The following is a 60,948-nucleotide window of genomic DNA, read 5'->3' on the forward strand; positions in this document are numbered from 1 at the left end:
GGCGAGAAATAACTACTCTATATATCCAATGTGGAGTCCCACAGGTCAGTGTTCTCGGACCGCTACTATACTCCTTGAACACTGCTGATATCCCTTTCCCGAGTTTCGAACACATGGAAGCACCGAACAAGGCTCGTATGGCAACCTATGCGGATGACATCGCAGAGAGAGAGCTGTGATCTGTGAGAGCTGTGAATGCGCACTGTATCGTACCGATGTGGTTATACGAAATCTAGATTTGGGGAATTGCAGCCAAATCTTATTATAAACGTATCCAGGTGATGCAAAATCGCGCACTACGACAAATAACCAACTGTCCTTGGTATGTACTCCATAAAGGCCTAAATCTTCACACAGTTGAGGCACAAATTGGAAGACACACAAGTAGATACAGTGACAGATTACTGAGTCGTATCAGCCTTTTGCTACTCCCACTCAATCACAATCAATCCCCCCGAAAAATTTTTCGATATTTTTTCATATTTATTTTAGTCTTGTAAATTTCTATCGAGTTTCCAAAAACCTTTTTGGTACGCCCATTTTAGCGCCCACAACCCACACAAACTACCACACCCACTCTAACGCCTACAAGTCACCCAAAACTGCCCCGCCCACACCTTTGAAAAATGCGTTGATATTTTTTCACATTTTTATTAGTGTTGTAAATTTCTATCGATTTGCCAAACAAGTTTTTTCCACGCCCCCTCTTACGCTAACAAACCGCACGGGCGTGGCAGTGCCCACACTTAAAAAATGTTTTATATTTTTTCATGTTATTGGTCCTTCAAACGCCCACGCTTTGGAACACTTTTTAACTTTTTTCTCATTTTATTTCCCAATATCTATCGATATTCCAGTCTCTCCATAAAATGCCTTGCAAGTAGCTGTTCTGGTGCGAAATCCTGTCACAGCGATACATCTTTCAGATGTCCCCTGTAATGACAACAAGGTGCGAACGAAACCGGATTTCATACATATGAAACAGCTTGGCTGGATGACTGGACCCGACATGAACAGATCATTAACAGAGTAACCAGAAGACGTAGACGTGGATACGTCAAAGACGTCTAGAAGCTTAGTTGTAGATCAATCTTTTTCATGACAGTGATGCGGACAGAAATATCGCCAAGAACTGACCAGGGATGAAGGTTAAGGTACCAATTAAGCTTCACCTGAAGAGATAGAAACCTCCGCATGGCCTGCTGATAGGAATCTCCCAAAACCTACAAGCCTAATTTGGCCGGCAACCGGACAGTATAATCACCAGACGGCTTGCGGGCGAAGTCCTTCACGAAGCGCGCCTCACAGTCTAACTTTTCCTTTGTAGACTGAACTATTGTTTCCGGACAACTTCCAACCACATCAACATCAAGTCTTCCATTATCATTGTCCTTAGGGTTCTGGGATGGAAGCTATTAGGGATGTGCCACTTGGCCGTACACAAGCTCCAGATAAAACCATCCCAAACGAGTTTTCTGTATTAGCGGCAACCCTGGCAATATTTTCAAGTGCCCGATATCAATGTTGAAGCTTGTCTGCTGATCAGTAATATTTGGGGCACATGTTGCAGCTAGGTTTGTAGAGTAGCCCGAAGCAGTGGAACGCTGGATAACACGACCAAAATGGGTTTTTACCCATCAGTTTCCGAAACTTAATTTTTTAAGTTGAAGCTAGTTGGCAAATCGGGATGTAATTAGATGCAATTCGGAATCAATCAATGCTCTACCGGGAATAAACGATCCATTACGGAGGCAGTGGCTAACAGCGGAATGTGACTACAGAAATCCTGGGCAATGATTGCAGTGGCATTGATAAGACTCAACGTTGAAGGAACGAATGCATTAAGTGGCCACTGCTCGGAAGAAGGGAATGCGTTTTCAAAATGATGTCACCCGCCTCAAATACATGTAGTATCCCTTAAGTTAAGTCACCCGCCAAACCAATTAATTATTGTCCTCTCGTACAGATCTTAAATAAATAAACGCACGCTACAACAAAAAAAAAAAAAAATAAATAAAAAAATTAAGATAGTTCCCGTAGTTTAGAAACTGATCCATTGCCTACTGCCTTCAAACCCAGAATATCCGTCATATGTGCCTGAAAGCCCAAACGCCGATTATCAAATCGGGCTTTCAATAAATCTAACGCATAGCATAGTAGCATAGTTGCTGTTCGAGATTTCCAAGGATCGGATGGTATCCAACGCAGAATCTTTCAAACCAGACTTTAGGTGCAGTAACTTCTTAATGTTGGTAAGGTCCGGTTGGCTGTCTATAATACTCAAACAAATTTCTGTCCAGTTCCCGCTGAATACTGGAAGCGGAAAAGGCGGCAATGCAAGCGACCTATATCGCGACTGATGCCGTGGATAACAGCAATTATTCGGCGTGACACCTTCGGCAAGCGTGGAATGCGAAGCAAAATAGGCATTACGCTTCGCTATTTACGCTCGTATTTGTAATTCGTCGAAGTTTTCACTGAACTTTTTGCCGATTTCGGCAAACTGCAGTTCTATAAGCTCGTTGTAAAGTTTCTCAAAGCTCGTCGATTTGTTTCAGTCTCACAGGCAGCGGTTGTTCATCGCAGCCGCTTAGCTTCTCATTTCACAAAGATAATTTCAACCTTTGAACTCTTGCGTGCAGTTGACTTACGCTTCAAAAAGTCCACTCTGTTTAGGCTGATTTCATTGGACATGGCAAATAGATTCAATAGCAACACAGCGCGAACACAAAATAAGAGTACGAATAAGAGAACGACAAACAGCTAACAGCAACTAAACAAACGGCAGTATATTTTAAATATATATGTATAATTACAAGTTCGCAATATTCCTAAGTTTAAAAAAATATAATTTTTATTAAATGAATAATTACAATCTTTTATTTTTAGAAGAACACCGACTGTTTTCATAGTTATAGTTATCAAGTTTGTGAGTCCGAACTTGAACGTGGAAAAATGACAATTAAGTGAGGGCTTAGGCTTAGGCAAGAAATGTTTAGCTTAGGCGATGGATGTTAAGTCTACTAGTGGGTGACTTAGAATAGACATAGAATAGAAGATTATATGTTCGCGAACATGACGAAGTTTCATGCTGACGCTGAAGTTCCACAAGGAAGTGCTTTAGGTCCATTGCTGTACACAACTTCCTCAGCTGACTTACCGACTACAAATGCTGTAGAGATAGCAACATATGCTGATCATACTGCTATTATAGCCACGATAGGGTCGGCAAGATCATTCGACAACGTGTTCGGGACGTGTTTCCACGTAGCCTCAGGCTACGACTGAAACAAGTAATATACACAAAACGACAACCCAAAAACTTCGCAATTAAAATCAATGACAATCAAATATTATTACACCCATATGCCAAGTACCTTGGAATAACTATTGACTCAAATCTAACATGGAAACAGCACATTCTAAATAAACGAAATGAAATAAAAAACAAATTTCGACAACTTAACTTCGTAATAGGAAAAAACTAGCATTACATAATAAAATTGCAATATACAAGGCGATAATAAAACCAATATGGACGTATGGAATATAACTCTGGGGAACTGCCAGTAAATCCCACTTACAGCTAATTCAGCGAACGCAATCGAAAATGCTTAGAATAATCACAAAAGCTGAATTGTACATTAGAAACGAAGATATCCATAATAATTTAAACATAGAAACGGTCAACGAAACTATTAAAAAAAAGCAGCAAAAACACACAAATCAACTACTTAGCCACCAAAACTCAAACTTGAGACAAATACCGAAGACAGAGATGGAACCAAGAAGATTAAAACGCAGAACTCCAACAGAATTAAATTATTAATGTATTAGCGTATTCTTGCACTGGGAAGGGCCGCTACTTTTATTTTTCGCATCTAGTCAACCACTTACTTATTGTTATTTTTTAAAAACAGATTGTAACTTAAAAGTAAATTAAATAAAAAAAAAATAAAATAAATCCCAGCCTAGTTAACTAGACTCACATACTAAATTCTTTGAAAAGTATGTAACAGGCACATAAAGTATATATATTCTTGATCAGGGTCAAAGACGAGTCGATCTAGCTATGTCCGTCTGTCCGTATCGAGATCTCAGGAACTATTAAAGCTAGAAGATTGAGATTCAGCATACAGATTCTAGAGACATAGGCTCAGCGCAAGTTTGTTGCCACACCCACGCTAACGCCCACAAACCGCTTCAAACTGTCACACCCACCATTTTGTACCACCATTTTTTTTTAAATTAATATTGTTCCGAGCCAAAAAGGTAAACCAAACCTTTTTCTAAAACTTTTTATTGCAGTTGCACTACCTAATTTTATGACCGGTTTTTAAGCACTTTATGCAAAATGTGAGCATTTTCGCTTCTTTGAATTAATTAGCTCGAGTCCGGGTTTTGAAGCTCTGGCATTAATGAATTGAGTGCCAAGGAGCATTGCAGAACGCACAGGTCGCAGGGCTGAGGCATGAGGCATGAGGAAACCTGATGTTCTGCTACTTTGCACCCGGCTGCCTGGAGCTTAGCTTGTTACGGCGAATTCCAGTTCTCCAGCGTCCTGCTTCACTGCTCTAGAAACGATGCCATGGATTCCCATGTTGGAAGTGCATTCTAGAAGACTGGTCCTCCAAATGCTCCTCCCATTTCGCCTGACTCTCCGGATCCAGCTTTTGAATAGATACTTGAGCGATAATTCATCCATCGATTTGTTCCGTTGGGCCCAGACAGTTCACGAAGCATTGAAACAGAACCACTCTACACTGCCCTTAGCCTCAGAATCTCAGTAATGTGTGCCTGGAATGTAACAAATTCAATGCTATAGCATAGTTTCCATCCGATATTTCCAGCGCAGTGTTCCTCAGATATGCGTAGATGCTGCAACTGCAACTTTTCTATGTTTGTGAGTTCAGGATTGCTATGTATTATCGTCGTAAACATAGAATAGAAGTTCAGCCAGTTTGATCGCTCAAGAGGGTCCTATGCCGGAGTGCTAATTAATTTAAACAGGTTTGCGAGATTTGCCCTATTTACGTCGGGGTCACCAAATCTTGAGCTTATTATTAGCTGTTCCGAAGGCTGGAAAGCAACCCACTGAAATAGATGCATATAGGCCCATTAGTCTTCTACCCGCGCTAGGGAAAATGTTGGAAAGGGTAATATTAGAACGCATCCTCAAACTTCCAAGCGTGAGCCAAGCTATTCCAAAGTGGCAGTTCGGTTTCCGAAAAACTCATGGCACTCCAGAACAGCTACACCGAGTGACAAACTTTGCATTGGAGGCAATGGAGCACAAGATGTATACAACAGCTGTATTCATGGATATACAACAAGCCTTTGATAGAGTTTGGCATGATGGTCTTCTAAGAAAGCTTAAGACCATTTTGACGCCACAGCTATTTCTTCTTATCAAAAGCTTTCTATCGAACAGACAAATCGTCTACGCGTACAATCTCAGCAGGCGTACCCCAGGGCAGTGTTTTAGGCCCGACTCTTTATTCGCTGTATACTTCGTATATGCCGAATTCCTGGTGCTGTACAGAAGTTGAAGACGAAAACGTTCTTATTGCAACCTATGCGGATGACACCGCGGTAATGGTCAGGAGTACAAGCATAAGTGATGCAACCAGGGGCCTACAGGAATATGTGACGGCCTTCGAGAAGTGGGCAACTGAATGGAATATCGGCATTAATTGCAGCAAATGTGCTTGCGTCACATTTACAAAAAGTCTTTTGAACTGCTCTGGAATTTCCATGCTCGGCTCCACACTTCGACACGAGTCCTTCTACAAATACCTCGGGGTGATTTTGGACAGAGGACTAACGTTTCAAAGTCATACGACTATGATCAAGCAAGCAGTACTTTCAAGGGCTGCAAAAATGTCGTGGCTCTTATCGCCGAGAAACAAACTCTCACTGGCAAATAAAGTTCGCCTGTATAAATCCATCCTGACCCCAATTTGGATACGGAATTACGGCCAGAACTAAGAACTGAATAAAATAAGAGTTGCTCAATGTAAAGTAGTTAGATCACTATGTAACTCCCCCTGGTACATGAGAACCAGAGATATAGAAAGAGATCTTAATATTCAAAGATAGGCGATGTATTGAGGACCAATGCGAGATTATTATAATTATTTGTTCATGGAAAAGAAATCAATTAAATATTGTTAGAATAACTTAATTTGTAAAGTAATGTACAAGTAATGCATAAATTTGTATGCCTATGCTGTAAAATTTTATGTAAAACCTCGTAAAGCTGCCACATAGGTAGCAGTAAACTTGTTTAATTCCGATTAATAAAATTTACAAAAAAAAAAAAACAGCACTAATTTTCAATGCTATTTTAACGTTCCAAGTGTTTCCTGGCTGGCTGTTATTTTAATGATCCACAAGCCTGGAAAACCAGAAGTTGATCCTGAGTCGCATCGGCCTATAAGCCTCTTACCCTCCCTTTCTAAATTATGGGAGAGACTTATTGCCAATCGGAGCAACGACATTATAAGGCAAAGTAATATCTTGCAGGATCATCAATTTGGATTTCGAAAGGGACACGGCACTATAGAACAGGTCCACAGACTGGTGAACCATATATTACAGGATTTTGACGACTGCGATTACTCCATACTTCTGTATTTTAAAGACATATCTGGAAGGTCGAGAACGAAATCACGGCGAGAAATAACTACTCTATATATCCAATGTGGAGTCCCACAGGTCAGTGTTCTCGGACCGCTACTATACTCCTTGAACACTGCTGATATCCCTTTCCCGAGTTTCGAACACATGGAAGCACCGAACAATGCTCGTATGGCAACCTATGCGGATGACATCGCAGAGAGAGAGCTGTGATCTGTGAGAGCTGTGAATGCGCACTGTATCGTACCGATGTGGTTATACGAAATCTAGATTTGGGGAATTGCAGCCAAATCTTATTATAAACGTATCCAGGTGATGCAAAATCGCGCACTACGACAAATAACCAACTGTCCTTGGTATGTACTCCATAAAGGCCTAAATCTTCACACAGTTGAGGCACAAATTGGAAGACACACAAGTAGATACAGTGACAGATTACTGAGTCGTATCAGCCTTTTGCCACTCCCACTCAATCACAATCAATCCCCCCGAAAAATTTTTCGATATTTTTTCATATTTATTTTAGTCTTGTAAATTTCTATCGAGTTTCCAAAAACCTTTTTGGTACGCCCATTTTAGCGCCCACAACCCACACAAACTACCACACCCACTCTAACGCCTACAAGTCACCCAAAACTGCCCCGCCCACACCTTTGAAAAATGCGTTGATATTTTTTCACATTTTTATTAGTGTTGTAAATTTCTATCGATTTGCCAAACAAGTTTTTTCCACGCCCCCTCTTACGCTAACAAACCGCACGGGCGTGGCAGTGCCCACACTTAAAAAATGTTTTATATTTTTTCATGTTATTGGTCCTTCAAACGCCCACGCTTTGGAACACTTTTTAACTTTTTTCTCATTTTATTCCCCAATATCTATCGATATTCCAGTCTCTCCATAAAATGCCTTGCAAGTAGCTGTTCTGGTGCGAAATCCTTACACAGCGATACATCTTTCAGATGTCCCCTGTAATGACAACAACGAAACCGGATTTCATACATATGAAACAGCTTGGGCTGGATGACTGGACCCGACATGAACAGATCATTAACAGAGTAACCAGAAGACGTAGACGTGGATACGTCAAAGACGGCTAGAAGCTTAGTTGTAGATCAATCTTTTTCATGACAGTGATGCGGACAGAAATATCGCCAAGAACTGACCAGGGATGAAGAAACAAGAGACATATGCCTAAGGACCAGATACTCCCTTATGAATGCAAAATATTGATACCAATTAAGGTACCAATTAAGCTTCACCTGAAGAGATAGAAACCTCCGCATGGCCTGCTGATAGGAATCTCCCAAAACCTACAAGCCTAATTTGGCCGGCAACCGGACAGTATAATCACCAGACGGCTTGCGGGCGAAGTCCTTCACGAAGCGCGCCTCACAGTCTAACTTTTCCTTTGTAGACTGAACTATTGTTTCCGGACAACTTCCAACCACATCAACATCAAGTCTTCCATTATCATTGTCCTTAGGGTTCTGGGATGGAAGCTATTAGGGATGTGCCACTTGGCCGTACACAAGCTCCAGATAAAACCATCCCAAACGAGTTTTCTGTATTAGCGGCAACCCTGGCAATATTTTCAAGTGCCCGATATCAATGTTGAAGCTTGTCTGCTGATCAGTAATATTTGGGGCACATGTTGCAGCTAGGTTTGTAGAGTAGCCCGAAGCAGTGGAACGCTGGATAACACGACCAAAATGGGTTTTTACCCATCAGTTTCCGAAACTTAATTTTTTAAGTTGAAGCTAGTTGGCAAATCGGGATGTAATTAGATGCAATTCGGAATCAATCAATGCTCTACCGGGAATAAACGATCCATTACGGAGGCAGTGGCTAACAGCGGAATGTGACTACAGAAATCCTGGGCAATGATTGCAGTGGCATTGATAAGACTCAACGTTGAAGGAACGAATGCATTAAGTGGCCACTGCTCGGAAGAAGGGAATGCGTTTTCAAAATGATGTCACCCGCCTCAAATACATGTAGTATCCCTTAAGTTAAGTCACCCGCCAAACCAATTAATTATTGTCCTCTCGTACAGATCTTAAATAAATAAACGCACGCTACAACAAAAAAAAAAAAAAATAAATAAAAAAATTAAGATAGTTCCCGTAGTTTAGAAACTGATCCATTGCCTACTGCCTTCAAACCCAGAATATCCGTCATATGTGCCTGAAAGCCCAAACGCCGATTATCAAATCGGGCTTTCAATAAATCTAACGCATAGCATAGTAGCATAGTTGCTGTTCGAGATTTCCAAGGATCGGATGGTATCCAACGCAGAATCTTTCAAACCAGACTTTAGGTGCAGTAACTTCTTAATGTTGGTAAGGTCCGGTTGGCTGTCTATAATACTCAAACAAATTTCTGTCCAGCTCCCGCTGAATACTGGAAGCGGAAAAGGCGGCAATGCAAGCGACCTATATCGCGACTGATGCCGTGGATAACGGCAATTATTCGGCGTGACACCTTCGGCAAGCGTGGAATGCGAAGCAAAATAGGCATTACGCTTCGCTATTTACGCTCGTATTTGTAATTCGTCGAAGTTTTCACTGAACTTTTTGCCGATTTCGGCAAACTGCAGTTCTATAAGCTCGTTGTAAAGTTTCTCAAAGCTCGTCGATTTGTTTCAGTCTCACAGGCAGCGGTTGTTCATCGCAGCCGCTTAGCTTCTCATTTCACAAAGATAATTTCAACCTTTGAACTCTTGCGTGCAGTTGACTTACGCTTCAAAAAGTCCACTCTGTTTAGGCTGATTTCATTGGACATGGCAAATAGATTCAATAGCAACACAGCGCGAACACAAAATAAGAGGTACGAATAAGAGAACGACAAACAGCTAACAGCAACTAAACAAACGGCAGTATATTTTAAATATATATGTATAATTACAAGTTCGCAATATTCCTAAGTTTAAAAAAATATAATTTTTATTAAATGAATAATTACAATCTTTTATTTTTAGAAGAACACCGACTGTTTTCATAGTTATAGTTATCAAGTTTGTGAGTCCGAACTTGAACGTGGAAAAATGACAATTAAGTGAGGGCTTAGGCTTAGGCAAGAAATGTTTAGCTTAGGCGATGGATGTTAAGTCTACTAGTGGGTGACTTAGAATAGACATAGAATAGAAGATTATATGTTCGCGAACATGACGAAGTTTCATGCTGACGCTGAAGTTCCACAAGGAAGTGCTTTAGGTCCATTGCTGTACACAACTTCCTCAGCTGACTTACCGACTACAAATGCTGTAGAGATAGCAACATATGCTGATCATACTGCTATTATAGCCACGATAGGGTCGGCGAGATCATTCGACAACGTGTTCGGGACGTGTTTCCACGTAGCCTCAGGCTACGACTGAAACAAGTAATATACACAAAACGACAACCCAAAAACTTCGCAATTAAAATCAATGACAATCAAATATTATTACACCCATATGCCAAGTACCTTGGAATAACTATTGACTCAAATCTAACATGGAAACAGCACATTCTAAATAAACGAAATGAAATAAAAAACAAATTTCGACAACTTAACTTCGTAATAGGAAAAAACTAGCATTACATAATAAAATTGCAATATACAAGGCGATAATAAAACCAATATGGACGTATGGAATATAACTCTGGGGAACTGCCAGTAAATCCCACTTACAGCTAATTCAGCGAACGCAATCGAAAATGCTTAGAATAATCACAAAAGCTGAATTGTACATTAGAAACGAAGATATCCATAATAATTTAAACATAGAAACGGTCAACGAAACTATTAAAAAAAAGCAGCAAAAACACACAAATCAACTACTTAGCCACCAAAACTCAAACTTGAGACAAATACCGAAGACAGAGATGGAACCAAGAAGATTAAAACGCAGAACTCCAACAGAATTAAATTATTAATGTATTAGCGTATTCTTGCACTGGAAAGGGCCGCTACTTTTATTTTTCGCATCTAGTCAACCACTTACTTATTGTTATTTTTTAAAAACAGATTGTAACTTAAAAGTAAATTAAATAAAAAAAAAATAAAATAAATCCCAGCCTAGTTAACTAGACTCACATACTAAATTCTTTGAAAAGTATGTAACAGGCACATAAAGTATATATATTCTTGATCAGGGTCAAAGACGAGTCGATCTAGCTATGTCCGTCTGTCCGTATCGAGATCTCAGGAACTATTAAAGCTAGAAGATTGAGATTCAGCATACAGATTCTAGAGACATAGGCTCAGCGCAAGTTTGTTGCCACACCCACGCTAACGCCCACAAACCGCTTCAAACTGTCACACCCACCATTTTGTACCACCATTTTTTTTTAAATTAATATTGTTCCGAGCCAAAAAGGTAAACCAAACCTTTTTCTAAAACTTTTTATTGCAGTTGCACTACCTAATTTTATGACCGGTTTTGAAGCACTTTATGCAAAATGTGAGCATTTTCGCTTCTTTGAATTAATTAGCTCGAGTCCGGGTTTTGAAGCTCTGGCATTAATGAATTGAGTGCCAAGGAGCATTGCAGAACGCACAGGTCGCAGGGCTGAGGCATGAGGAAACCTGATGTTCTGCTACTTTGCACCCGGCTGCCTGGAGCTTAGCTTGTTACGGCGAATTCCAGTTCTCCAGCGTCCTGCTTCACTGCTCTAGAAACGATGCCATGGATTCCCATGTTGGAAGTGCATTCTAGAAGACTGGTCCTCCAAATGCTCCTCCCATTTCGCCTGACTCTCCGGATCCAGCTTTTGAATAGATACTTGAGCGATAATTCATCCATCGATTTGTTCCGTTGGGCCCAGACAGTTCACGAAGCATTGAAACAGAACCACTCTACACTGCCCTTAGCCTCAGAATCTCAGTAATGTGTGCCTGGAATGTAACAAATTCAATGCTATAGCATAGTTTCCATCCGATATTTCCAGCGCAGTGTTCCTCAGATATGCGTAGATGCTGCAACTGCAACTTTTCTATGTTTGTGAGTTCAGGATTGCTATGTATTATCGTCGTAAACATAGAATAGAAGTTCAGCCAGTTTGATCGCTCAAGAGGGTCCTATGCCGGAGTGCTAATTAATTTAAACAGGTTTGCGAGATTTGCCCTATTTACGTCGGGGTCACCAAATCTTGAGCTTATTATTAGCTGTTTTTGAGCAATTAAAAGACGAGTTTTCTGTCGAGATTTTGAACTATATCTTTTATTGATTGAAGCGATATGTATCGCATCGATTCGATATGTAGAAGATAACGATAGCGAATGATAATGAGAGACTCGATTGAAGAGCGAACAGCAAAACGCTAAGCCAAAAGTATTGGTGCGAGAGGGGAGAGCTTAAATGCTCACGCAGCTGATCTGCGTGATGATAAGATGATATTGCTCCACAGCTGAGTTGTAGTAAAGTTGAACTGCGTCTTCAAAGCTAGCATGTAAACAAATAACAATATTAGGAATCGTTGGCGACTGCTTGACCCGACAGCGATGTTTAATTAAAATATATGTATGTACCAACTTTTGATAGCCAATGTGTAAAAAAAGATTTTGTCAGAACTGATACATGAGAAATCATTAAAGCATAAGAATGTTGTGAACATTTTTAGAAATTAAATGAAAACTGGTAAAAAACAAACTAGAACACAGATAAGTCAAAGCCAATAATCGATGCATCATCTTTTATTTTACTTCTGGTTCGTCGGAATCTCCCCTCTTCAGACATTTCAACGAACTTGACCAAAACTTAATATATGTATGTTGCAACTTGGTTTCTTAGATCAAAATTGATTTCGACCGGAAAATCGTATTCTAGCACAAGTACGCACACATGCAAACTTGCTCGTGTATTGTTTTAGCAAACACAAGGAAGATCATTATATTTTTAGATTATTACGCTCTCAATCTTACGCGAGCGGAGAACAATTTTGGACGTCACAAAAAAAGTGCAAAGTGCAAAACCAATATATGTTACGCATCTTGTTATTTTTAATTCAGTGTAAACCAAATATGTATTTGCAGCTTTAAACTTATCAAGTTACGTTTACGGATTGGGGTCCATCAGGCACCTTTAATTAAAAATATTTGTAATTTGGTGATAAAATTAGGAACTTTTTCATTAGAAATGTAAGTCAGTTTAAATAGATTTTCAAATTTGTTTAATTTAGATTATGTTTTGCTACGCATGTCTTGAAACGGCTTGACTTAGAAATTCTTTACAAAATTGCAGTCTTTGAAGTTATTTATATAAATTATATAATTTCGAAGATTTATCAGTCCTCAAAAATCCCACTCATTCCGCACATGACAAAAATCGTTACATGTCACAACACTGTTGATGTACGTGTATACGTGGATATACAAACAAATGAATGTTTTGTGCATCAAAGGTTCCTGAGTGATATTTTGCTTTATGTGTTGTTTTATTTTAATCATAGCAAATCGACAAGATAAAAGTAATGTAAGTTTCACAGGAACTGATAAATGAGATTCATACAAATCTAAGCGTCGGCATTAATAAATTTATTGTAAATTTGGAATGTAAGAACATATGTATGTTCATATTTATAAACGTTAATCAAATAAAATTTTGAGTTATGTGATAAAAATAATTATATGTGAAAACCTGTCTGTACATATTGAATTTCATATATTCAGTCTCCTCGGATTGAATCGGTATGAGCGTACGAAAGTTCTTCATTAGAATATTAATTAGGAGTGACACCGATATCTTCAAAAATACACACATACGTAATTGCACACAATCTTAAAGATTTGTTGGAAAATATTTAAAAGCGAAGGAAACGTTTATCTAATGCATAAAGTACCTGTATATAAATAACTATATTATTGATCAGGATTACTAGACAAGTCGATCTTGCCATGTGCTTCAGTTATACGATGAACTTTTCTCGAATTTGTTTTATGAAATGTACCTATTCGTCGGTGCATAAACAACTTTTCATTTATTTTCTATTAACTTTAAAAGTAACGTTGAATCAATATGAAATTTTGGTTATTGCATAAAAATTACATTTAAACCAAGACTGCATCTCTACTTTCCTTTTAAAAGCTAACGTGCTGGCTTAACTCAAAGAAGGCGGCGTAAGCCGCTTTCACTCTTGCATATCGTTAATTCACACACACGTATATGCCCGAAACCCACAATGTGACGTTTACTTTAACTTACTTTACAACATCCTTTAGTCTTACAGATTATTACTATTTGTTTGAGAATCAGCATACAGATTCTAGAGACATAGACACAGGCCCATAACCCATGTTGCCATGCCCAATCTAACGCCCACAAACCGCACAAAACTGCCACGCCCCCACTTTTGAAAATGTATTGATATTTTTTCACATTTTTATTAGTCTTGTTAATTTCTATCGATTTCCAAAAAAAAAAAAAAATTGCCACGCCCACTCTAACGCCCTTAAACCGCAAAAAACTGCCACGGCCACATTTTTTAACAAATTTCTGGATATTTTTTATAATTTAATTAGTATTTTAAATTTGTATCGATTTGCCAAATCAATATTATTTTTTGCATTGTTATAATTATTTGAATATCGCATAGAAATAGTAGTAGCCGAATATACATATGTACATAATATCACATAATACATTTCAAAAAAGACATTATTTTAGAAAAATTGTCAGTAGAGTATTCAGCTTGCGTAAAAATAAAGAAGACAATGATTGTTGGTTTTTATTATTATGTTTTAATAATATGTTTTTTTTTTTTGCAATAGACAGTTTCCCTCTTATTATTTATTTTATAAATGTTTGTATTTTATTATTTTTTTGAAATGTATTTTTTTATTTGGAAAATAAATTCTAGATCGCAAATTTATTTAATTTATAAGTTGAAAAATTGATGTTGCAAAAGATTCTATGCACAGTGCCCTGTCAAAGTATGTCGTCAGTCCCGTTTTACGTATTATTAATTATAAACACAAATTATAATATGAAACTGTTACTTAATTAAAAAAAAACACTTCTTTAAAAAAAATAAATAGTCAAGGTATACATTTTTAAATAGTATTTGAGTAGATCATTTAGCAACGAAATTGCCCGAAACTCGAAATATGTAATTCCGGTTCGTAGAACAAAAAAAATTTCGGCCCGAAAATCGTCTTCTAGCACAAGTACGCACTTACTCGTTTATTCTTTTAACACACACAAGCAAGTACGTTATATTTTTAGATTTTATACGCTCTCAATTTTACGCGAACGGAGAGAGAGCAATTTTGGTAGTCAACAAAAAAGTGGATGCATAGTCCAAACCAATGAATGGCCGTTACGCATCTTTTTATTCTATTATGTTTGCTTTAACCCGGTCACTAGGTTCAAATCAATAAGGAATTCAATAAGACAATTTGGAAATCTTGATATACAAGCCTTAGGAATGATACGAATAAAAGAAAGATGTTAGACATTTTTTTAAGTGGTTGGCACGCACTAGGTATAAGTAGCATTTATCTCGAAATCTACATTTTTTTTTGATTTCCTTTTGATTTTCCTTTTTACTTACGAATTTCTATCGATATGCTCACTAAGTTTTTAAATATCTTCCTAGCACACAGCTGAATATAGGATTCATGGTAGTCTTGAGAATCTGTGATTGTTATGAATATTATAAACTAGTACTAGGTGTTTTAAATTCGATAGTATTTTTTTCACAGTACATAAAAAAATATCTCTTCATAATTTAATTTTTCTCATTTTATTCCCCAATATCTATCGATATCCCACAAAATGATTTTCGCGTTCACATTCCCCATTATGAAAATATAAAATATTTTGCAAAAGTGTGGGCGTGGCAGTTTTGGGCGGTTTTAGGGCGTGGCAAAAGGTTTTTTTTTTGCAAATCGATAGAAATTTAGAAGACTAAAAAATCTTTTAAAAAAATACAACACATTTTTCAAACGTGTGAGCATGACAGTTTTGTGCTGTTTATGGGCTTAAGAGTGAGCGTGTACAAAATGATTTTGTCATACCGATAAAAATTTTTAAAACAAGTAATTAAACAAAAAGTAAACCTAACATTTTTCTAATGTGTCATGGTTGTTGGAGACTTCATGCACCTTCTTAGCCATTTTTGGGGTCGAATTTTCTTGCTTTGCGGATGTGTAGCGGGTAGAAATTTAAAAAGCGAAACCAAATTAACGGTGTCTACTTTCAGGACTAACTCTACGACAATTCCGAGGCACCGAAAAAAAAGTAGCAAATACAGAGTCCCGACAAAAAAAGTTCTAATAACTCCGATGGAGATTTAAGCTAAACTTTCCAAAATAGCCACGAATTTAAAGAATGGGTCAAAGACTTATTTCCATAGATCGAAAAAGATTATTCTGGAGCTGGCGGCAGAGCAATGCGAAAGGCTTAATCATAGCTCGTATAGTATACTTTTAGGGTTCAAGTAAATGTACATATACTTTGATTATAATGTTGTGACCAATTTCACTACAGTTATTCTTTCTTATGTTTTTACTGTATAGGTTAATTAACATGATGTATTGTCTTTGTGTAGCGGGTTGCGAGTCATAATACGACGAACTCTATTCGTTTGACCATATGGCAAATAGTTGCGAATATGACTTTAAAATTAAAAATTTACTGATTGCAGCTAAATTTTCATTTTAATGAAAACGCAGTTGTGTCATTCCAAAGCGCAAGTGTAATGCTGTTCCACTTTTTGTTTTAATTTAGAAAAAAGAAACGAAGGCTAATATTACACTAGCCTTACCATAGGGGTATGTAAAAATGCTATTAAAAGGGTTAGCAGATGGAGCATTAATGTCACAAGTGCTGTTCCTTGGAAACAATCTGCGATGCCGAAATTGTTATAGAAACATTAAATAAATTCTTTTGCTCATTAATGACAGAACGATATAGGAATATATATCTTTTTAATTCGTTTCCGATGTTAATGCATACTTTATTGTAGATTGCTATGTAATGTGCAATGTGTTCTATAATCTGCATGTTGCATCCCCAGATCTAGAGTCTCGATTCTAGACGTCATTGTATCTTTGGAACAACATAAGTGTCAACATAATCAGTTTATCACACAAACTAGAAGTCCGCGAAATTGTAGTATTAATTAGGCAACTTAAGATATCTAATTTACGATAATCACTTACTAGATTTGCAAAAACGAAAATGGAGCATTGAGAATGTTTAGTATTTAACAAAAATTGTGCCGTGTATTCCGCCCAAAAGAAATCTTTTATGATTAATGCCATAAGCACCCTGTTTTGTTGGCTCGGTTTTGTAATACTGTATGTAAGCCTACATATATTGTGATCGGACAACCCGTGTGTTATCTTGAATAACAAATTTTTTTATTTACGTTGAAAATAGTTGTTTGTTTCGTTTATATTTTAAAAACTCTCTACATATTTCTGTGCATAATGAACATTACGATTTCACAACTAAGTAAGAAAAGAAATTAACTTCACTCGGTGACGCCATTTTGTCCAATTTTTGTATACTGCTTTATAAATGGAATTTGGTAAAAAAAGGTAAATTTTATTCAAGTTTATGGCCAATTTAAGTAATAAATGCTCCACATACTTTTTGTGTTTTGACAAAAGTTTAAAATATGTAAATATGTACGAAATGTTTTATAATATTAACCAGTTTATCTGTATTATTGTTTAAAGGTAATGTAAAGTACATGGAATGTAGAAGTGTCTTCAACGCGAATGCACATATGCATATACATGTCTATGTATGTATGTATATGTATGTTTATATGTTTTTATATGTACGTATGTATGCTCTTTTATGTGTATACATAACGTATTTCATTTCAAGGTAACACAAAATCGTTAATTTTCTTTCTTTTAAGGTATAAGGGTGGTCGGACACCTTCTATTAGGTCCAGTGAAAGGCGTCGTCCTCAAAGTGTTTCATCTATATCCACACTATCCCCGAGAGTTGTTTTGTCAAGATTGGAACCAAGGGAGTTTGAACGTCTTCGACTATCCTACAAAATTGCAATCGACCAAAGAAGATCCAGAAGCTGCCGTGGCATGAACATGGGTCAAAAAATTAGTGGCGGAGTCAAAACAGTTAGTCGCAATGATTCACAGTCTACATTCAAACCAATAATACCAAGAGAGTTGCAAGCTGATTTCGTTAAACCAGCACGAATCGATATATTGCTTGATATGCCGCCAGCATCTCGAGATCTTCAATTGAAGCATTCATGGAACTCCGAAGATCGGTCTCTTAACATTTTTGTAAAAGAGGACGACAAGTTGACATTTCATAGGCACCCAGTGGCTCAAAGTACTGATTGTATTCGCGGAAAAGTCGGACTTACAAAGGGATTGCATATTTGGGAAATTTACTGGCCAACAAGGCAAAGAGGAACCCACGCTGTTGTCGGGGTATGCACTGCAGATGCACCTTTACATTCAGTTGGCTACCAAAGTTTAGTTGGATCAACTGAACAAAGTTGGGGCTGGGACTTAGGAAGAAATAAATTATATCATGACTCAAAAAACTGCGCTGGAGTTACATATCCAGCCATTCTTAAAAACGACGAAGCTTTTTTAGTTCCAGATAAGTTCTTAGTAGCGTTAGATATGGACGAAGGAACACTAAGCTTCATTGTTGATCAGCAGTACCTCGGTATTGCGTTTAGAGGACTGCGAGGAAAAAAACTATATCCAATTGTTTCGGCGGTTTGGGGACACTGTGAAATAACAATGCGTTACATTGGTGGATTAGATCGTGAGTAAATTTGATATATGAAATACATATAAGATATACCAGATTCTATGAAAAAGTACATTCATTTATTGTTAATCGGGGTCTCGGAAACTATGCGAGCTAAAAAGTTATGATTAGGTATGCAGATTTAATTATGGAATATGGTGTGCAAGTTCGAAAATGCTTTTCGATTTCTATTAATATGCTCTGATAGGGCTGAGTACATCCCTTGAATATTTAAACTAAATTTGTTTAGCCTTGCAGAGGGATGTACATATGTGTCATGTATGTATGTACATACATATATATTTCAGTATATATGCATTTACATCTAATAATATAAGTAGAAATATACCTATTATATAAATACCTATTTGATATTTACAACTTTTTTGAGAAAAATGTTTTCAGTTTTTATTTGATCATATATATTCTTATAGAATAATATTAATATTAAATATTAAACAAAGGAGAATGCTAAAGTCGAGTTGTCCGACTGTCCTTACTCGTTAATGGAAATTTCATAATTTTTCAAATTTTAAAATTGTTTCAAAATATAAGTGTGACCGTTTTAGTCGTTTTTTTGGTATACGAACAGACGACCAGGCTAGATCGACTCGGCTCTTGATCCTGATCAAGAATATGTATACTCTATATAGTCGGGAACGCTTCCTTCTGCCTGTTACATACTTTTCAACGAATCTAGTATACCCTTTTACTCTACGAGTAACAGGTATAAAAGGAAGCGGGTATAAAAATAGATAAAGTTTCGTTATTTTTAATCAAATAGTTTTTTCATGCAATACACATAAAATGTTTTTAATATATAAAGTTGACACTTTTAGAAATATATTTCTATTTTAGTTTTTGCCTTCTCAGAGTCTGCATTCCCTCAACTGGGATGTACCGTATGGAGTCTATTTTGATTTCGATCGTTGTACCCCTCCGACTTGCTTTTGGAGGTTGTGAGTTGCGTCACTTTTCATATGGATTGTGTAAATCTGTGCTCTTTTTTAAAAGTTCTGCGGCTTGGTTTCGTACATATTCGTTTACCTTTGCAGCATAATTCACTGGTGTGATTATGATTATATTAATCATAAAAATTATTGATTAGTATCACTAGCCAAGTCGATCTGGACATGCCCTTCCACATCGTCGAGATCTCGGGTAATGTAAAAGCTAAACAAGATTGGAGATGCAGATTCCAGAAACCTAGACGCAGCGAAAGTTGGTTAACTGATTTTGCCATGTACACAAGCTGGCCAAGCTGTTACGCCCACACTTAAAGAATGTTATGATATTATTCCATTTTCTTATTTGTCTTATAATTTACTATAGAGATCTCAAAAAACTTTTTGCCACGCCCACTCTAATGCATATCCCCAATGTCAGAAAACTGTTGAACTCACATTCGGTTTTCCATTAGCTTGGTAACGGGAATCTGATAGTCGGGGAACTCGACTATAGCACTCTGTTTTGTTTTAAATTAATTTCTGATTACATGATCATTGCGAAAAGTACATTAGCTATTTAGATGTCGTATGGTATTTATTAAAAAACTATATATATTTTTACAAAAAAACAATTTCTTACATTTATCTTTTAAGCTGAACCGTTGCCCCTAATGGATCTTTGCCGAAGAACAATTCGTCAAAAAATTGGCCGCACAAACTTGGAGGAGCACATTCAACAGCTTCAACTTCCTTTATCAATGAAAACGTATTTATTGTATAAAAACCGCAGATAATAGTTTTGTTAAGTAGATGGAGGAGCAATTTCAATTTTTGCTGCATGTGATGAAAGCAGCAAATACTAATTGTGTTAGATTATAATAGTATTAGATCAATGTTTGTCTGTCCTCCAACAGGAAAATCATAGGTATACAATTCGTAATAATACTTTACTTTAGCTATAAAGATTGATTGTATATTAAGAAGCATTCAAATAATAGTATGTACACGGAATGACATCTCATCTTGCAATAAATTGGAGAATCGTGTTTCTTCATGTAACATTATTTAAAAACTATACTCACTTCGTGTTATATAAAAAGCATATTTGTATAAATATTAAAACTTAAAAAGCGCAGTTTTAATTATATGTATGTATGTATAAATAATTCTAACAATATTTAACAAAACTAAGCTCTGAAAGTAATTGGTTTACTTTTTATAAATATATTTCGGGAGAACAACTTGAAATATCGAAAATATTTATTAAAATTTGTAAGCTGCTTTTAATTTTTAGGCAAAAGGCCTGAGGACATAGAAAATTCTGGAAGTAGCGCAAATCACAATTACAATATTGCTCTATAGTTGCTGAGTAGTATTCAATAAAATGATATTAAATTTTTACATAAAAGTATGTAACGGCCTTAACATGCAAGATTCAATATATGTTTTCCTTTAAGTGTTCATAAACAGAAATGTGTTTATGCGATGTATATTATTTCTAAACCCAAAGTAAAGCATACAATTCAATCCTGATGTGCGAGTTTTACTTTTTGCAGACTACAATATTTGACGTGACTGCATGCCTACTTTGACTTGCTACAGTTCATATGGAATTTTCAAAAAATAGCATAGATCAGTAGAAAGGTATTTTACGCTTTTAGTATAAAAAATTGTGCATTGCAAAATCCATAAATTCGTATATCTTCTCTACTTACTCCCGAAACTCGTAGAGTAAAAGGGTATACTTGATTCGTTCAAAAGTATTTAACAGCAAAAGGCATTTCCGGCTATATAAAGTATATATATTCTTGATTAGGATCTATAGCCGAGTCGATCTGGCCATGTCCGTCCGCATGAACATCGAGATCTCAGGAACTATGAAATCTAGAAAGTTGAGATTCAGCATACAGATTCTAGAGACAAAGAAGCAGCGCAAGTTTTTTTGCTGACCAATGTTGACCTATGCCACGCTCACCCTTTAGAACCATTTTTCCAAAATTTTTCATAATTTTATTAGATATGTAAATTTCTATCGATTTTCGAAAAAAATGTTGGCCACGCCCGCTCTAACGCCCTAAAACGGCCAGGCCCACATTTTTTAACCATTTTACAATTTTTATAATTTTATTAGTCTTGTAAATTTTTATCGAGTTGCCAAAAAACTCTGCCTCTCTAACGCCCTAAAGCCGCCGAACCGGTTCCACACTTTGGAACTATTTATAAATTTTTGTTCTATTTTTTCCCCAATGTCAGAAAACTGTTGAACTTTCACATTCGGCCTTCCACTAGCTGAGTAACGCGTATCTTTAGATAGGAAATGATGATGAATGAATGATTTTTTGTCATTTTTTTGAAGTAACAAGTCAATAACAGCCTCCCCCCACTTGACCTGAGCGCATGGCGAGAAGCGCGCTGTTTGACATGTCCATATGTCCGTCCGTATAATCTTAGGACTATCAAAGACCGAATCTTGATATTAAGCATGCAGCTTCCAGAGACAAAAACTGCGCAAGATTCAGATACGCGTTACTCAGCTAGGGGAAGTGAGAAGGATAAATTTCATCATTTTTTTGGGATATCGATAGGTATTGGAAAATAAATTGAGAAAAAAATTAAAAGTTGTTCAGAAAAGTGGGCGTGACCATTTCAGGTGTAAGGAGGGGTGTGGCCAACGTGTTTTTGGTATACCGATAGAAATTGGCAGAACAAATAATAAAGCAAAGGAAAATAAAAACATTTTTCAAACGTGTGAAAGTTTTTTGTTTAATCGATAGAAACTAACAAGACTAACTACGTATGAAAAAATAACAAAACATTTTCAAAAGTGTGGGCGTGGCATTTTTGAGCGGCTTGTCGGCGTTCGTGTTGGCGTTGCAAAAAGTTTTTGGCATATCAATAGAAATTTCCAAAAATTAATAAAATATCAGAGCAGTTCAGAGTGGCCGATCTGCGTTTCGTCATATCCATCAGCATATTTTCGATGCTGGCAGAGCAGCAGCGAAAACTCGTGCAGTCCACCGTATTGATTTTTAGATTTCAGCCCAACATTGTTGCTCAGTTCAAGTTGCTAGCGCTGCAGTTTTCAATTTGTTCCAGAGAGGCGTCATGTTATTGCTGAAATGGGCCGCTTTTCGCGCTGATGCATGCTATGGGCGGGCGGCGCATTTCTGTCGGCACATTGCTACCGCTGCTCTGTTGTTGCTGTCGAACCAACGATGGATGATATTCCAGCTCGTCGCTGTTGCTGCTGGTGTTATGGGGTATCGGCTACATTGTTGTAGGCACTTTAACTTCTGCGGGCATTAGGGCTGAAGAGGGGTAGCGGGAAGGGGGTGCCTGCTTAAACTCCTACCCACTACAATATCTGTGTCCCACAGATCATTTGATCTTAGATGATGTTTTGACGGCGTTCTCCGCCTTAGATTTGCTGAGGGATCTGGATCAAGGGAGTCGCCAGGGTAGGGACCTGGACCTAAAAGGAATGTTCAAGAAATTTCATAATTGGCTGCCTATCACGTAACTTCCCGTTGTTTATTTACACTATGTACTGTTCTTATTCTCTTAATCAATCTGCCTCTACTTCTATCAATCTGCTTTCCATACATAAGCTGTTTGATAGGTGCTTTCACTAAGAGTTTCCAGTGTTGGAAGATGAATTCTACTAGATTAATGAATGGTCACGTCCTTTGGGTTCCTTTAACATTTGCTAGTAAACCAGCGGACAGACGGGCATGGCCAGATCCATTTGGCTATTAATCCTAATCAAGAATATGTATTCTTTACATGGTCGGAATCGCTTCCTTCTGCCTGTTAAATACTTTTCAAATAATCTAGTATACCCTTTTACTCTATACTATACTATATAAATAGCTTACCAACCGAATAATTACTGTAGAAAGCATTATAGACCATAGACGCAAACATGAAAAATTTAGGTACGACTTAAAAAAAAGACTCTTCTAACTCTTTCACCTCAACCATTGTCTAAATATGTGTTTAGACATAAGTAGGCAAACTATACACATGGTCTATTTATGGGCTGCAATAAACATGTCACGGGACAGCATAAGTGGAAACTACAGATGAGTACGATTGCAGCGGCCTATTGCCGGAGTGTCAAGTGATATGACCACGCGGGAGGTCCAAACATAGATTTAAGAATAAAACTCAGCTGCATTTACCAACGCAGACTGCGGCGTCTTACAAGACCTGCAGTATATAATTAGATGATAAGAACCTATGTAAGAATGAATAAAAGACGATGCATTCGCAGCAGCGAGTCAGTTAGCTTCAAACACCCGAATTGAACTCAATAAGTGTACGCACAAGTGTATAGTGTGTACAACCATCTAACCCACTACCCCCCTTCATACAAAATATGGGCTAATATAAGACGTTTCTGCGGACTTAAACCTCTCTGGCGACTGGAACTGTTCAGAGGAGTTCCGAAAGAATACAGAAACAACTGCCAACTGCCCGAACCATAGAATAAAACACAACTTATCTCGAAATTACATATCTAAGCCCTCCAAACATGAAAAGGATCTGCCATAGGACAAATGATTAAAAAAAAACAATACATTTAAACATATAACGAAATAGTTAATAGCCAAATACCACAAGCTTTAAAACAAGCCTAATCATCCCAATCCATCAATCCGAATACCATCAAAACTCAAACTTCATTTTACCGACCCATATTTTTTAACTGCTGTATTGCAAAATCGCTAGAAAATCATAGCTAAAAGACTCTGGTGGATTGTGACATAACTTAAATTTTTTTTTTCTTCTTTTTTTTTTTGGTCTATTAGCTTTCAAAGCGAACGGTCGTGTTTTTTTTTGCGCCCCGGTTTTTATTTTGTGTTTGTCCAACCAGCCGTGGTTTTTAATAATCTTCTTTAATTATCATATATTTAAACATAATTATTAAAGATCCGTTGTCTTCGCGAGTGATTCTTTTGTGATTTGTGCAGTAGTTTAAACAACAAATATACAAAGTATTTTGAATTTTTCGTCTTTGTGTTTTGTTTACTCTCCCTTTTTGTGCGTTGTTCGCAGTGGTGTTTGGTGTTGTTTTTTGCATGCACATAAACTGCACTTTTCGCTCTCACTCTCTCTCTCTTTCGCTCTCCCACAAAAAAATCTAAATTTCTCAGCGTGCAGACTGCTCTCGTGCGGTTCTTTTAACAGCTCGCTTGAAACTTTTGGTCTTGTGTTTTGTTTTGATTTTGGACAAATATGGAAACCGTAAATGTTGTCTGCTTTTATAAAAATTGTTGCCAGGTTAAAAAACCTGAGCAGCCAAAAATGACTTGTTGGCTATGTGATAGAATGGTGCATACTAAGTGCGCTGGTTTTAATGGCCGTACAAGCGATGACCTAGCAAAGGGTAAAAATCTAAATTACTGTTGTGATGCTTGCCTTGTGGTTGCGATCGAGATGAAATCGTTTATGCGCCAAACTAAAGGTGGCTTGAAAGAACTGATAAACAGCTTTGGCGTAGCTAGAGATAGTTTTCGTCGAGCCGATGATCTTCTTTCCGCGCTTAATTCACAGTTTAATGGCCTTAAGCTATTAGATGAATCTCCAAAGCGCAAAAAAGCCGCTGGGGGTAGGCTGCCTAAGGCCCCGCAACCACGGGCAAATGATCAACAGGACTCCACAACTGATCATCTGTCAATCCACATATGCTGCTAAGATCGGCAGCTAAAAAAGATTCGGAGCAATCCGATCAATCAGCTGTGGATGGACCCCACCCAGAGATTGCTAAAAATTCCGAATTGTCTGCACTGCTTTCTCAACCAGTGATTCCATCTGTCTCGATTAGTTTACCACCACAAGGGAACATTGAGTCCGGACTACCGGCACAAGTTGGCGCTTCAGAAATACAATCTGCAGGGCCAAAACCCCTCGCGACTAAAGACTCCAGACTCAATACTCGCGACTCCACTAAAGAAACAAATTTTCGTTTTTCGGCTTTCCCCTGATCAAACATCGTCGGATATATTGTCTTATATACAAGACAAAACCAAAGCCGATAATATAAAAGTGGAAAACTTTAACTTCTCTTACGCTAGGGACATATCATCTTTCAAGATAACTGTCCCAAACAAGCTCTTTTCGACCATATGCTCGGGTGATTTTTGGCCGGATAGTATGGTGGTAACTGGTATCAACTTCAGAATTGTAAAACAGGCCCAAAAATATTCAACTACATGAAAAACTTCATGATTAACTGGAAAATAATTGTCCGTCTCGGTCCGCATATATCGAACCCATTACCCCTATTCAATGGAATCCCCCAATGCTCACCCATATCCGTAATACTATTCCTTATAGCTTTCAATAAATTATCTAACATCATATCCCTTTACAATAAAATAAAATTTAATAATAAATTTCAATAAAAACATATACAGACTTCAGCACGAACAACCACTTAAACAATATAGGGAATTGCGGTTCCTAGTCAGGGGCATTGCGAATTCTATCTAAATGCCAACATATGTTAAAAATAACATAACTGCAGTTGCAAGATAAGATGCATTGACGTACAAATCCGTTACTTTTTTTTAAATTCTAGGTATAACAATGAACGACAAATATAAACGGAACACACACCTAAACTCCACAATAAACTAAATATTTTGAAATGCCTATCCAGTCCAAAATTTAATTGCAACACGTATACCCTCATCGATGTCGCCAAGTCAACGGTCGGTCATAGCCAAATTAGAATACGGACTGTTTCTATACGGCCACGCTCCCAAAAGCATTCTAAGCATTCAACTTCGCAATCCGTCTAGCCCTGGGAGCCAATCGCTCCACCCCAATAAGCAACATTCTCTAGAAAGCAAATATTCCCTCCCTAGAAATGAAACGAGACCTTTAAACAAAACCTTTATTTTTCCAAAAACAATACTAATAATAGACCGAACTATCAAACTTAGCCTAGAACCTAACCTAGAACCTATAACCCCACAAGCCTGAAAAACTCCACAAATACAGACCATCATGACCATCCCAATTCTAATAGACACATCACTCCGAACCCATAAAAAAACAAGAAACATCTCCAGAATCATACCGAAAACTGTACAAGCTCACAAAAAATAATATCAAACAACATACTTTCATATTCACTGACGGTTCAGAAATTAAATGCACTATAAACATTCACCATCACAACGGAAACAGTGCAATTGACAGTACCAATAAATCAATAGGTGTAACCAAATTATACTATTAAATCTAAAAATTAAATTTAATTTAAAAATTACATACTAAACTCAACAATCATTTAGCTAAATTCCCAATTAAGATTAAGTACAACGCAATTGTTAACATAGTAGCCATAGGACCTGCAGCCAGCGATATAATAATTTAACTTATATTAGTTTTGCAGACTACTTTATTATTATATTAAATAAATATGCGTAGCGCCAACTATGAAGTATTTTTGCAATATCGTAGTCAATTTAAAAATTACATACTAAACTCAACAATCATTTAGCTAAATTCCCAATTAAGATTAAGTACAACGCAATTGTTAACATAGTAGCCATAGGACCTGCAGGCAGCGATATAATAATTTAACTTATATTAGTTTTGCAGACTACTTTATTATTATATTAAATAAATATGCGTAGCGCCAACTATGAAGTATTTTTGCAATATCGTAGTCAATGCATTCTTCATGCAGTGTGAAGCTTTTACAGCTTGTTTACAAAGAGCATACGCGAAATATGTTTCTGCAACATGATGGTTCGCAACCGAATGCTGCGCGCTAAAAAGAAAAAACCAATCAAATATCGAAGTGCAGATCAATGAAAATCTGTTGAAAGTGAGTGAGAGTGAATATCGCGCCATACTTTGCTAATGTATGTTGCTTCAAGGTGGAGCATACAAGACGCAGTTGGCTCTTTTTTTGCCGTTTGTAACAGCAGTGGTTTGCAGAAGGAAGGTTTGCTGTTTGGGGTTGTGGGCACTGCTAGGTTGTGATAAGAACTGCTTTCTTTTCTTAGCAGAGTTTTTCCCATGCCACACAGCTCGCAACATAAGCATCGATAACTATCGATGTAACTAGCGCTACACGGAGTTTTAGCAGAACGATAAAATAATTGGTAGCTTGGAGGACGGCAGGATTCAACGCGGCACTGATGTAGTCAGCAGTTCGAACGGCTCCTTAGGTGGGGCCCACGCTTTACGGGAACTGTATATGTTTGGATCCTTTGACATTGTGTGCTTTCTATTTCCATTCCGCAGATCACAACGAGATATCCTTGGCGGGATACAGTCATTACTCCCAACGGAGTAACGATGGAGCTTATCCATCGCCTGCATCCCTGCCATTTTATGGTCGCACAGGGACCTCAGCTGTCAAGCTTGAGGGGACAGTATGGCCACCTCGATCTCCGCCAGCTCCGAATTGCCGCCAGCACATTTCTATTAACCTTTCCACAGCGTTGCTTCGGGTTGAGTATATCGGCGTCTTAATATGTTGGTTTCCGAACCCATCGATAATCTCCTCAAACGTCTTAGATGTGAACTGTTTTCCATTGTCCGAATGTATCGTTTCAGGGACACCGAACTTGTAAAAAACTTCGTTCACCAGGAAATCTACTACGTTCGCCGCCGTCGCATCCTTCATCGCCTTAAGATAAATGTATTTTAAGAAATGGTCCACTACGATAAATATCCATGCGTGACCACTCTTGGACCTCGGATACTTGTCTAGGAAGTCGATGTAGTGTTTCTTTCTTTCCCTTTGTGCATCTTGAAGTTTGGCGTTTTGTTCTTACATACCTGGATTGTCATGCCTGGCCAATAGGAGTGCCAACGTAGGACCTCCAGTGTCTTAGCCATTCCACCATGAGCGGAAGTGCGTTTACCGACGACTCCGATGCAGTGTCTCGTAAGGAGCTTTTCCTCTCTTGGACCTCTTGGTCCTGAACCTGTGGCTGACCGATCTCTTCGCATATAGTTTTGAAATCTGTATTTCTTGGCTAGCGGTGAACCTGACGCTTAGCGATTGATCGCTAAGCCGACCAACAAGTCCACCAATTACCGTTCTGGGTAGCGCCATACGCGACAACCCCATCCTCGACATCTGTTTATCAGATTTCGTGTTCGTTAAAGACAGGAGGACCTTTCTACATCAAATGGTGTCGTCCCCAGCGCCCGAATATTTAACAGCTAATATGAATAAATAAATAGATTTTCCTAAGTAACACGGGCGTCGCCAGGGTAGGGCAGGTGGGACCAGTTAAGGACATCGGTTAACCTAGAGCTCTTGTTAGTTTTTTCTTGTTTTTTTCAATTTCTCTGAGTAATTAAATTAAATATCATTATTTACAAGGAACACTTTTGGCCCTCCTTTAAAATAATTAATTTTTTTATATTTTATAAGCATTTTTCACCATTTCACCAACAGTGTGGCCACCTTCGAGATAACTTTTGTCAAAGTACTTATAACCCCTTGCGAAATCGAACATTTTTGTTGCCGACTGTAAAATTTTGTTTTTCAAATCTAAGGTGTGGTCAGAAAAAAATTTTGTATAAAATAACTAAGTGGCAGAATGATCTTGTGACCATGTGGAGTAAACATGAAAAAACCACTGAGAAAACTATTTTTCCATTGGTATATAAAATCTGATTTTAAATAAAATAAAGAATTTACTTTTCATTTCGGTCAGACAATTGTGCTTGTTCTACAAATCGAAAAAAGTTTACGATTTCGAAAACCGGAGGACCGATTTTGCGATTTCAATTCGAAATCGTAATAATTTTATTCGTTTACCGGAGCATGCCTGAATATCTATAATTTGACTTTCTTCGCTAATGTACGAATACTTATTCAACTGAACGGAAGTTTTTGGCGGTCTGTGTGTGTTAGAGTTGGCGTGGTATTCCTACTATCACTTGTTTGATAAATCTTAACTTGTTTGCTTTCAAAATTTAACGTAATTTAACGTAACGTTCTGAAATAACATTTCTCAGCTGCCTCCTCTTAAGTGAGGAAAACGGTTTTTACATGGTAAATTTGCTAGTTTTTTTGTATTTGCTATAGTTTTTTGTGATTGTTTCGAAAGTACATTTTTATATCGATATTTCTTAGGAAGTCTCAACTGCTCCGACGGATGTGAAAAGTACAGTTACTATATAAGCGTAAAATGTGAAATTACTATTATAGTATGCATTGATGATTAATATTCTAATGTGCCAAAACGTTGTGTATTTGCTGACGTCTGCTGTGGTAATCAATTCTGGCTGTGTTAACATATTCACTTAGAATTCTATGGCCGATTAATTATGGACATCAATGAATATAAATTATACAGTAAGTTTCTTTCTTGTCAGTGACAAGCAAAGCAAGTTTAAAATGTCTTGCCTCAATTTCTATTATCAAATTCATCATATGTATGATAAATGTATGAAATAACACAATAATGTTCTATGTGTGTTGTGCAGAGGCTTGCACCCGAGACTCAGTGAAATCGATTAAAAAATTAAAAGATTTCCTAATAATTAAAAGTTCGCTTCCTTATCAATATTGTCTATCAAGAAATAATATATTTTTGCCGACCATCACTGATGCATTGCCATACGTAAAGGGCATACAGCTTATTTCGTGCAGTTAACAATATGAGTTCGAATCGTCACCGCTGCCAAACTTTTGAAAGGTTTAAACGAAATTTAAATATGACTCTGAATTTAAACATGTAATTCATTTTTTATTAATTTATCAGGACAACCATAAAAAAACTATGATCCCGTGAGCCTTCTGGGTGGGCGACCTCTGTTTAGTGCCTTGGCAAGCGATTTCTATGCCGCTCTAACCTGTCGTGGTACCGGCTAGAGTGCATGTTTATTGCCTCGAAGTGTTCCTTACGAACCAATCGCAGCCGGTAATCATCCTGGCGATTCTGCTTTGGGCAGCCTGAATACGACGGATTTGGCTGTCGCAGGCCAAGCCCCAGATTTGACATCCCTACCTTCATATTGGAGCTATGATTTGCTTGTAAATTGCCACCTTGTTGGAGAGTGACAATTTACTTCGCGAATTTTTAAGCCAAAAATTCATTGACGCCGCGGCACGTATTCGCATTCTTTTCACACTCACATGCTTCGAGAAGGTAAGTCTCTTATCCAGGATTACTCCTAGATATTTGGCTGAGTTTGACTGGTGGACAGGGGTACCATCAATGAGAACAGCCGGCGGTGTTCTCCGTTTAAGCGTGTAGCACACATTCGCTAATTTGTCACCATTGCCCATTCCGTAAATGTTAATGCAAAGTCCTGGATGCCATCAGCAGCAGGTGTAGGTGACACACACGTCAACTGCAAATGTGGCCAACATTGACGTCCTCTGTCTCTCGTCTGGCCGCGGCATGTCTTAGCTGTACAAGCAATAAAGCAGAGGCCCAAGTACACTTCCCCGTTGCACTCCGGCTGCCACAGAGAGAGCCGAATGGAGTGGGACCACAAACCTTTTAGAGGTACGACCTCAGAAGGCCGAAGAAAAGTGCAGGCAGCGTATGCTTTATTTTTCGCAGGATACATTGATTCATTGAAGAGTATGTAACAGGCAGAAGGAAGCGCGGATCGTCTGTCTATATAAATGCTAGAAGGTCGAGATTAAGCAGATAGGTTCTAGAGACAAAGACGCAGCGCAAGTTCGTTGACCCATGTTACCACGCCCACAAACCGCACAGAACTGTCACGCCCACACTTTTGAACAATGTTTTTATTTGTCCAGTAAATTTCTATCGATTTGCCAAAAAACGTTTTGCCACGCCCACTGTAATGCCCTACAAAACGCCTAAAAATGCCACGCCCACAATTTTGAACCATTTTTCGATATTCATAATTTTATTCGTTTTGTATTTTTCCATCGATTTGCCAAATAACAATTTTAAATATTTTCTGATCTGATTGTCGAGGAACTCGGCTGTAGCCTTCAGTCTGCTTGTAGTTAGTGCAGTGCAAGTTTGTTTTCTGATGTTGCCTCGCCCTCGCCCACAAACAGCCAAAAACTGCCACGCCTTCGCTTTTAAATTTTTCAAATTTGTTTCGTTTTATTATTTGGCTGGCCATTTTGGCCACGCCCACAAACCGCATAAAAATGACACCCCTCAGTTTTGCATTTTTTTTTAAATTTTTTATTTGTTCTGAATATTTCTATCGAGTGTCCATAAAAGAATAAACATAAGGGATCTGATTGTCGAGGAACAGAACTATAGCGTTTTTTTTTATTACATTATATATATAATATATAATATTATATTTTTTATATATATATATTTTTTTTAGCACTCAAGTATATTTTTGTGTGTTTGTCCTAGGCAGACTTTGTCGCACCGGCGTTGCAGATGCTGATCATCCAACTGGCAATTTCTTTTTATACATGTTGCTTTAAAGTAAAAGCTTTTACTAGATTTATCACCCGAACCGACTAGCAACTATCCTAGCTGATCCCATCTCCCTCCGAAGACTGAAAAGGGTACACCCCAGCGATCTCCTTACCAGGAGGATAATATAACATATTACATTTTAAATAATTGATAACTAGACTACCACTTGGTCTCATTTATCTTTATCACACATTAGGTTATGTTCAGAGGAATTACTGAACGATTCCTATTGAAACCTTAATAAATAGAATTAGTTCCCTTAAAAAAAGATTTATCAAAAAGTTTGTTTCACACGCCTACTCTCACAAAACTGCCAATCCCACAGTTTTTAAACTTTGTTTTGACATTTTTTCATTTGCCACGCCCAATTTAAGACCCATTACGTATCTGATAGTCCAGGAACTTTTTTATTTGTCTTGTAGATTTCTATCGATTTGCACAGACCGTCCAAAACTTTCACGCCAAAAAAAGTTTTGATTTTTCTTGCCAATTTCTACCTGTATACCAAAAACACTTTGGCCATGCCTCTTCTTAACTCAAAACCGACTATAGCATTTTCCCTTGTTCCTGTAATATTTTTAAGAATTTATAAAATTTTATTCTCTAAGATAAATTACGCAATGTTTTTTTTCAGACGATTTATCGCTGTTGGGAGAAGTGACTGAATATAACTACGACAATAATGTTGTAAACGACATTCTGAACTCATCAGCATTCTACAATGATACATCGTTAGATCTAAGTGAATTAATACCTGACCTTCAAAAAGAAGCCTTTGGATTGCATTTCTCGTCAAACACATTAACTTCAGAATTTAGCTTGAATACAATGACTCCAAGTTCCGCGATTTCTTGTTTGAAACAAATTCCTTCAGCGTGTTCTGGTGAATTTAAAAGAAATGTAAATGACAATTTTCAATTGGATCTTAGCAACAGCAGGCATGATTATCCTGAGCCTAGTTCCTGTCCCACGAGAAGCTTAAATCGTTCAAATGTAAACGGTTCTTCTAACGAATTTCTGGAAGAAACGCTCTATCCACTCCTAGTCGATTCAGATAAGATTGATCCATTTTTTGAACCTGCTAAAGTTCGGATCCCCAACAAAGAATTCAACAGCACAATTTCTAATCTATCAGATATCAAAAACGAAATTAAGGAAACTTCCCAGGACTTGGGTTTTACTTCATATCACATTTCAAGGAATAATTCAACTTTAACCAAAAGCTTGCCAATGAATACGAAGCTGAACCCAGATAATCAAGTTCCAAAAACAGTTTTACCTTTGGCACATGATTACAAAGGGCTTTTGCCAACAGAGAAATGTAACGGAGAAAGGACCTTAAAAAAAAATTGTTATGTCGGGACTAATATCGTTATTAAAAAAAAAAATTCAACTTTTATACAATCATTGAAAGAAAGCACTACATCACATAAAATGGATGATAAGATCTACAAAAAATATCAACGTATGATTAAGAACCGGGAGTCTGCTTCTTTATCACGCAAAAAAAGAAAGGAGTATGTTGTTTCATTAGAGACTCGAATAAATAAACTTGAAAAAGAATGCGATTCCCTAAAAGCTGTAAGTACTCTCTTTCAATTTAAATAATAAACTATTTAAATAATAAACTATTTAAATAATAAACTATTTTACTCGTCATTTGGTCATTTGGTATTTTAATCGCAATTCTTCTTAACATAATAAGTTGTTTACCAATTCTTTAATTAACATTCCAATTTTCAATTGATCTTAACCTGTCTGGGAAAACTCATCAATAAGTTAGGTAGCAACAAACGATGCGATCGGAATGCATGTTTTGGAATATTTTGAAAAACAATAATACAATTTTAATAGAATCGTTGAAAAGTATGTAACAGGCAGAAAAAGTGTTTCCGACCATATAAAGTATATATATTCTTTTGATTAGGATCAATAGCCGAGTTGATCTGGCCGTGTCGAGATCTCAGGAACTATAAAATCTAGAAAGTTGAGATTCAGCATACAGATTCTAGAGAGAAAGACGCAGCGCAAGTTTGTTGACCCATGTTGTCACGCCCACTCTTACGCTCACATTTTTAAAAATGTGTTAATATTTGTTCAGATTTGTATTAATCTTGTAAATGTCTGTCAATTGGCAAAAAACTTTTTGCCACGACCTAAAACCGACCTACACTGCCACGACCAAATTTCTTAAAAATTGTTGGATATTTTTTCTTAAATTTATGAGTTGTGTAAATTTATATTTCAATTTTTACTCATTTTATTCCCCAATATCTATCTATATTCCAGAAAAATTATGAAATTTGGCACTTCACACTAGCTGAGTTTGCCACACCCATTCTAAAGCGTAAAGCAGCCAAACCGTTCACGTCCACACTTCTAAACAATTTTTAAAAAAATTATAAAATTTCGCGTTAGCAATCACAATAGCTGAGTAACGGGAATCTGATAGTCGGGGGACTCGGACTATAGCATTCTATCTTGTTAAAGAATAGTATTTGATTTTATTCTCTATTCCAAAAATATAAAAGCCAACCCTTAGTAGCCGAGTCGATATGGCTATTCCAACTTTCCGTCCGTCTGTCTGCCTGTGATTACTGCAAGTATAACAGCTAGTAAATTTACATTAAATATGATGATTGTGAACGCAACTAATGACTGTTTCAGAAGATTACCACGTGCACTCTAACACCCACTATACAGACTGAAAACGTAACGAAAAGACTTTTAAAAATGATTAGGTGTTTTCAATTATTTTATTTTTTATATTTGTCGATATGCCTAAAACATATGAACCCGACTATAGCAATCTCGTAATTCGGATTAGTGAAACCCACGCACCCTTACAAATCTTTTGGCGTTTGATTCTCGTTAAAGGCATAGCCATGCCACACTCATCTTAAACAATTCCATATGTTTTTCAGATTCCCGCATTGTCATATCAAAGAGACTAGAATATTCTAGTGTATTTGCTCATATCATATTTTTGGATACCACTTCCCGTGGTGTAAATAAAAGTTCCAAATTAATACATTTACAACAAAATGGGCGCTGCCCAAAAACCGAAAACACCGAAAAAGTGTCCGTGTTAAATGAAGTAAAGGAGGAAGTAATTAAAAAATTTGTAAACCCCTTATCCAAAAAAATTCTGATTTACTATTAAAATTGGAAAAAAATCGTATCTTATATATAAACAGCAAGAGAGAATGCTATAGCCGAGTTCGCCGACTATCAGATACCCGTTACTCAGCTATTGTGATTGCTAACGCTAAATTTTATAATTTTTTTAAAAATTGTTTAGAAGTGTGGACGTGAACGGTTTGGCTGCTTTACGCTTTAGAATAGGTGTGGCAAACAATTTTTTTCAAACCGATAGAAATTTACCCGACCAATTATGAAAAAATTTTTCGAAAATGTGTTTACAAGACTTATAAAAAAATGAAAAATTATCAAAACATTTTTCAAAAGCGTTAGAGTATGATTTCCTTGAATCTGTAAGCTTAATCTCAAACTTATAAATCCTGAGATCTCGACGTTCTTACGGAAGGGCAGGACAGATCGACTCGGTTATTGATCCTGATCAAGAATATATGTATATACTTTATACAGTCGGAAACGCTTCCTTCCGCCTGTTACGTACTTTTCAACGCATCTAGTATGTCCTTTTACTCTACGTCAAAACGGGTATAGTTACACCAGCTGCTAACTGAACTCACAATTGTGCTTCATGCGTCGGATTCATTCGTCAAATTTCTGACCGGCTAAGGCCACTCATCGGCCCCTTGAATCTGAAATCATGCGACAAACGCATTCAGAGTGTCCGGCCTTATCTGCTGGATTAAATGCATTCCACACACAATTGAATTTTAAAGTGGAAGTCTTAATGAATCTCCTTAACGGTACAAACGTTTCAGTCAATTCCTACACCTTCCGCACTGGGGTCCCTTCTTACTTCTGCTCTTAGACCGCTCAGTGATCCTGTGGGACTCGCAAGTGAATCCACTGCCATTGATACCATATTAGTAGCCTAAGCTACAGCAGCGGCTCCTGATGGTGGGGTTGCCTCTACTTTACTGGTGCTGTTACCAAAGTCAGTCAACCTCCAGTTAGCAACTACGCAAGCCGAAGCCAATTTTGCTTTTTCAGGTGTTCACCAAATGCAATTTTGAAATGGAGTTACTTTGCGTCAAAATATGCTGTTCTAATGGCAACTTATTTGTTTAATTCTGCTACGACCCACCATTCTGAATTCGGTTTTTCCAAACTGCAAACTACTTGCAGATATTTCCCCTTATTCAAGGGCATGCCTGGGCATCCTTCAACTCAATGATGCAGTGTCGTACCCATTACAATAACTACTGCTCTTTCACTACCACATTTGAAAAATATAATGTCCATATTGTACAACCGTACCATAAAACAGTATTGCATAGTCATCCGAAATTACTTTTTTTTTCTTTTTCAATTCGAAGTTCCACACACCATTTTATAATAACTACATAAGACACGAATAATGCTCACCGGCTTGCTGATTTCTTGCAAACCACATATGGTAGTTGTGATAGGGATGCATCAAAGACACTAGAATAACAAGATGCGTAACGGCCATATATTGGTTTGGCCAAAGACACTAGAATACATTGAGAAATAACTATTTCATAAAAATAATTCGTAGTAGAAAATAAAAATTTATAAAATAAATAAAAATATGAAAACTGTTTATTGCAAAAGTCATATCTTGAGGCACGAAGTGCGGACACAAGCACTCAACAATCATTGCCTTATTAATTTTTCACGCGTCGCTGAATACTCTAATGACAAATATTCTAATATAAAGTCATTTTTGAAATTTTTTTCGTGATACTATGATTCCGGCTATTAGTATCTCTAAGCTTTATTTAAATAATAATAACGTTAAGGCAATGCAAAACAAGAATTTTTCGCAATTGATCAAAAATAATATAGTTTTAAAGTCTAAGAACTTCTAAGGTGAAGGGCATATTCTGCCAAATTTACAATGCATGAGCACACGTGTGCACTGTTCGCTGTAGCGCTCTTCGCTCTCGAACAAAAATTTGAGAGAGCCTGGAGCCACCTCTGGAGCCACGGCGAAAAAATCGTGTGCCAAAAAATCGTATGGCGTTACGCATCTTGTTATTCTAGTGTCTTTGAATGTTTGTTAAGATTAATGCGCTTTCCTTTTTATGGACTATGAGCTGGATGAGCTGGATACTAAACGAGGTAGCAAGCATAATAATAGAGTCCTAATCGGTTATGGTACCGGATGAGTGTTCGTATCCGTCACAGTTCAAAGGGGGTTGGTGGATGACAGTTTCCAAACATCAAGCTCTATTCGCTTGCCGAAGCTTAGCCAGGTCTTTCAATATGTTCAAGGCTGTACAGATCTGCAAAAACTGCAAGGTGTATTCTTTTAAACTGACGGAGAAATGCTGTCATTTTAAGCATCAGTACATCACGTGAAAACTCGCTTTTATGCTCCACAGGCTGTGTGTTGCAAAAGACTAGCGGCTTGGCATAATTGCAAAGGTATTATCCGTAATAACCAACTCTTTTATGGAATATAGAAGGAAAACCAAAACACCTATAACGGTAACGTTTTTCAATGGGTAATTTGTAAATTATATTATTATTTAAATAAATATAAATACAAGAAATTTATTACAACCAAGGCATTGAAAAAAATTCAGACCAGACTATTAATTGAAGCTCTGTTTTATTTATCAAGGTTTAAACCTCTAATGGAAAATATATATAGAATCATGATAAAAATAAATAGTTTATCAAACTGCCACGCCCACACTTTTAGAAAATGTGGATTTTTTCCTTAATTTTTTTATGAGCCTTGTAAATTTCTATCGATTTTCAAAAAAACCGTTTGCCACGCCCACTCTAACCCCAACAAACCGCCCGTAGAGTAGACTGACTCGCCCACACAAACAATTAATTAAATTTTAATTTTAAATTTTAATTTTTTAATTAATTAAATAATAACTAAAAGTTAACTTTCTCCAATACACTAGACAAAATCTGAAAGTCATCACAGCTTTTTAAGACACCAGAAAACGGTTTTTGTGATATCAAAATATTAGGTGGATAGTGTTCACAGTATTTCATTATTACAACAAAAGGTAAGGTATTAACCTGTCTGCTGCCCTACTTGATAGCCGGTTGGTCCGTGGTAGGCGTGGCGTAGCCCACTTCACGCACTCTCGGGTTCACTGCGGAACACGTGGTTTGCTACTCGCGTCGAGTTCCACGGGATAACACGTCTGCCCTCGCTGGCTGACGGAAGGGAAGGAGATTCCATTAAATTCCAAAGAGCGACACGACCAGAACTGTCACGTTTACAATTTTTACAATATTTTTTTATCATTTTATTATTGTCTTGCTAATTTATATTGATATACAGTTCAGTCATGCCTACAAATCGCAAAAAAAAAAAAACGTCACTCCAAAAACATTGTATATATTTTTATATTTGATTTTTTCTTATATATTTTATTTATTAATTATTTATATTTGATATTGCTGTTTTCTGCCAATTTTGATGAATGTTCTAAAAAAAATTGTACTTTCCCCTAGCTCCGATTATCTGATGACTTTTGAACTAAATTACGTTTGTTTTAAACCTTTCTTGCAGGAAAATATCACATTACGAGATCAGCTATATATGTTTGCCACCTCTGGCCAGTGTGAATCTGGAAATGCAAATGGTATTTTACATAACTATTTAGGATCTGAACGAACCGAAAATAAAAACGGAAGATTTACATCGAAGGCAAAGCATTGCAATAAAAATAATACTACGGCAACGATTAAAAAAAATGTTGCTATATTATTTGCTATGGCTTTTGTGGTATCTCTAAACGCTGGAAATTTTCAAAAATATCTCAACATACCAAATAACTTCGAAGGTGGGAGTGAGATTGAGCCTGTCGGAAAACAATTAAGCATGTCCAATCGACGCTTACTATGGGCTGATTCAGAGGAGGAATATAAAGAAAAAAACAATCTAAGTACATTTCTTTCAGACAAACAGAAAGAACCGTCTCTATATTTTTTAAGTTCTGGCATACGCAATCAAAAAATTAATTCCTTGGACAACATTACCAAAAATGTATCTCATACTTACTCATATAATGAACCTCCACCCTTAACATATTTAAGTACACGAAACTGTATAAACAGGTGCAGGTCCCTTAATAATTCTTCCAATCAATCAAAATACTTTATGCTCGCTCAAAATTTACATAAATGGATTAGCGGCACTTTAAACATATCCAATTTTTCAAAGGAAAAAGAGGACTCAAATGGTTTTGAATTTTTTAATAAATATTTTGAGGAAAAACGTGACATACACATCAAACACGAAAAGCAAAAAATGTTTATTGATTTAAATGATTACACATCTGTTTTGCCAGAAAAACGGCGAAAACTCAACAATACGAAATCCTTTGAAAATATGCGCGAACAAATAAATGTAATTAGTAAAATCAAGAGAAGGGATGATACTTTTTACGTATTTTCATTTAATATGGATCACGCACTACTTCCAGCATTAAGTTACAACAGTAGTTATCGCCCAAAATTGTCCTTGGTACTTCCCTTAGAAAATCCGGGAATTAACGGTAAAATGAAAATGATCCAGGTAGACTGTGAAGTATTTAATACAAAAGACTTTGAAGTTAGCCATCATTTGCTTCCAGCTAAACTGCGTCAAAACATCAGTACACGGAAGCTCAACAAGCTAAATATAAAAAAAGGTAGTACTGAAACGCCAGTTAGCAAGACCCAAAGAGTTCGTAATTTTTACAAGGTTGGCTCTAGAAATCAAGCTACCGTCGCATCTAGTTTTAATAAGGAAACAAAGATTAACAACAACTAACTATGAGCCTTATCTTGTTGTACAGTATCACATGTATTTATACCCGTTAACTCGTGGAGAAAAAGGGTATTTTAGATTCATTAAAAAGTGTGTAGCAGGTATTACTCGTTACTCGTGGAGCAGAAGGATATACTAGACTCGTTGACAAATATCTAACAGGCAGAAGGAAGCGTTTCCGACTATATAAAGTATATAAATTCTTGATCAGGATCAAGAGCCGAGTCGATCTAACCATGTCCGACTGTCCGTATGATCGTCGAGGTATCAGGAACTATAAAAGCTAGAAGGTTGAGATTCAGCATTTAGATTCTAGAGACAAAGACGCAACGCAAATTTGTTGACTCATGTTGCCACGCCCACAAACTGCACAAAACTTCCACGCCCACACGTTTGGACCAATATTCGAATTTTTTTTCTAATGTTATAGGACTTGTAAGGTATTATACCTGTTACTCGCAGAGTAAATGGGTATACTATATTCGTTGGAAAGTATATAACCGGTAAAAGGAAGAGTTTCCGACCTTATAATGTATATATATTCCTAATCAGGATCAATAGCCGAATACAAACGTCCATCCTTATGAACGCCTATTAAACTATTAAATCTAAAGAATTCAGATTAGACATGAAGATTTCAGAGGCATAGACGCATCTTCTAAGTTTCTAAATCTTGCTACTTTAACACTCATAAGCTGCCTAAAACTTGGAAACTATATATACACATATAACTATATTTCTATCGATTTGCCAAAAAACTTTAAAACTATGAAATTTCGCGTTCGCATTCACACTAGCTGAGTATCGGGTATCTTATAATCGGGGAACTCGACTATAGCATTTTGTTATGTTTTTGTTTTAGTATTTTCCTAGCTAATTTGTATTGTTGTAAAGTTTCAGGCGCTATTTTTTTTATTCTTTGTGAACTCTTTCAAAAATAAATCCATTTTGAACTATTATACATTTTATTAATAAAAACTGGTTATGTGATCGATGTAAAATACGTGAGCTGCGGAGTACAAAATTTAAAAGCTGAATAAATAAATAATTATAACGGAAATTTTATTCTAAACATCTTTAAATTTGGTCATGTAAATGGATAAGGGTTTTCGATTGCTTAGTAAAGTGCTAAAGTGATGTCACAGTAATGTGGAAACTGACGAATAACATTGGATTGTTTTCGGATTGATCGTGTGACCAGTTCTCTGTTTGCAACAGAAAATGCTGATTTGGCCAACCCTGCCAACATACAGGCGGAGTCTGTCCAACAATGAAAGTTGGCGGTAAGCATGGGCATTCATTAAGGAACAGCTTTATCCATTTCCGATGTAGCTTTGACTTTGGTTAGGATGACGGCAGAGTGCGCGCGAGAAGCAAAGCTGCCGAATAGGAAACACGGAGAATCTGAGTAGAGTCCAGAAATATTAACATATACATGCTTATGTAGATTAAAACAATTAAATCTTTTAAACCTACCGAAGATAACTATGATTATATGATTTTGATAATTTGTTGCGTTTTCATGGTCACGCGCGGGCGTCCTTTTTGCTGTCAGTTGTCAAAAATGGTTCTTTAACGGACCTTCGAGTGTTTACTGACAAAATCAATTCGCAGCTTCGAGTACTTAGCAATACTAAAGCAATCCAGGAATTGCAACCCGGAATTATAATCGCAAGTGCACTTGTAAACACTAAGAATGCAATGAGTCGAATAGTAAATTCAACAACTAAAGGCACTATTGCAGACTGCGCAAATTAAAAAAAGCGAAACGTTGCAAGATTAAGATTAACAACGCAACGAACTTCAAAAGTATTAAAATTCTTAATTTTTCATCGTCGTTCAAAAACGGCAAGTTGACAAACTGATGACAGCGTCGTCGAGCCAACTGTACCCACGAAATAACTGCCTAATTCGGCGAAAAAGCGATGGAAACTAGTAGTCGACTATCGCGAAATAAATAAATTCCATCTTCCAAGAATATAAGGTATTTTTGATCAATTAGGACGAGCAAAATATTTCTTTTGGCTGGACCTGATGTTTGGATTCCGCCAAATGGATAATGCTATAGATTTGGGACGCAAGTGTACTAATAGAGGTATACATCCTAATGATTCTAAAGACGATGTTACCAAAAACTATCCCAAACCAGCAAATGCAGACAAAGCCAAGCGATTGGTTGCATTTTGTAATTACTATAGAAGTATCTTAAAATGGTATTAATGCAACCCATATTTCAGCAAAGAATTTTGTAAAGCCACGAATGCTAGTAAACAAGAATGTAAAGCAGTACTATCCCAAGGACATAACGGCTAACAACTACCACTGGCGTACGCTTCAAGAAGCTTTACAAAAGAAAAAGAACAAGAATTAGAAGCAATTCACTGGGCAATAAACCACATCAAACCATATTAGGATAGGATGAATGGTACGTTTTTGTGGCAAAAATTAAGAACTTCAAAACGGAGAGTGATGTGTTTTTTGCATTGGGTTGCATTGGCCCATATCTTTTATGATACCAAAAATTGTAGGCGTGGCGCCGCCCCTTACATTTAATTAAATAATTTTAATTTTCTAGCCGAAGCAAAATACAACTGATTTCGTGCTAGTGATTGCATATTAAATTATTTTACAAATAATAACCACCAAAATAATAAAAAATTAATGAAACAATTCAGCAACAGTCTTGTTTGACTCCCTTTTGGCGGAAATTACTCTGCTATGGTACGGCATTAGGGAACCTGAAGGTGCGGCCTAAAAACGTTAATTACAAAACAAGTGCGCAAAATATTAAGATTACATTCAAATGAACACGAATTAAATTACCTACAACACAGTATATAAGTTATTGCCCTACAAGTCATTGTCTCACATCTTGTGTTTCAACATTGTTTCTGGGTAAACACAAGTGCCCAAAATGCTGACCAGAGGTCTGCATAATTTCCGTTGCCATCAACGTCAACGAACGGCTAAAGTTCGATAATTAGCACTTCTCCGCTGCGCCGCTGCTGACGCCCCTCGGAAATATTTTGTATCGTAGTTTCAATTTTAAATAAACATTTACAATAAACGGTCGCTTGACACCTACAAAGAAATAACTGTAATTATTTACTGGCGTCCGAACAGGGACGAACGAATAAACGCGAACGACAGACTAACAATTCTAAGTCTCGGTGCAAAATCAAAATTTTGCAAAAAAAAACGTTCCAGTGTAAAATGCAGGCGACACGTTTCTGGAGATCTTCTGATAAAACAATTCTCATCTACTGTTCTTTTTTTTCCTCGTTTTCTATTCTCAAAATGAAGTAGCCGCGACGTGATTAAATTGTATTGGGTCCAAAATTGTTAAAAACAAAGAAACCGAAACAGAAATAGGCAAACACATCTTTTTATAAGTTCGAATTGGTTTAGGTTTAGGTTCTTCTTGTGTAAGTGTTGTCCACGAAACCTCTTGAGGATACCACCAAAACACTTAGGCCCAGCCATTCGCTGCGCCAAGACAATATGTGTCTAATTTCGGTAATGCACCGTTCGCCGCACCCCGACAAAACTATCAACAGCAATGGCAACAATATAATGCCACACACCGTCCCTTTGCGACCATACCACAACTAAGACCAGAACCAATGGATGTGGACCTCAGTATACAGACGCGAAACGTAAATTATATGAACAGACCACATTTTGACGCCGGCAAACAACCGAGCCGATTTCAGATATAAACAAACGACAAAGAACCTACAACATCCAAACAATGCAAATGGGGCAGCCAAGTGTTGAAATAGCTGAGCCCAGTTCAAGCATGGCAGGCTATCAACGGTCGATGCAAGTATATGAAAACCAGAACGACATAAACGGCACCCTGAATGAATATTGGTTATGGACAAACAGGCAATTTGGACGGCGGGCAACGAGACCACGTTTTGCATTTTTTAGAGTAGAAGACTCCTCACTACCATACATTGAATTTAGAGTGGGAGAGGGAAGGTTTTAAGAGTGTTGATTGACACGGGCTCTAACAAAATTTACATCCAGCTCAATTTGCTGTCGAACGCGATACCTCATAACAAGCCTTACATAGCTGACACTCCAGGCGGCGATGTGAAAATATCGCATTACAAAAGAGCAAACCTTTTCGACTTTGAATTGAAATTCTTTCTATTACCATCGCTGAAGGCTTTTGACGCCATACTTGGCAAAGATACAATGAAGGGAATGGGAGCCCAAATTGTCTCAGAAAACCTAACCAGGACACTGGAAAATAGGAAAAGAATCGTCCTCAAAGAAAAACACTTCGAGGCTGTTAGCACAATTAGTCCCAGAATAAAAAACTTAGAGGTAGAACGGAGAAAGAAATTAAATAAAATAATTGATTCTCATCCAGGTCTCTTCGCAGACCCAAATCAAAAACTAACCTACACCTACCAGTGTAAGGTCACCAATCCGAACCACATCGGATACACCAGTGTACTCAAAATTCTACCAGTACCAAAAAAAAATCCCGACTTCTCTGGCAAAAAAAATACAGGGTTGTAATTCACTACCGAAAACTTAATATGGTAACTGTAGCGGACAGATACCCTGCCTCTGATATTAATGAAGTGTTGGCCCTATTGGGAGACAACAAGATTTTCTCAGTGTCCAATGTGAAAAGTGGGTTTCATCAGATTCTTCTAAAGGAATCTGATATTGAAAAGACATCCTTCTCCATCAATAATGGAAAATACGAGATTCCCATTCCCATTCGGTCTGAAAAATGCACCGTCAATTGTCACGAACATATGGGTAAGATATGTTTTATTTATATTGACGACATCATCATATTTAGTAAAGATGATGAAACACACTACCAGAACCTTGACAACATTTTCAGAACTCTTCAGCAAGCCAACATGAAATGTCAGTTGGATAAATGCGAGTTCATGAAGAGAAAAGTGGAGTTCCTAGGCTTCGTCGTGTCCGACAAGGGCATTGAAACCAACCCAAACAAGGTACCGGCTATCTTAGACTTTCCAATTCCAAGAACAGTCAAAGAATTGAGATGATTCTTGGGATTATCTGGATATTACAGAAGATTTATTCCTAACTACGCTAAGTTAGCAAAACCACTTAGCTCGCATTTGAGAGGGGAGGATGGACGAATTTCCAAGACATTATCGTCAAAAAAAATCCGTCTCCCTTAATAGTGAAACAATGGAAGCCATCAAGAAATTGAAGAGCAGTTTTGTTTCTCCAGACGTAATACTCCACTACCCAGACTATTTTTTATTATTATCTGGGCTCTAAAAATGCTCAATTTTACCTTTAGGGTGAATAAATAAATAAAGCAAAGGTGAAAATCTTTACTGATCATCAGCCTCTGACCCATTCTTCAGTAGTTGGAATGGGAATGCGAGGATAAAAAGGTGAAAAGCGTATCTTGAGGAATATGACTATGAGATTTTCTATAAACCAGCCAGAAAAAATACTGTAGCCGACACTCTGTCCAGAGGACCGACAGTCGAACAGAAAAACTCAGTAGCCTCAACAATGCACAGCTCCGTCAGTTTGAGGCTGATACGTTGCGTTGAAGCCCCGATGAATGCATTCAAAAATCAAATTTTCTTCAGGAATTCCGAGTCAGAGAATTACTCATTCAACATTCCAATCCCGACATACCACAGGCATTTACTGGATCATAAATTGTTCACACCAGATAGCCTCTTGTCAGATTTGATGAAATATCTTAACCCATCCGTGATTAACGGAATTTCCACATCTGAGGATGTAATGGGGAAAATACTAATTCTCTACCCATCTATTTTTAGGTTTTCAAGATTAGATTCTCTCAAACTAAAGTCAAAGACCTTGTTAACGAAGCCGAACAGGAGCAAGAAATACTTATTACACACAACACTGCCTGCGGCCAATTGCTGCCCGACGCTTTCACTGTTTATTCCTTCTCTCTACTCCTTCTTTCACGTTCCGTCTCACTACTTAATCTAACGCGCGGTCTGGCTGACTGATCCCGATCCGTGCTTGCGCCGACCTTTTATAGGAAGTAGGAATCCCGTTATTTCCCTTTTTGCGTACGTCCAGCTCGCGTGCAAGGTCCACTTATTGTACCGTTAATTCACGGTGCGTCCTCTTTGTGCACGCACCGTTATCGGTCGACCTCTGTGCCCTTGGACAATTTGAGTCCAGAATCCAGAGCGGTACCGTTAATTTACGGTGCGTCTTTTTTGTACATGCACCGTTATCGGACGACATCTTCGTCCTTGGACAACTGGAGTCCATGGTCCAGAGCGGTACCGTTAGTTCACGGTGCGTCCTCTTTGTGCATGCACCGTTGCGTCCCTCGTGGGAGACGATACACCCTGCCCCATCACCTCCTAATCCCGGCCGGGCCGAATCGTCGTCCGCTGTCAAGGAGTACACAGGACAACGGAGGCAAGGCGACTGCAGGAGAAGCGCCGCAGGAGAAGCGAGATCGCCGGAGGAGTTATCCATAAGATTGTAGAATAAATTGACTATCATAAGAACCCTCTGCTTTTACTTGGTCGAGCAATCACAGAAATCATAAATTTGGTGGGACGAACGCACAATCTCTCTGAGCTAGCCGTCGCAATTCTTAACGAGCAAAAATAGAAAATCAGTTCGTTACAACGTATCATTGGCCGGGAATGTATCGAGACATAAGAAAGTATGTGCGGAGCTGCGAGAGCTGTATGAAGTACAAGACCAGCCAGCTACAGGTGGACGGAAGAATGTTGACACAGGTGCCGGAAGAAACCATGTGCGCAGATTTCGCGGACCTTTCCGCGGTCGAAACACGGAAATTCGATGCTGTTGGTCCTGGTGGACAGATTCTCAAAGTGGACCGAGATCGCTCCTATGAGGAGGCCGAGGACTGAGACGCTGCGAAAGGCTGTTCGAGAGCGGATAGCGGCCAAATACGGGGTGCCCAAAATTATGATCACAGACAATGGGGTGCAGTTCACAAGTAGGGCGTTCAGGAGGTTTCTGGAGGGGCTTGGGGTGCGACACCAGCTCACGGCTCCATATACTCCGCAAGAGAACCCTACGGAAAGGACCAAAAGGACCGGCAAAACAATGATCGCGCAGTTCACAGGTGCCGATTAGAGGACATGGGACGATTACTGGCCGGAGCTGCAGCTGGCGGTTAACGCAAGTGTGGCGGAGACCACAGGATACTCTCCGGCATTCATCACGCAGGGAAGGAGCCGAGGCTGTCCAACGCGTTGTTCGACGAACAGACGACCGGGGCTGGCAAGTGCACACAGACACCGGCGGAGAACGCGGAGAAATTAAAGGAAATCTTCGAGCTGGTGCGGAGAAACATGGAGAGGGCGGCGCAGGATCAGGCGCGCCACTATAATCTCCGAAGACGGCCGTGGAAACCCAAGGTGGGGGACACAATATGGGCCAAAGAGCACCACCTGTCAAAGGCAGCCAAAGGTTTCGCGGCAAAGTTGGCCCCGAAAAAAAAAAAATAACAATGGAAAAACACCGTTCGGTGAGGAAAGGGAGAAGACGATACAAGAACAAACAATTTACCAAAACATTTTAATAGAATAACTAGCATAGAACCATCTTATTATATTAATGATTATGCTTAAGAAATTAAATTCAGATTAGAAGTATCTTTTAAAAGAGCAAGAAAAATGCCTGAAGAGCATAAAATAACAAATAAAAAAATTGTGATTTAAATACAAATAATATAGATACATATATCATTAGGAGTTAAAGTTCTGTTAAGAAGTTACGTAGGACATAAGTTAGAATTTAAAGACACGGGACCATATAAGGTAGAAAATATAGCAGATAGATAACATAATAATATCAGGTATCAAGACCCGCACACGTACTCTTAGAGCCATCGATGGCACTATCGAAACTATCGATGGTCTTAAGTCTTTTTTTCAAGCCATCGATGCTTTTCGAAAACAAAAGATGGTTTCTCTGCACTGACGTCACTAACACTTTGATACAGCGAGAGAGACATGTAAGATTGGTAAATTTTATACGGAATGAAAATTATAGTTTTTTTTAGATTATAGAAAAGAAGTAACTATTTGAGAAGATTGGTGGTGTTGGAGGAGGTTGGAGATGGTAAAATACTTGAAAAGTAAGTACTTTTAATGCAAACACTCAAACAGACTCGTTCGCGTACAATGTGCATATGTGTATTTATATACATGTAGCCACAAAATATGCATTTACACCACTATGTTCTTGATTTCAGACCCTTTATCAACTGAGGATAACATGACTCAAAACCGTAAAGAGGAGATTTTACTGGTATGGGACCATTTCAAGAAAACTAAGGATGCTCACGGAGCGGTTTGCAACAGATGTGGTAAGCTTTATAAAACTTCTGGGAACATATCCAATTTATTCGATCACTTAAAACGTGCAGATCCCTAATATCCGGAGGCTGAAAAGGTTGCTCCTTCCACTAGTTTGGAACGGTTCCTAAAGACTTACCTCACTTATAAAAATGGGTCAGCAAAAAAAAAAACGGAGCTGGACAAGGCAGTAATGCGTATGATCGCACTGGATGTCCAACCCTTTTCTATTGTTGAAGATTGGGGATTCTGCGATTTGATTAGAAAGCTAGACCCGAGGTACAAGCTACCCAGTAAAACCCATCTCTAAAATGTTGATCTTCCACGTGAATGTGAAGGTTTAAAATTGAAGTTGCAGGAGGATTTAAGTTACGTTGACAATGTATCCATTACTACTGATTGTTGGACATCGCGTGCTAATGAGGCGTATTTCACTATAACGTGCCACTTCATTAACGAATGCTATGTACTTAAATCAGTAGTTTTGTCGACGCAAAAACTTGTAGATGCAACTAACCACTGCTCTAGTAATATTGCGAACTCACTCAGAGCCGTTTTGAATGAGTGGAACCTTTTAAATAAGGTAGTAACGATTGTAACAGACAATGACGCGTCTATGAAAGAAGCCTGCGAGTTAATGAAAATGAAACATTTACCTTATGTTTCGCATACTATTAATGTATTAGTGCAAGAGCGTTGAAGCGTTGAAATAGCGCGTACTATATGATTTAACGGATTATTTTAGTAAATGACTCAATTTCTGCAGTGCTTCTAAACTCAACCAAAGCTCCAAGTCCATAATCAGCGGACGAAATGATCGTTCTGTCTAAATATCGACAAACAAAACGGTTTCGATTTCCTTAATAATACCTCTTATTTATGAGTTACACCAAAAATCATGCAAAGTATACAGCCAAGTGAAATCACAGCCTGCGCTTGATATTTGCGAGACCGTAAAAAAACGATTGCCAGAGCGTTTCTCGCATTACGAAACTCGGACTGTTACTAGAATTGCTACATTACTGGATCCCAGATTTAAAAAGGACGGTTTTTGTTTACATCGAACTCAGAGCAAGCCGCGAAAGCTTTGGAGTTGGAGTTATTTGCAAGTTTGTCCCGAGTTCCTTCCACACCTGATATTTCAACAAAAAAAACCAGGTTCTTCTTTTTTAGAGACGAAAATTTCAAATAAAGTTTACTCAAACAGAGCAGACTCAATATTGCTCTTGAGGACGTATTTTGAGAGACCTAATGAGCCGGAGGATAAGGATCCCCTTGGTTATTGGATGGTAAGAATATAATTTTTACTTTTTAAATTAAATATTCATAAATTTATCCTTTTTCAGGCAAACAGTGAGAGTCTGAAGCCAATAACCGAACTTTGTAAAAAGTACCTGTGCATTCCGGCCAGTTCAACAGATTTTGAAAGAACCTTCAGTAAAGCTGGTCAGATTGTATCTGACCGCAGAGCATCGCTTAAACCAAATGTAGTAGACATGCTACTTTTTGTAAACAGAAATCAGAAACAATGATCTCGTGTTGTCTTATTATGAATATAAAAAAAATATTATTTTGTTATTACTAAATATTTTGAATACTGTCTTAATTTAAATAATAGTTTGCATTAAGCAAATAAAACGTTTTTGTTTTTGTTTATAAAATGCATTTTAATTCCTTTGCAGGCGTTTCTGCATTTTTCTAAAGGTATTATATCATTTTTTATTCTGCAGGGTATATAAACTTCGGTTCACGTTAAATTATAGTTTAATTTTTTTTTTTTTGAAAACTATCCATGGTTTTCTTACAAAACCATCGAAACCATCGATAGTGATCGATGGTTTTCCAGCTCTATTTTACGAGCTCCAATAAATGTTTACAGTGCACTTCTTGAGAGAATTACATATGTCCCTCTCCGCCGTGAACCTGGAGCAGTGCATTAGCACATGTTCTGCTGTTTCTTCACCGTCGACGCAGAACAAGCATTGGGCTGACTCTACGTGACGGAACCGGAGTAGGTAGGCCCGGATGCAGTAATGGTCCGTGAGGAACTGGAACTGGATTAGGTGGAAGTCCAAGCATTTGTGTTGGAACTCTGCCCAAGCCGCCATCTCTGGGATGAGCTGATAATTCCATCTTTCCCATCGGGACGTTTGCCATCTGCTCTGCCACTCACCCAGTAGCCACTCGTGTGCCTCTAGCCTGGAAGCGCGACCCCGCATTAGGCTTTTTACTAACGTTGGCGATGTTACTAACGGCCGAAAGAGCGTCCATTGTGCTCTTTCCTTTCCGGAAGCCATATTGATGGCTTCCTAGGCCGTTGATGCTCTCGGTGATTGCCTCTATTCCTGTATACAGGATACGTTCGAACAGTTTTCCAACTATATCCAGTAGGCATAAGGGCGGTAGCTGTTTGCAGCATGTGCTGGTCCCTTGCCTTTCGGCAACAGGACTAGCTTCTGGCTTTTCCACCTTGTCGGGAAGATTCCGTCCAGAAGACATTGCTGGAAGGTGGCCCTGAAGATAATAACAGCTCCAGGAATACCATCTAGTCCAGGGGCTTTGTTGGGTTTAATGCGCTTGGCTGCCTCGACGACTTCTAGTTCTGTAACGCACGGGAAATCTGGGGCAGGTGCTCCCTCTGTTCGCCATCATAGTGTGGTCTGTTTTGGAAATAGCTCCCCTACAGGACCACCGGGTCGGATGGGGTTACCGCTCTCCTCCTTAGCTTGTTGGTAACAAGCTTATAGGCGAGGTCACAGATATCGCTGTCTACGCCATCCTGCAGCTCCTTAAACGACCGCGCTTTGGCAGCCGCAATGCCGTGCTTGAACTCTATGCGTTTCCTCCTGAAAGTCTCCAAGAGCTCCGCGTGGTGGGTACTGCCTCTGGCTCGTTGCGCCGTTCTCCTAGCCCTTAGGCAATCAGACCGTAGTTGGCATAGGGGGCACGGTCAGCAGTGATGAGATCCTGGAGCTGGCAAAACTGCTGAAGGACGGCAAGGCCCCCGGACCCGACGGCATCCCGATCAGGGCGCTTCGGCTTGCTCTCTACCTCCAGCCAGACTCGTTTGCGAAGGCATTCACCAAGTGCCTGGAGGAAGGAGTTTTCCCGAGTTGCTGGAAAATCCAAAAGCTGCTTCTCCTCCCAAAACCAGGGAAACCACCCGAGGAGCCTTCATCATTCCGGCCAATATGCCTCATCGATGGAACTGGCAAGCTCCTGGAGAAACTGGTGTGCATTCGGCTAGAGAGGGCTATCGCCGACGCGGGTGACCTCTCACGGTCCCAATTTGGATTCAGGAAAGCGCGGTCCACCGTCGACGCTGTCAACAGAGTGGTCGAAGTTGCGGCCCAAGCAATCGACGGCACCAGATGGAAGGGTGGTACCAAAGAGTACTGCATCATGGTCACTCTAGACATCAGGAACGCCTTCAACACAGCGAGATGGGACCGGATCCTAGAAGCACTAAATGGCTTCAGCGTCCCAGCCTACCTAGTCAGGATCATCCGCAGCTATTTTTCTGATCGGGTCCTACTGTGCGAGTCGTCGGAAGGCGTCTTCAGGCACCAGGTCACCGGTGGAGTCCCGCAAGGCTCGGTCCTCGGCCCGCTTCTGTGGAACATCATGTACGACGGGATACTTCGCCTACCGCTGGTCGGGAGGAGCGAGATCGTAGGCTTCGCGGACGACGTGGCCTTGCTCGTTGTCGACAAGTATCCCGGCAAGGCCGAAAAAAGCTGTAACCAAAACATCAGGGCCATTGAACATTGGCTCAGTTCAATGGGGCTAGAGCTGGCGCCTGAGAAGACTGAGGCTGTCCTGATTAGCTCAAGGAAAGCGGTAGAGACGGCCACTGTCGAAGTAGGCCGTACCAAGGTGTCCTCCTCTCGGGCAATCAAGTACCTGGGAGTCATGATTGACACCAGGCTTTCGTTCCGAGAACACCTTGCCTACGCTAGCTCGAAAGCAGCAGGAGGAAATCGGGCGCTATCAAACATAATGTTGAACACCCGAGGCCCAAAACAGGCGAGCAGAAGGCTCCTGACGAGCGTCACCCGAGCGACCATGCTATATGCCGCCCCGGTGTGGGCAAAAGCGCTTGGTACCGAAAGCTACGCCCAGGGCATAAATGCTACCCACAGACTCTCGGCCCTACGTGTCTGCTGCGCCTTCAGAACAGTGTCCAACGCGGCGGCATTGGTGATCGCAGGGATACCGCCTCTGGACCTGCTAGCGCAGGAAAACAAAGTGGTCTTCAACCAAACCCACGGTCGAAGACTCTCCCCCGGCGCCAAGAAAGCAATACGAGCTGAAGCAAGGCAGCACACCCTGGAAACATGGCAGCACAGGTGGACCAACGAGCCTAAGGGTCGCTGGACGCAGCAGCTGATACCCAACCTCAAGCCGTGGCTAGAGCGGAAGCATGGCGATATCACGTTCCACCTAACGCAGCTGATCAGCGGGCACGGTTGCTTTCGCAGCTACCTGAAGCGCTTTGGACACGAGGATGCGGAAGATTGTCCATGGTGCGGTGGTGGTCGGAGCGAAACAGCTGAGCACGTTCTCTTCTCGTGCGTTAAATACGCTTGGCGGCAGACTGAATGCGGAATGGCAAGCGGTCAACAGCTTTGCCGCAGCGATAACCACCGAGCTCAGAAGAGCTGAGAGAGCCAGGAGGGTCCACGAGTGAGCAAATCCTGATCGCCCTCGCGAAGCAATGCTTCACGGCCATACCGCGGGGAGTCCGGGATTTGCCCTCCTAAATGTTATTATTTTTTATTGTATATAGTTTACCATAAGGATTCAATAAACGAATTAAAAAAAAAAAAAAAAAATAGGGGGGCACTCCACGAAGAGACGGGTGGTTTGGGCTGTACCTTATTTTTCTTTGGCAGGGTTGCGTCGCAAATTCTTCCCAGCATATTCATGAGGCGTGCAGCCATGGTCTCTGCGTCCCCATTTGGGATTTCCAGGGAATTGATCTAATAGGCCAGCATGGCCTCATCGACCTTCCTGGTGTCCCATGATTGTCCGGCTGTTCTACTCTGCCGTCCCCTGGGCGTGCCCTCCGGGGAGAGACTGAAGGAGATCAGAGCGTGGTCGCTCAGCGTTATGACGTCATTGACCATCCAGTTGTTGTTGTCCACTAGCCCTCTGCTGACAAAGGTAACGTCAATAAAGGACGTACCCCTATCGTTGTTAAACGTCGGCTTCCGTCCGTCGTTCAGCAGTATAAGGTCCAGCATTCCCACGGCGTCAATCACAGCTCGGCCTCTGGTGCTGGATGCCTTGCTGTCCATTCCGCTGCCCAGGCATTAAAATCGCCTGCGATGACCTTCGGGCTTCGCCCTCTCGCATGGTCCACGAGCGCCTCCAGAAACTCCTCGAACTGATCGGGGTGTCGCCCGGCGGAGCATACCCCGCATAGGTGAAGCAGTCAGTTCCTGGACGTAGAGAGAGCTGCAACACTTGATAGCTGCTTTACCTGTCTCGTCTAGGACCATGGATGCTTGTTCACAACCAGTGACTTAGGGTTCGCTTAGGAGAACGATGTCTACATTGCGCTCCACCGCAGTATGGGCCAGGAGCCTCTGAGCTGCTGCGCAATGAATGAGATTGAGCTGTACTACGCTAATATAGGCGTGCATTAAGGTGGCTCTTGGCTTCTTTTAGGCTCGCTCTGTAGGTCGGGCACGCAAAGCTACCCGTCGGGTTGTTTCTGTCCACCTCGCTGCTGCAGATCAGGCATTTTGGTGCTGCAACGCACCCCTTTGCCTGCATCTAAGACAGCAAAACTGCTGCAAACGCCCTGCTATTCTTTGCGCTCCCTTGCGCACAGAGGCCAAGTCATTGAGCGCCGTTTCCAGAACGCTCTTGAACTTGGGAACGCTTTTCGCTCTACCCCAAGCAACAGCTAACCTTTCTGCGTTCTACGGATTTTGCGTACGTGACTGCCCAGTTCGCTAAGCCTCGGGTCCGATCTCAGCTTCCGAAGCATCTCTGCGTACAAAGCCTCTCCTGTCTTTTTTACGATCAGTGCCTCAGGTTATTTACGCAGGCGCATAGGCTTCACCTTGGTCCACTCTGCACCCGTGCTAGCATTCTTGGCGGCCGATGCGTAGCTGCCTGGCTTGCACTCGTTAGGTCCGGATGTCGCCTTTTCTTCACCGTTGCCACCCGACGTGGTGTTTTGGGTACTTTGGGCACTTGCACCTTGGGCACCTGCGCATTGTGAGGAGCCTTTTTGGTAGGCTTTTGTACCCCATCTGGGTAGCACTGCTCGCTAGTAGTACCTTCGTACAGCTCTATCGCCCTGTTGTTAAAGGCTGAGAGTTCGGAAGCTATGCCCTTTGTCTCTCGTGTCACGTGTCGTTGGGTCTCGAATGCGGATAGCAGGATGTTGATCTTGCCATTCATCCTGGTGAGTATGCCCCTCAGGTCCTCATTCTGGTGAGCCGTGGTCAGGTCCGAAGACCGATGAGGGAATCCAGCTGGGGACTTCCCTCCCGGCCTACGCTTACCTAGGCGAAGCACCAGCCTTAGAAAGGGGTTCCCACGTAGGTCACGGATTTCCCCCTGGCTTTTACGGATGGAGGTTAGTTCCGCCTCGACTCGGACACCAGAGCCTCTGCTTAGGCACCAGCACGGTGAGAGGATGATATTTGGTCTGTCCGCGACCTTTGTGTCTTTTCACCTTTCTTAACGACTGGTGCGCTCCCAGTAACCAGTATCAAAATTAAATTAAATTAAATTTCAACAATTTTTTAATTTAATTTTGAATTTCGAGCCCTACTGTCGCAACACAACACTGATCACACGGTTGATCTGGTAACGCCTCCCGCTCCAGATTACCCGCTGCGCCAAGCTGGCAGCTGTTTTATCCGCTGCAACAATCGCAAGCTTATATATTTGTTATTTACCTGAAACAGGCGTACAATTAACTCGCGTGATTGCAGCGCAAAACTATGGCGCGACTCCACCGTGTGGTAAGCCAGTTTGCCGCACACACCGGCCGACACAACTTCTTTAACTTCGAGTATTTCGCGCAGCGTTAATTTAAGACGTCCGTCTTTACGGCGATGTAGATTTGGTCTCATCATATATATGATGATGTTACCAGGTGGAATGAAAAATCTGTGCATTGTTATGAAGCTGACCGATTAATACCATTAACCGAAAGATACCAACTCTGGTATTATGCTCAGGCCACATACTGTCCACCGAGGTTGCACGTGCGTGTTTTGTTTAGAACGATTTCAACCGAATAAAGGAATTGTTGATGAAAACGATGTAGAGTACGGTACTCTACTCGTGTTCTAACTGGCCGACCCGCGCTGGTTCGTCTCTGTATAGGTAGGGGCGGTCCAGTAATTTTCCTATTTTGCGCACACGGTTAAAGGTCCACAAATTTCCTGTTAGTTCACGGTGCGCCCTTTCTGTTACCGTTACCGTTCGACCTCTGTGTCCAGCGCGGTACCGTGAGATCAAGGTCTCTCCGCATTCCCGGAGTCCGAGGTCCATTACTCTTCCCGCATTCCAGCCTTCTTTGCTGTTTCTATGTGGGGAGCCTTAAGACTCCTGGCGTTACCACTTCATTGTCGTATCGATGTTGCCGAATGCTGCACATACTGGGACCGCGTGTTGAAAATCCATGACCGCCGCTATCGCAGCGCCCTCATCTCGATTTTCTCCACATGTAATTCCGGTGTTGCAGCTCATCGAAGTTACGTATTGCGGTTCATGTTAAAAAAGCAGTCATATTCACTGCTCTTTTCTTTTCAGCTCCACTACGTATGGATACCCCTTGATAATCCGCGATGGCTGAACCTGGGGACCCGAGCGCCGTGGAGACCAACTTTCGGCTCGAAGTGCCATTTCTCGTCTCGCGTCTACGGCAGCCGGCCTGCCTTCCTGGCCCAGCGCGCCGCCTCACCCCCGCATCTTTTTATTTTCCAGTGAAATGCAGTGCCACCCACCGTATAATGCTATATGGGATTTAGTTTTAAATTGATCGAAATTACCTTTGTGAAGTATTGCAAAAGGGACTTGCCCATTTCCTGTGAAATTACGCAACTAGTAAGACCGTGCAATAAGATTTACTACTTTGCTTATTCGGACATGATCCCTTTTATTGTGGTATTTCTATTCCATTAATATAGCTATAGATATGGAAGTATTGATTATTTTTATCTTTTGTGTGACGTCCACCAATCAGACCCTATGCCCACTATGGGGGTGGAAGGTCTGGCTGACTTAAACCGAGACGACGATGATAGTCAGCAGGCCCGCCGCCCCGATGTGCTTGGGTTTCGCGGTCGCCCGTTGCTGACCGCTCCGACTGGCCTGGACGACCTCAACGGTGGTGAAAAGAGTACCAAGAGTACCAACTTGAAAATTTTGCAAGGAACTTGCACGGAACGGCGAGGGTATCTAGATCGGATTAGACTCCATTCAAATACTCTCTACCAATCAATCAATCGAGCTGCGGTCCGCGCCCTGCTGCGATTTATGGATGGGGGATTTTAGACGAGGCATTCATACAAGAATCTAGGTATCCTTGGTTATAGGGCTTTGCGCCTGAACGCTGGCACGCTGAAGATGCAATTTGAGCCCCACAACTTTAGTATCTCACACACCACGCCTACATCGACAGTCAGTCTAAAGTCGGTGCTCGAGGGTGGAGATTTTTTAGAGACTAAAGACGAAAGAGCTTGAGACGAAAGCTTTGCTCGCCAAACACAATTGCAATCTTTAAAGCGTTAGAGTGGAAGTGGCATGTGCCAAAGTACTCGCGGTGCGGTTATGTATCTAGAATCTAAATGCCCATCTCAACTTTCTTTTATGGTTACCGGCCGGCGGACATATGTTGATCGACTCGGGTAGATATCCGGATTTCTTACGACGCTGTTATGCCGGATGCCATCGTGACTATGCAGCCGAAATCCAAAACTCGCACGCACAAGCAGCCTGATTGCCCGTGAGAGGCGCCAACTCAGCATTCAGCCAGCAGAGGTGCCCTTATGGTTCGATGCAGTTTGCCCGAGAAGTCAGTTTTGTTATGGTTCTAACGAACTTAAATTAAAAACGAATTATAATAAAGATTCTTTTAAGAATACTCTTCTTTTAAATTATATGGGGTACTATATGGGGTCAAATACGCTTCCACATCAACAACAATGCACGCTTCCATTTGGTCCTATTAATTTGAAGGTACCAAAGGAAAACAGGATAAGTTTTTTCGAACGCCGCGAAGTTAAGATTGCAGCAATTAAGAAGGCCAAGCAAGAAGAAGAATTTAGCCATGTTAAATATGTTAAAACAATTCATTTTTCCAACACCACTTAAACCCAACAAACTACACTTCCTCACATGGCGGAGGTGATTTACATGGAGCTCGGGCACCCCTCCGATTGGCAAGTGAAAGGACAAAAACTAACCTCTAACAACAAGCCCAAAGCACTATCTAATACCCACTACTGTTACTCAGCTAATGGAAGTGAGAACGGGAAATTTCATAATTTTTCTGGCATATCGAATTGATATTGGACAATATAATTAGGAAAAATAAGCGGCTTGTGGGCGTCAGAGTTGTTATGCGGAAAAGTTTTTTTTATCACATCGATAGAAGTTTAATATGAAATGCTATAGTCGAGTTCCCGGACTATCAGATACCCGTTACTCAGCAAGTGTGAATGCAAACGAGAAATTGCATAATTTTTCTGGGATGTCATAGATATTAAATTAGAAAAATATAAATAGTAAATAAATCATATAAAATTAGAAAAAAATTAGAAAAAATTCCAACGTGTGCGTTAGAGAGGGCGTGGCAAAAAGTTTTTCTACGATTAAATGTATTACTATTAGTTTTCATAATTATCATTATTATTATATATATGTGGGAAATGAACCAGATCAGGGAACTAAAATGAACGATGAAACAGAGAGCAAGAGAGTAACGCGCAGTGGCAACGCTTATTAACGGAAAAAACAAAAGAAGCAGTTGGAGTAGAATGGTGAACGAGTGCAGTCACGAGTTTTTCAATCGCGCTATATACTTATGCAACTAGAGCTAAACAATTGTCATCAAACAATTAAATAATAATAAGCAAGAATTGTCATTAAAGAATATAAAGTGTACAATAAACAATTGTCATTAAACAATAAGGTAAAACTATAAAATAAATATACTACAATTTTAGGGGCTCAACCGGGATGGCCCAAGTTGTGTATGCATAAGTGCGAATTTAATGAGTGCGAGCGAGACAGAACGTGACGCCGCATCAATTAATAGAAAAACGACAGTCTCTTCAGTAGCAGAAGAAGAATAACGGCGCAACGAAATACGCCGGCACATATACGAAGGCGATCGAGCGACAACAGCGACGAGAGAAGCGAAGCAGGAGGAACGAAAGAGGCGAGGACAACTAAGAGGCGATAACGACGCTGCAAGTTGTGTATCGCTTGCTGTTAACATAAACTTAACAGAGTTGGCTGAGTAGTGTTGAAAACTTTAAAGAGAGGAATGGATCGGATTGAAATTCTTGCGTTGCGCGTTGATGACCTACGAAATAAGCTGTCTGAGTTAAATTTGCAGACAAGTGGTACTAAAAGCATGCTGCAGCAGCGGCTCCTTGCTCACTACAGATTAAACAATGAAGAACAAAACATTTCGGACGATGAGTCAGTAGCAACTGCACCAATGATGACAAATGAAAATAATAGGTCATGGTTTACCTGAATTCTCAGGTACTATAGGTCGTGTTGATGTTGATCAGTGGATAAATGAGGTAGAAGAATGTGGGAGTACAGTTCAGTGGAACCAATTACAAATGTTTGTCTATGCGAAGCAGCTTTTACGAGGTGCTGCTAGATCGCTTGTCAAAAGTCAACAAAACATTCGAAGTTGGGAGATATTGAAAACTGTATTGCTAGATGAGTTCGAAGTTAAAGTGTCATCAGCAGAAATACATCCAAGATTAAATAGACGGCAAAAGAAAAAAGATGAGAGTTTACATGAATTCTTGTACGCACTGATGGAAATAGCGAAGCCAGCAAAGCTTGAAGATGAGAGTATTATAGATTATTTCATTAGTGGCATTCAGGATTCCCCTGCAAGCAAAGTAGTGCTGTATCAAGCAAAAACATTAAAAAAGCTAAAACTTAGTTTGGATCAAGCAAGTTTGTAGTTCAAGCAAGTCATTAAACAAGCCTGGGTCATTCGTTGATAAACAGAGTTCTGAGTCCAAGAAGATTAGCAGTGACAACAAGACACGTAAATGTTTCAAGTGCGGTGATGATACCCATTTGCTAAAAGATTGTAGGAAGAAAGATTTTGTTTGTTTTAAGTGTAACCAACCAGGACATCGCGTATCAGAGTGTGAAATAGATGAAAAAGTTAAGCAGGATCAAAATACAAATGTCGTACAAGATAGGAAGGAAGAGTTAAAGCCATTAAGCATGTTCAATCCTTCAGGTTTAGAGTTGAAAACTGTGCAGTATAAGTCAATGATGTTTCAAGGATTAGTTGATACAGGGGCTGACCTTTGTCTTATACGCAGAAGTGTTTATACGAAGTTGGGCAGAAATAATAGCATAGGTGGTAGCCAGGTGCTTACATTCGATAGCTTTGTAATTTTGGTTGAGGTAGATGGTATAGACATGCAAGTTGAATTTCACGTAGTTCCTGATGAGGATATGGGTTTTGATTCGATTTTAGGAAGAACAATCTTAAACAGCGTGGATATGAAAGTAACCAAAGGTGGCACAGAGTTTATAAGTCGAGTTGTAAACCAAAAAAAGGTTGAGAGTCAGAGAATCCAGCCATTGGACAAAGGATCATGTGCTGAGTTGTTTGTTGAATTCAAAAGTATGTGCATGTTGGTGGTGGAGCAGGCTGACATATAGGATGAGGTTGATTTATCACATTTGAGTAGTGTGCAAAAAGAAAAAGCTTTAAGTCTAATTGGAGATTATAAGCCAATTCGAAATTGTTCGAAACCAGTGAAGATGAAAATACTGTTAACCGATGATTTACCAGTATTCCAACAACCAAGACGATTGGCAGAGTGTGAACAAAAGATTGTGGATGATCAAGTTCAGGAATGGTTGCGAGACAAGATTATAAAGTCGAGTGTGTCAGAATATGCATCACCAGTGGTGCTTGTTTCGAAAAAGAATGGGAAATAACGATTGTGTTGTGACTATCGGAAATTAAATGAAAAGATAATGCGTGATCCCTTTCCAATGCCTCAGGTTGACATTGTTATCGAAAAGCTTCAGAGTGCTTTGGTGTATACGACTTTGGATTTAACTAACGGTTTCTTTCATGTGCCCGTTGAGTTGGAATCCCAGAAATATACCTCCTTTGTAACACAAAAGGGACAGTACGAATTTCTGTATGTGCATGTTAGGGGTGGAGCAGGCTGACATATTTGATGAGGTTGATTTATCAAATTTGAGTAGTGTGCAAAAAGAAAAAGCTTTAAGTCTAATTGGAGATTATAAGCCAATTCGAAATTGTTCGACACCAGTGAAGATGAAAATACTGTTAACCGATGATTTACCAGTATTCCAACAACCAAGACGATTGGCAGAGTGTGAACAAAAGATTGTGGATGATCAAGTTCAGGAATGGTTGCGAGACAAGATTATAAAGTTGAGTGTGTCAGAATACGCATCACCAGTGGTGCTTGTTTCGAAAAAGAATGGAAAAAAACGATTGTGCTGTGACTATCGGAAATTAAATGAAAAGATAATTCGTGATCACTTTCCAATGCCGCAGGTTGACGTTGTTATCGAAAAGCTCCAGAGTGTTTTGGTGTATACGACTTTGGATTTAACTAACGGTTTCTTTCATGTGCCCGTTGAGTTTGAATCCCAGAAATATACCTTCTTTTTAACACAAAAGGGACAGTACGAATTTCTGTATGTGCCCTTTGGTATTACACATTCACCTGCAGTTTTTACTCGTTT

General features: G+C 39.3%; 2 protein-coding genes and 2 long non-coding RNA genes across 10 annotated transcripts; 3 read left to right on the forward strand and 1 right to left on the reverse strand.

Annotated features, from left to right (window-relative positions):
- Positions 1-11,814: 11,814 nt before the first annotated feature.
- Positions 11,815-12,903, reverse strand: LOC116800398. Its single transcript, XR_004361335.1, has 2 exons — positions 12,676-12,903; positions 11,815-12,065 (listed from the first exon to the last, which is right to left on the reverse strand). It is a non-coding gene; the product is annotated as an uncharacterized LOC116800398 (long non-coding RNA).
- A 99-nt stretch (positions 12,904-13,002) lies between these two features.
- LOC6620141 (protein gustavus) lies at positions 13,003-20,842 on the forward strand. Of its 4 annotated transcripts, none has more exons than XM_032715102.1 (4): positions 16,917-17,164; positions 17,306-17,409; positions 17,494-18,383; positions 19,970-20,842. In XM_032715102.1, the coding sequence occupies exons 2-4, from the start codon at positions 17,348-17,350 to the stop codon at positions 20,107-20,109; spliced, it is 1,092 nt and encodes a 363-aa protein (XP_032570993.1). In that variant the 5' UTR covers positions 16,917-17,164; positions 17,306-17,347; the 3' UTR covers positions 20,110-20,842. The 4 variants fall into 4 exon arrangements, with proteins under 4 accessions (XP_032570995.1, XP_032570993.1, XP_032570994.1 ...); XM_032715103.1 differs by having other exon boundaries at positions 16,918-17,164; positions 17,306-17,373; XM_032715104.1 differs by lacking the exons at positions 16,917-17,164; positions 17,306-17,409 and adding an exon at positions 13,003-13,094.
- Positions 20,843-29,542: 8,700 nt separating this feature from the next.
- On the forward strand, positions 29,543-40,163 carry LOC6620142. Of its 3 annotated transcripts, none has more exons than XM_002044319.2 (3): positions 29,543-29,654; positions 32,363-33,309; positions 38,390-40,163. In XM_002044319.2, exons 1-3 carry the CDS (start codon positions 29,627-29,629, stop codon positions 39,632-39,634), a joined length of 2,220 nt encoding a protein of 739 aa, XP_002044355.1. In that variant the 5' UTR covers positions 29,543-29,626; the 3' UTR covers positions 39,635-40,163. The 3 variants fall into 3 exon arrangements, with proteins under 3 accessions (XP_002044355.1, XP_032570629.1, XP_032570628.1); XM_032714737.1 differs by lacking the exon at positions 29,543-29,654 and adding an exon at positions 30,423-30,450; XM_032714738.1 differs by lacking the exon at positions 32,363-33,309 and having other exon boundaries at positions 29,573-29,654.
- Positions 40,164-40,417: 254 nt separating this feature from the next.
- LOC116800359 lies at positions 40,418-49,594 on the forward strand. 2 transcript variants are annotated; one of them, XR_004361290.1, is made up of 5 exons: positions 40,418-47,633; positions 47,682-47,756; positions 47,874-47,984; positions 48,048-49,265; positions 49,323-49,594. It is a non-coding gene; the product is annotated as an uncharacterized LOC116800359 (long non-coding RNA). The 2 variants fall into 2 exon arrangements; XR_004361289.1 differs by having other exon boundaries at positions 47,874-47,987; positions 49,323-49,593.
- Positions 49,595-60,948: the final 11,354 nt, after the last annotated feature.

The sequence above is a fragment of the Drosophila sechellia genome, chromosome 2R, assembly GCF_004382195.2.
Source record: "Drosophila sechellia strain sech25 chromosome 2R, ASM438219v1, whole genome shotgun sequence".
Lineage (NCBI taxonomy): Eukaryota > Metazoa > Arthropoda > Insecta > Diptera > Drosophilidae > Drosophila > Drosophila sechellia.

Coding starts and splice junctions, on each gene's coding strand:
- LOC6620141 (XM_032715102.1), top strand. CDS start 17,348: ATGCACATATGCATATACATGTCTATGTATGTATGTATATGTATGTTT. Junction 17,410..17,493: donor ATGTTTATATGTTTTTATAT/GTACGTATGTAT, acceptor CTTTCTTTTAAG/GTATAAGGGTGGTCGGACAC. Junction 18,384..19,969: donor TTACATTGGTGGATTAGATC/GTGAGTAAATTT, acceptor TTATCTTTTAAG/CTGAACCGTTGCCCCTAATG.
- LOC6620142 (XM_002044319.2), top strand. CDS start 29,627: ATGGACATCAATGAATATAAATTATACA. Junction 29,655..32,362: donor CAATGAATATAAATTATACA/GTAAGTTTCTTT, acceptor GTTTTTTTTCAG/ACGATTTATCGCTGTTGGGA. Junction 33,310..38,389: donor AATGCGATTCCCTAAAAGCT/GTAAGTACTCTC, acceptor CCTTTCTTGCAG/GAAAATATCACATTACGAGA.